This window comes from Nicotiana tabacum, chromosome 18, assembly GCF_000715075.1.
Source record: "Nicotiana tabacum cultivar K326 chromosome 18, ASM71507v2, whole genome shotgun sequence".
NCBI classification, from domain to species: Eukaryota; Viridiplantae; Streptophyta; class Magnoliopsida; order Solanales; family Solanaceae; genus Nicotiana; species Nicotiana tabacum.
Window position 1 is genome coordinate 33,857,554 of NC_134097.1, and position 72,089 is coordinate 33,929,642.

The 72,089-nt window shown below is 40.8% G+C and overlaps 1 protein-coding gene and 1 pseudogene across 1 annotated transcript; both read right to left on the bottom strand.

The window, feature by feature from the left end:
* Positions 1-935, bottom strand: part of LOC107820726 (putative late blight resistance protein homolog R1B-17) — a 6,730-nt pseudogene extending 5,795 nt beyond the window's left edge.
* A 6,968-nt stretch (positions 936-7,903) lies between these two features.
* On the bottom strand, positions 7,904-39,107 carry LOC107820725 (putative late blight resistance protein homolog R1A-3). Its single transcript, XM_075236768.1, has 3 exons — positions 38,513-39,107; positions 8,608-10,868; positions 7,904-8,266 (listed from the first exon to the last, which is right to left on the bottom strand). The coding sequence occupies exons 1-2, from the start codon at positions 38,945-38,947 to the stop codon at positions 8,643-8,645; spliced, it is 2,661 nt and encodes an 886-aa protein (XP_075092869.1). The 5' UTR covers positions 38,948-39,107; the 3' UTR covers positions 7,904-8,266; positions 8,608-8,642.
* Positions 39,108-72,089: the final 32,982 nt, after the last annotated feature.

Here is a 72,089-nt window from a genome sequence, read left to right on the forward strand (position 1 = left end):
TCTTGCGGATCGGTGCATAAACGTCTATACTTATCTTCGAGAGGCTACGAGAATGTTAGAAATATTCCACTTTGTTGATTCCTTATCATGCAAATTTGTTGATTTAGAAATCATAGTTTTTGTCTTTCTACTTTCCCATAGATGGTGAGGACACGCACTACTGAATCCGATGATCAGATACCCATGTCCCCTACTAAAGCCGTGCGAGGCCAGGGCTAAGGCAAAGGTCGAGGAAAGGCATGTGTTGTAGTTAGATCACCTGCCCGAGCAGCGACTGAGGAGCGACCAGTAGCTCCGGTTCGGGGACAGGCGCCTATTGTCACCCCTACACTTGAGGAGACCTTAGGATAGTTTTTGAGCATGTTGGCACTCTTGCTCAGGCGGTATTGATTCCCCTTGCACTAGCTACATCTCAGGCTGGGGGAGGAGCTCAGAATCACATCGTCTGTACTCCAAGGCAACGGGTTCATTTTGATTTGGTCCCGGGATTTATGCCAGTGCAACTTGTAATTCCGTTTTAGCTCGAGGTTAGGGCGGAGGAATCTAAGGAGGAGGAGTTGAGTCTTGAAAGGTTCAAGTATCACCCTCCTACTTATAGTGGCACAACTACCGAGGATGTGCAGGGCTTTCTAGAGAAGTGCCACCATATTCTTTGCACCATGGGTATTGTGAAGACGAGCGGATTTGCCTTTACTACATTTCAGCTATCAGGAGCAGCCTACAGGTGGTGGCAGGCTTACGAGGAGGGTAGGACAGGTGATGCAGCCCTTCTCACTTGAGTTCAGTTATAAGAGATATTCTTGAGAGAGTTTGCTCAGAGTTTGAGCAGATATGTCAACGGACTATGATAGTATCAGAGTATTCTATTAAATTCAGTTGTCCCGACATGCACCTACCTTGGTTTCTAGAATGAGAGAGCGAGTCTGCAGATTCATCGAGGGGCTCAACTATGATATTAGATTTAGCATGGCTCGAGAGTTTGAGACGGATACTCCGTTTCAACAGCTGGTGGATGCCACACAGAGGATGGATGGTATGAAGGGCCAAGAGAGAGAGCGGAGAGAAGGAGGCCAAGGCCTCGAGGTATTAAATAATTTAGTGGTGGCCACGCTATAGCTACAGCCCTACATGGTAAGGCATATGTGAGTCCCACCTGGTCTACAGGGTTCACAAACTATGGTTGCTGCTCCAGCTGCCGCCCCACCTGCACCGCCTGCAAAGGATGGAGGTCAGGCAAGTAAAGGCCCTAGAAGAGAGGCCAGACCCTTTTTATGTTTTTCCGGATAGGACATAGGTTGTTGCTTCAGATGTTGTCATCACAGGTACTGTTTCGGTCTGTCACAGGAATGCCTCATCTTTATTTGATCCGGGCTCCACTTACTCATATGTGTCATCTTACTTTGCTCTGTATTTGGATATATCATGTGACTCTTTGAGTGCTCCTGTATATGTGTCTGCGTCTGTGGGAGATTCCGTTACTGTAGACCGTGTTTATCACTATTGGTGGTTATGAGACCAAAGTTGATCTATTGCTACTCAGTACAGTAGATTTTGATGTGCTCTTGGGCATGTACTAATTGTCGCCCTAACATGCTATTTTAGACTATCACTCTAAGACCTTGACATTGGCTATGCCATGTTTGTTGTGGTTGGAGTGGAGGGGTACATTGAATTATACTCCTAGTAGGGTGGTATCCTTTCTAGATGCACATCGAATGGTTGAGCAGGGGTCTGATGCATACCTAGCCTTTATGAGAGATGTTAGTGTTGATACTCATATCGTTGAGTCAGTTCTGGTAGAGAGGGATTTTCTAGATGTTTTTCCAGCAGACCTATCGAGCATGTCGCTCGATACACATGTCGATTTTTGTATTGACTTAGTATCGAGCACTCAGCCCATTTTATTCCACCATATTATATGGCACCTATAGAGTTGAAGGAATTGAAGGAGCAGCTTCAGGAATTACTTGATAAGGGTTTCATCTGGCCGAGTGTCTCGCATTGGGATGCTTCAGCTTTGTTCGTGAAGAAAAAAGATAGTTCTATGCATATGTGTATTGATTATAGGTAGTTGAACAAAGTTATAGTCATGAACAAGTACCTATTACCATGCATTGATGACTTATTTGACTAGCTTCAAGATCCTAGAGTGTTCTTAAACATTGATTAGAGGTCAGGGCATCATCAGCTGAAGATTCGAGACTTCGATATCCCAAATACTACTTGAGTTCCTAGTTATATCATTTTTGTTGGCCAATGCCTCGGTATCATTTATGCACTTGATGAACATTGTATTCTAGCCATATCTCGACTCTTTCATCATTGTATTCATTGACGACATCTTGGTGTATTCCCACAGCCAAGAGGATCAAGAGCAACTTTTGAGGATCGTGCTCCTGACATTGAGGGAGAAGTAGTTATATGCAAAATTCTCAAAGTGTGAATTTTAGATTGATTCGGTGGTGTTTTTGGGTCATGTGGTGCCGAGTGAGAGGATTAAGTAGATCTGAAGAAGATTGAAGCAGTTTAGAGTTGGCTTATACCGTCTTCAACTAGTGAGATCTAGAGTTTTCCTGGTTTGGCCAGCTATTATCTCTGTTTTGTAAAAGATTTCTCGTCTATTGCTGCACCTTTTACCAGATTGACTCAGAAGGGCAATCCATTAAGGTGGTCCGACGATTATGGGGAGAGCTTTCAGAAGCTCAAGACTGCCTTGACCACAGCTCCAGTTCTGATTTTGCCTTCAGCATCGGGTTCATATACGGTTTATTGTGATGCTTTGCAGATTGGTATTGGGTGTGTTTTGATGCAAGAGGGTAGGGAGATCCGTTGCTTTTTGGGTTTGGCGAGTTATTGTCATCGGTTTGTAGAGGGGTTCTCATATATAGCAACCTCGTTGACCAGATTGACCCAGAAGGGTGCCCCGTTCAGATGGTCAGACGAGTGTGAGGCAAGCTATCAGAAGCTCAAGACAGCTTTGACTACGGCACCGGTGTTGGTGTTGCCCACAGGTTCATGGCCCTATACAGTATATTGTGACACATCCTGTATTGGACTTGGTGCGGTATTGATGCAGGGTGTAAAGGTTATTGCATATGCTTCACAGCAACTAAAAGTTCAGGATAAGAATTATTCAGTTCATGACTTGGAGCTGGTAGCCATTGTTCACACGCTGAAGATTTGGAGGCACTATCTATATTGGCGTGTCATGTGAGGTTTTCACGGATCATAAGAGTTTGCCGTATTTTTTCAAGCATAAGGAGCTCAATTTGAGGCGGAGGAGGTGGTTGGAGCTATTGAAAGACTATGGACAAGGATTTGACCTACGAGGAGGAGTTGATAGCTATTCTAGATCGGCAGGTTCGTCAGTTGAGATCGAAGAGTTATCCTTCGATTCGAGTGTAGTAGAGAGGTCAGCTTGTTGAGGCAGCTACCTGGGAGTCCGAGTCCGATATGCGGAGCACATATCCCCACCTTTTCACCAGCTCAGGTACTCTTCTATGTCCGTTCGAGGACGAACGATTATTTTAAATGGAGAATATGATGACCCAAAAGGCCATCTTATGTTTTAGAACTTGATTCCATGTTTCGACACCTTCAAAACCTCATTTTATCCCTCCTCGATTTGTATGTGCAGTTCGAGCATGTTTTCGAAAAGCTTTTATGTTGAAAGTTGATAAAAATAATAATGTTTACCTTTAAAAGTTGATTTAGTTGACTTCGGTCAACATTTTGAGTAAACGGACCCGGACTCGTATTTTGACAGTCTCGATGGGTCCGTATCAAAATATGGACCTGGGGTTATGTCTGGAATTAAATCCCGAGGTATCTAGCTCGAGATATGAATTTTTGATGAAAATTGAAAGACTGAAAATTAAATTGTTTTAAGATTTTGGTTAATGTTTGATATTGTTAGTATCGGGCCCATATTTTGGTTTCGAAGCCCGATACATGTTCAAAATAATATTTATACCTTATCCGTGAAATTTGGTGAGAAAAGGAACTAATTTGACGTGATCCGAATGTCTGGTTGTGAAAATAGAAATTTCAAAGTGTTTTAAGAATTTTATGTGATTTGGTGCTAAATTTGTAGTTATAGATGTTATTGTGGCGATTTGATCGCATGAGCAAGTCCGTATGATGTTTAAAGACTTGTGTGCATGTTTGGTTTGGAGCCCCGAGAGCTTGGGTGAGTTTCGGATAGGCTACAGGGTGTTTTGGACTTGGAAATCTGGTGTGAGAGTGTTGTATCTGGTGTCTGTTGCATTGTGCTTCGCGATCGCGAAGGGGAAACTTGGCGGGGGAGGATTTTACCCTACGCGAACGCGACACTAGTGTCGCGAACATGGAGTATTGTGGGGGATTGCTCTGCGCGAACGCGACCGGTCGACCACGTAGCTTTAGATAGGCTGGTCAGGTGACCTGGGAAGCTCTACGCGAACGCGAGCCTTGTCTCGCGAACGCAAAAGTGAGGCGGGATAAACCTTTGCGAACACGTAGTGCCTCCCACGATCGTGTAAGTCCTTACGAGGCTGCTCTTCGCGCATGCGATGAACACTGTCGCCCAGCACTTAAAACATAAGCAAAAACGGGAATTGGCCATTATTTCAAAATTTTCAAAACTAGAAAACCTAGAGGCCATTCTCAAGAGACAATTTCTTCCCAAAGTGTTAGTAAATGATTCTAAACTACTTTTTTCAATTACCCATTACATTTCATGAATTTTCAACCTAAAATCTAGGGATTTCGTGGTGGAAATTGGGGGTTTGGGTAGAAATAGAGATTTTTGTATATTTGGAATTTAGATATCGATTTAAGGTCGGATTTCAAAACTAATTACATATTCGGGCTCGAGGGTGAATGGATTTTGGTCCGAACCTCGAATTTTGACCAAGCGGGCCTGGGGTCGGTTTTTGACTTTTGGGGAAAAAGTTTGAGAAACCTAAATTTATGTATTGATATTGATTTCTTTAGCAATATCTGATGTTATTAAATTAATTATGGCTAGATACGAGTGGTTTGGAGGTAGAATCTAGAGGAAAAGCGGTATTTGAGCAGTGAGTGGCCTATGGATAGAGGTAAGTATTGTGTCTAACTTTGACTCGAGAGATTAGGAATCATTGACTTAATTGCTATGTGAAAATCCATATGAGTGGCATATAGGTGAGGTGACGCGTACCTATGCGCCGCCAATTTATTTGGTTTGCCTGTTTTCTTCTCGTTCTTATTATATTATCTTCCCTACCTTAACTGCTGCATGTTTTACTGGTATTTCCATGCTTAATTGCTACTTATCAGACATTGTTTTTCATTGTTGAAGGTATACGTTACCCCATAGTTTCATTGTCTCATATTATTGGCTTAAGCTGGTTATCGATGTTTTATGACATATTTTGGATTGGTTTCGCTGAGTAGTATTATTTGTGTGAAGTTTCATAATGTACAAGCTTTCCGTTTGCTTTGGTTTGAGGTTTAACTATTGTGAAGAGTTTTGAGTTATATTGTGAAATTTCTGTAATTATTAAGTAATTGATGCTGATATGGTAGGATCGGGTTGCGCGCCGCAACAGGAGGAATAATGGTGATATATTGAGGAGGAATAAAGGTTAAATGCTATTATACGATGGGATCAGGTTGCACGCCACAACAAGAGGAATAAGGGTGGATTGATCTGGAGTAATAAGGGTGAATATTCATATTGATATTGATATATGGTGGGATCGGGATGAGCGCCTCATCAGTTTATATGTTTATGTGTCTTTCTTCTACTGTGTAAGTTATTCGGTAGCTTTGCATTTCACTTAAGGATTGGTTATAGCTTGATACTAATAAGACACTTGAGTTCTGTATTCATTCCTTGCAAGTCACTGCTTTATTTTGTCTTGTCCTTATTTCTACTTTTATTTTACACTGTATGCAGGTTATATTGTAATTGCCCCGCCGTAGCCTTGTCACTACCTCGTAGAGGTTAGGCTTGGCACTTACCAGTACATGGAGTCAGTTGTACTGATACTGCACTCTGCACTTCCTGTGCAGATTTTGGAGCAGGTAGTGGCTGATCGAGAGGTCGAGTGCAGATATTTTTAGCTAGGAGACTCAAGGTAGTCTTGCTGGCGTTTGCAAGCCCTGGCGTCCGCAAGCCCTGGCGTCCCCTTCTATGCTCCTACATTTACTGTTTTTACTTCCCTTCATAAGCAGTTGTATCTTCTTTCGAACAAATGTTTGTAGCAAATCTTAGTGTGTTCGTGGATTGTGACACCGGATTCTGGGTAGTAATAGCAATAGTATTAGTAATAGTATATAAACAAATAGGCTATTTACTTACTTCCGCATTTATTTCTACTTGTTTTAGCTTGTTTACTTTTAATCACCGGAACGTAAAGAAATTGGTTAATAATAGCCTAACGCTGGCTTGCCTAGCAAATTTGATGTCAGGCGCCATCACTGTCTCGATGGTGGGAATTCCGGATCGTGACAACAAGGCTAGATTGGTTGTCAAATATTTTAATTCGAAAAGGGGGGTTGATTTTGATAAAATCTTTTCTTCAGTTGCGAAGATGTTATCCATTCAAGTTGTTCTTGGTTTGGCTGCAAGTCCAGATTTAGAGCTTGAGCAAATGAATGTTAAAACTGATTTTCTCCATCATGAATTCGATGAAGAAATTTATATGGAGCAGCCATAAGGTTTTGAAGTCAAGGGAAAAGAGAATTTCGTTTGCAAGTTGAAGAAGAACTTGTATGGTTTGAAACAAGCTCCTAGGCAGTAGTACAAGAAGTTTGGTTCTTTTATGAGTCAGCAAAGCTTCAAGAAGACTTCTTCAAACCATTATGTTTTTGTGCAAAAATTCTTTGATGATGACTTTATTATCTTATTATTTTATGTTGATGACATGCTTGTTGTTGGTCATAATGCTTGCAGGATTCAGAAGTTGAAGCAAAGAGTTGAATAAGTCTTTTGCTATGAAAGACTTAGGACCAGCAAGACAGATTCTTCGCATGCAAATAGTCCGTGACAGAGAGGCCAAGAAGTTGTGGAAGAAAAATAAATTCAGAAAGTACTTCACAAATTCAACATGGATAAAGCTAAGATTGTAAGTACATCTTTAGCTATGCACTTCAAATTTAGCACGAAGCATTGTCCTTCTAGTGATGATGAGAAGGAAGATATAAAGAAAGTTCCTTATGCTTCGGCTGTTGGCAGTTTGATGTATGTAATGATTTGTAGGTCTAAACATATTGATATGAGATATCATTGGATTAGAGATGTGTTGATTCTAAGTTGCTTGAACTCGAGAAGATTCACACCGATAATAATGGTACGGATATGTTGACTAATGCTCTGCGAACAAGGAAGTTTGAAGTTTGTTGCATGAACCTCGGGATGGCAGTCTCCTCTACATAATCGGGAGGGAAATTGTTGGATTTTTTGGCTTTTTCCATTCCTATGTGGGTAAATAAAATAGCTTTTGGACTAAGCCCACTTTGCCTTATAGCCCACTAATGTCAAGACATATAAATATGACCTATTTTAGATTAGAAACATAACAAGAGAAAAAACATAAGGGTGCAGCAGTTTTGAAGCCTGGTGAGAGAGAAAAGTGTGTTCTTTTGCTTTAGAAAATTCTGCTCAGACAGTCCGCTTCAATAACTCGTTAACCGTTGGATCGTGCTCAAATTTGAACTAGCAGTTCTTAATATATGGTTCTTAGGGTTCCACAGTGGAAATTGGATTTGGAAGCCTATAACTTTGATTTTGGAGACGTGAACAGTAGCTCATTTTTTGGGTGATTTCTCTCTTCTTTTTTTTTTTTTGTACTCGCATCAATCGCTATTAATTGTTAGAGAAACAGTGAAACACCACCACAATTTGGTTGGCAAATTAAATACCTCATGCTAAGTCAAATTTTAGTAGTAGTAGAGATTAAAATTACATTAATCAGATGACAAAAGTAACCAACAAAGTTAAACTTTGTCCATTCTAAATTAATACATCCCATGCATAACGAAATCAAAGCGCACGACATAAAGGTCAGAAAAACAGTACAGCGGAAAGCAGACTACATAAGTGCTCGATATCAAACAAGATAACGTGTAGTTTCCCCCCCCCCCCCCCCCAACCCAACCCCAAAAAGAGAACCAAAGCATTGTCGCCTTTGTTGAAGAGTGAGTGAATCAATGAAGTAGCAGATAGCAGAAACGAGGGGTAATCCATACGATCAATGAAGCTGTATGAAACCCAAGGAGAATGTAGTTCACTCATGAAAACCTGTACCAATAACTATGTTACGTACTCTATTACGTAAAGTTCCTCCATCTCAAATTAGACAAGGTAATGTACTTTTTGTCTGTTCCAAAATAAATGACATATTTTTAAATTTGAAAATAATTTAATTTTAAACTCTTTATTTTATGCATTTTATCCTTAATAAGAAGCTTTTATAATCACAAAAATGTCATGGCCCCACAAAAATTTTACCCATTAAGCTTTTAAGACCACAAGTTTCAAATATTTTTTTTTCTTAAACTCCGTTCCGGATCAAAGTACCTCATCTAAATTGAAACGGAAAGAGTAAGTTGTAACAAAGAATTATAAGTTGATGAACTGACCTACACGTCATCAAGGAAGCTGTATGCAGTTGCAATCAGAGATCAGGAGGATATATAGATAGCTTGAATCCGCTGCTTTTAATATAATTACCTTCCAAATTAGCTTGCTTGAGTTTCTTGGTTTGGATATCACGTGCACATTTTGCTGCTAATTTGGTGGTGACGTTCAGTTCCATCACTTGGAGGCTGCGTACATCCGCCAGGCCAAGGGGAATTTCCGCAAGTTTTTCACACGATACAAGAACCAGACGCTTCAGTCTAGGAAAGTTATCAGCTGAAGCATGCCAGGCTGCTAGATCTGTTCTCTGAATCCACAGGACCTGAAGGGAACCAAAACCACCAACTTTTGGCTCCCAGTACTCTCCCTTAAATGCATTTTCTTTCAGTTTTAGAACTTCAAGGTACTGCAATTGTCCAAGTATAGACATATCATGATCCCAGTCCAACCAAGTATTTATTAACGTAAGCTTCTGCAACTTCCTTGGAAATATGTATGCTGGAGGAAGGCGTAGTGGTGTCCGGCCTATTTGACCAACATCATTAATTAACTTTAAACTTTCAAGGCACTCTAGCTTCTTGACATTGTTGAATAGTGCAGACTCGTTTGACTCAAGAAGCATACCTATGTTGCCACGAATGCCCAACTTCTTCATATTTGGAGCCCTCACAAACACATCTTCCGTGCAACTTTCAGGTGCAATTGTCGAAAGAGTTTGTAAAGCTTGGTTTACCAGGGCAGCTTTACTACTTTTTGGGGCACGTAATATAGCAGAAGCATTAGTGTGAAGATGCCTCAGTCGTGGCATGTTCAATATGTCTGCTTCAATGTCAAGAGTCCTCTGTTGTGTGTCAACAATAAGAGTTTGCATGTTCCAAAGCCCTCCCATTTGTCTAGGAATGATCTTGAGGGAGTCGCTTGAGAATGCTATATATCTCAAATGATATAGCTGGAAAAACTCCTTGGTAAAGCGATTAAATGTGAGGGATTCTGCATCCAACACCCTTAGTAGAGGAAAAGCTTTCGGGATATTTGGAATATCTCTAGCAGGCATCTCCAATTTTTTTGATGGAAAGCTCAAGAATGACCTGACATGTTCACCAAAAGGTTTCGTAGAGATGAATTGTAAAACAGAGGAATGAATGCATAAGCGACGGTACGTTGCTAGCTCTTGTTGTCCAAGAGCAGATTGCCTAATATCAAGACTTACTTCTTGGAAAAGGTTTTCCTCCATAGTCGCCTCATGCCTGCAAAATTCGTGCAACATATCATGAACACGACATGTTTTAATTTGGCCATCAGAAGTTCTCTGCATTACCATCACCAAGTTTCTGTTGACAAGATCATTCAAGTAATCCTCTGCCTTACATTCAAGAGTTAAGCGTCCATTGTACTGAATGAAACCTTCCGCGATCCATAAACGGATCAGCTTCCAAGCAGGGATCTCAAAACCTTTAGGAAATGCACCGCAATACAAGAAGCACGCCTTCAAGTCATAAGGCAAGCGATCATAACTCATTTGCACCAGCTTTTTACAATTCTCCGGGTCTTTATTTATGAGGTGCTCACCAACACTTTGATCTACTTGCTCCCATTCTCTTGTTGTCTTACCCTTACCGATTAACGCCCCTGCAATCACCACAATTGCAAGGGGTAATCCCTCACATTTTTTGGCTATATTTAGTCCGTACTGTTCCAACTCAGAAGGGCATTTATCCTTGTGGAATACCTTCTTTTCCAGCAACTCCCAACCTTCACTATCAGTTAAAAATTTCAACTTATGAGGATCATCATTGCAATGCTTAGCTACAATGTTATCTCGAGTGGTCAACAACACTCTATTACACTTGTTGTTGTTCGGGAAAGCAATTTTGAGACGATCCCAAGCTTCTCCAGACCATACATCATCCAAAACAATTAGATATTTTCCTCCCCTCCCCAAAAAATCACGTATTACTTGAGCCAAATCATCCTCAGACATATGAGAATATTGTGTAGTATTTCGCTTGAATTTACTAATAATGTTGAGAAATAAGTCCCTTCTCTTGTATGACTGTGAAACATAAACCCAAATGCGAGTGAAGAACTCAAACTCAACTGTAGCATCCTTGAATATCTTATTTGCCAGTGTCGTCTTTCCAAGACCTGGCATACCAACGACTGGAATAACCTTTAAATTGTCTGATCCTTCAAGAAGACGATCAATTACCTTCTTGGCCTCCTCGTCAAAGCCAACAACGTCATCTTCCTCAACCACAGGAGGCTTTTAAGAGAACATTGAATTGTCATAATATTAGATTTAAGAAGCCAAATAACACTGACAACAAATAAAAGTTAATGTGCTTCAATTACTAACTAAGAAAGACATGCTTCTGTCTTTAGAAACTTGAAAATAAATTGGTAAAGGTAATGGATTCTTAAATGAGATCGAACAGTCTGATAATTGTGACAATCCTAAATGAATAGTTAATTCAGACAATGTTTATGTAACTAGCTTCAAAGAATTTGTTAAAGTCATGTGATTGACATGTTTAAAAGATTGCCAATATGCAGGTTTTATAGGCCCTCTTCCTATACCATCGATTGAGTTCCTACTCGCTTTTTTGCTCTCCTATGCGAATACTTTTTCAAAATATTATGAATTTTAAAAGTTTCACTAACTATTTTTTTCTGGTAACGATCCGGCCGGTCGTTTAGATTATTCTAGCCTTGTTCCCCTATTTATTGCTTCCTCTATGTTCAATTGTGGTTATGCGACTTGCCGGGGTGGTTAGTTTGGTTTCGGGTGAGTTTCAGAGTGAGTTAGGACACTAAGTCCCAAGGTTGAAAGCTTAAGCTGGAAGAGTTGACCTTAGTTTGACTTTTGTGTAGACGACTCTAGAATCGAGTTTTGATGGTTCTGATAGCTTCATATGGTAATTTTGGACTTAGGCCTATGTCCGATGTTGATTTGGAGGTTCGAAGGTTGATTTGGTGCTTTTTGGTAAAAGTTGAAAAATTGAAGGTATGAAATGTTGACTTTATTCCTATCGGGCTCGGATTATGATTTCACGAGTTGGTATAAGTCTATTGTATCATTTGGGACTTGCATGCAAAATTTGAGCTCATTTGGAGTTGGTTTGATATGATTCGGTGTTGTTTTAGAAGTTGAATGTTCATAGGTTCTATAGACTTGAATTGGGGTGCGATTCGTAGATTTGATGTTGTTTGATGTGATTTAAGACATCAAGTAGGTTCATGTTGTGTTTTGGAACTTGATGATATGTTCGGACGGGTCCCAAGGGCCCCGGGTGTGATTCGGATTGAATCCTATTTCATTTTGGACTTGGAGGATTTTGATGCCTGCTGAAGTCTGGTGCATTCCCACCTGCGCAATTTGGGTCGTACGTGCGGCGCTGCAGAAGCGGTTGAATGGCCGCAGGTGCGCAAACGCAGAAGGGAGCAATGCTCCACAAATGCAGAAAGATAGATTTTGACGGGGGACCGCAAGTGCGGTATTTATGCACAGAAGTGGACACGCAGATGCACCTTTGGTCCGCAGAAGCAGAAGTGCAGATGCGCCGTGTGGTCCGCAAAAGCGGAAATTACTGAGTCTTAGTGAAGCCGCATCTGCGATGGTTTTCCGCATATGTGGAGTCACAGAAGCTACAATTTGTCCGCAGGTGTGGAAAGCCTGCGCAGAAAATTGATGAAATCGAGGGTTTATTTCATTTTTCATATTTTAAGTTAGAGAGCTCGTTTTTAGGCGATTTTGGAGAAAATTTTCAAGGATTGGATTGAGGTAAGCATTTTTTACTCGATTTTTTTCATTAATCATGATTTCATCATTATTTTTATTATTTAATTAGTGATTTGAGTTGGAGAGATTGGGAATTTTTGTGAAAACTTTCCTAAACCATGAATTGTGGATTTGAAAGTCGATTTGAGGTCGGAATTGGATAATTTTAGTATGGTTGGACTTATATCGGAATGGATGTTCAGATTTTTAAGTTTGGTTGAGTTCCGAGGTGCTAGCTCAGGTTTGACTTTTTTATTTTCTTTAATGATTGAAACTTTATTACCGGAATTGCTTCCTATGGCTTGTATTTATGGTATTAAGTTATTTTGACTAGATTCAAGCCGTCCGGAGTTAAATTTTCGCGGAAAAGGCTTCTTAGTGGATTGATTTAGCTTGCTTGAGGTAAGTATCTTGTCTAACTTTGTATGGAGAAAATAGCCCTTAGGACTTGGGTTGATTTGTGTTATTTGTATTATATGAAAGTCGCGTACATGAGGTGACGAGTGTGTACACGTGCTTATGTGTGGTATTTTTACCGCATTAGACTCTTTGGCTTTTTCATGCATTTAATTAGAAATTGTAATATCATGTTATATCTTCCGTTGTTAAATTTCTCTCGCATTATTTACTTGATGTTGTTATCACATGCTCTATCTCTTATTGTCAAACATGCTTTTATATGCTTTAATTGATGTTGTTATCTCTCTTATCATCATGTGCCTTTTTAATTGTGGAGTTATTCTCATTTGAAGTTATCATTCCATGATGTCTCTTCGTGTTGAATTATTCTCATGTATTTAGACGTAGTTTCTATTTCATACTATCTTTTTCGTTGTTAAGCTTATATTATACAATTGAGTTGGAAGTTGTCTTTCTTGGGAATGCTTTCATTTTGAGTTATTGAAGTTGAAGTTATGAAAGCTATTATCACATTGAGGTTGAAGTTATTGATTATTGAGATATCTTTCCTTGTTGAGTAATTCTCATTCATTATGTTATTATTGAGATTCTTGTTCACATTGTAGTTGAGTCGTGGGCTATATGTTGTGGTAACTTTGGTATTATTGATTTTGGCAAGTTGTGGCATATGGGCACTTGTAGTGCGAGTTGTTATTGTGTTGTGTTATTGATGTGTCTGTGGCGGTATAAGGATAGGGGTTAATGTGTATACGACAGCATTAGGTGGGATTTATGTACGTATTGCTAGTAAGAGAATTACTTGAAGCCACGCGGCGACATATGGGGGCTAAAGTGCATGTAGCTATTTCAAAAAAATATTTTCAAAAATATCTAAGTGTAAGGGTCACGCGGCGGCATAAGGAAAGCTTGTGATTTTAAATTGTGAATTGTGGATATGAGGCATGGTACCTCGATTGTGATTCTTGTTATACTTTCTATGTTAAAGAGGTTTGTTGGTTTAACAGTTTTATTATCTCTCCATTTGCCTTACTAGTATTTGTCTGTATTGATTTCTTGTTGTTCTTATCATGTGTTCACTCCTTGTTGCCTTTATTGCTTTAAGTTCCATTGTTAGTTTACATTATTGAACTGCTTTATTATTATTCATTTCCTCGTCTTCCATTATTTAACTATACTATACTCTATCTAGTTTTCTAGTCCTAGTAGAGTCTTGACCTGGCCTCATCACTACTCTACTGAGGTTATACTTGATACTTAGTGGGTACCGTTGTGGTGTACTCATGCTACGCTTCTACATATTTTTGTGCAGATCCAGGTACATATGCTCGTGTCGGATGCCAGTAATCATTCAATTATCTTGTCGGATGTCAAGGTGTAGCTCGACATCTGTAGGTCTTGGAGTTACCTTGTTCTATTTCATTACTATTGTTTATCCTTTCATCAAACAATGTTGTATTAGAGATTTTAGTACATTTCTGTAGAGCTTATAACTCAATTCCGCTGGTTTTGGAGATATTGTTACTGAGGTTTCCGCTTTGGAAATATTTTGAGCTTTATCGGTTTATTTTATTATCTTAGTTCATTATTTCTGTTAAGCTATTCATGAACGTTACACTTACCTAGTCTTAGATATTAGGTGCCATCATGACTACCTTAGGTGGTATTTTGGGGTCGTGGCATGTTGGTATCAAAGCTCTAACGTTCATAAGTGCTACGAGTCATAAGCAAGTTTGGTAATGTCTTGCGGATCGGTGCATAAACGTCTATACTTATCTTCGAGAGGCTACGAGAATGTTAGAAAAATTCCACTTTGTTGATTCCTTATCATGCAATTTGTTGATTTAGAAATCTGAGTTTTTGTCTTTCTACTCTCTCATAGATGGTGAGGACACGCACTGCTGAATCCGATGATCAGATACCCATGTCCCCTACTAGAGCCGCGCGAGGCCAGGGCTAAGGCAGAGGTCGAGGAAAGGCATGTGTTGTAGTTAGATCACCTGCCCGAGCAGCGACTGAGGAGCAACCAGTAGCTCCGGTTTGGGGACAGGCGCCTATTGTCACCCCTACACTTCAGGAGACCTTAGGATAGTTTTTGAGCATGTCTGGCACTCTTGTTCAGGCGGGATTGATTCTCCTTGCACTAGCTACATCTCAAGCTGGGGGAGGAGCTCAGAATCACATCGCCCGTACTCCAAGGCAACGGGTTCATTTTGATCTGGTCCCGGGATTTATGCCAGTGCAACTTGTTATTCAGTTTTAGCCCGAGGTTAGGGCGGAGGAATCTAAGGAGGAGGAGCTGAGTCTTGAGAGGTTCAAGTATCACTCTCCTACTTATAGTGGCACAACTACCGAGGATGTGCAGGGCTTTCTAGAGAAGTGCCACCGCATTCTTTGCACCATGGGTATTGTGAAGACGAGCGGATTTGCCTTTACTACATTTCAGCTATCAGGAGCAGCCTACAGGTGGTGGCAGGCTTACGAGGAGGGTAGGACAGGTGATGCAGCCTTCTCACTTGAGCTCAGTTATAAGAGATATTCTTGAGAGAGTTTGTTCCCCAGGCCCTTCGCATGGCGCATAGAGTTTGAGCAGATGTGTCAACGGACTATGATAGTATCAGAGTATGCTATTAAATTCAGTTGTCCCGACATGCACCTACCTTGGTTTCTACAATGAGAGAGCGAGTCTGCAGATTCATGGAGGGGCTCAACTATGGTATTAGATTTAGCATGGCTCGAGAGTTTGAGGCCAAGGCCTCGAGGTATTAGAGAATTTAGTGGTGGCCACGCTATAGCTACAGCCCGACATGGTAAGGCATATGTGAGTCGGCCAGTTCATTCAGCACTTCTAGTTACTAGAGTGCTCCGGCTACTTCTAGGTCTTAGGTTGCTCACTATGCACAACCACTTTCTAGTGCACCTCCTACTTGTGGTGCCTTCAGTGGACAGTCTAGCCGACCACGATAGAGTCTATTTCAATAGCCATGCCCACTGAGAGCTTGTTTCGCGTGTGGTGACACTAGGCATATGGCGAGGGACTGCCCCAGACTCAGGAGGGGTACACCTCCATAGATTACCCAGGCTCAATAGATTCCACATGGTCCACAGGGTTCACAGACTATGGTTGCTGCTCCAGCTGCCGCCCCACCTGCACCGCCTGCAAGGGATGGAGGTCAGGCAAGTAAGGGCCCTAGAAGAGAGGCCAGACCCTTTTTATGCTTTTCCGGATAGGACATAGGTTGTTACTTCAGATGCTGTCATCACAGGTATTGTTTCGGTCTGTCACAGGAATGCCTCATCTTTATTTGATCCGGGCTCCACTTACTCATATGTGTCATCTTACTTTGCTCTGTATTTGGATATATCACGTGACTCTTTGAGTGCTCCTGTATATGTGTCCGCGTCTGTGGGAGATTCCGTTACTGTAGACCGTGTTTATCACTATTGGTGGTTATGAGACCAGAGTTGATCTATTGCTACTCAGTACAGTAGATTTTGATGTGCTCTTGGGCATGTACTGATTGTCGCCCTATCATGCTATTTTAGACTGTCACTCCAAGACCTTGACATTGGCTATGCCAAGGTTTGTTGTGGTTGGAGTGGAGGGGTACATTGAATTATACTCCTAGTAGGGTGGTATCCTTTCTAGATGCACATCGAATGGTTGAGCAGGGGTCTGATGCATACCTAGCCTTTATGAGAGATGTTAGTGTTGATACTCATATCGTTGAGTCAGTTCTGGTAGTGAGGGATTTTCTAGATGTTTTTCCAGCAGACCTATCGAGCATGTCGCTCGATACACATGTCGATTTTTTTATTGACTTAGTGTCGAGCACTCAGCCCATTTTATTCCACCATATTATATGGCACCTATAGAGTTGAAGGAATTGAAGGAGCAGCTTCAGGAATTACTTGATAAGGGTTTCATCTGGCCGAGTGTCTCGCCTTGGGATGCTTTAGCTTTGTTCGTGAAGAAAAAAGATAGTTCTATGCATATGTGTATTGATTATAGGTAGTTGAACAAAGTTATAGTCAAGAACAAGTACCTATTACCATGCATTGATGACTTATTTGACTAGCTTCAAGATCCTAGAGTGTTCTTAAACATTGATTAGAGGTCAGGGCATCATCAGCTGAAGATTCGAGACTTCGATATCCCAAATACTACTTTCAGGACTCGATATGATTACTATGAGTTCCTAGTGATATCATTTTGGTTGGCCAATGCCTCAGTATCATTTATGCACTTGATGAACACTGTATTCCAGCCATATCTCGACTCTTTCATCATTGTATTCATTGACGACATCTTGGTGTATTCCCACAGCTAAGAGGATCAAGAGCAACTTTTGAGGATCGTGCTCCTGACATTGAGGGAGAAGTAGTTATATGCAAAATTCTCAAAGTGTGAATTTTAGATTGATTCGGTGGTGTTTTTGGGTCATGTGGTGCCGAGTGAGAGGATTAAGTAGATCTGAAGAAGATTGAAGCAGTTTAGAGTTGGCTTATACCGTCTTCAACTAGTGAGATCCGGAGTTTTCCTGGTTTGGCTAGCTATTATCTCTGTTTTGTAAAGGGTTTCTCGTCTATTGCTGCACCTTTTACCAGATTGACTCAGAAGGGCGATCCATTCAGGTGGTCCGACGATTATGGGGAAAGCTTTCAGAAGCTCAAGACTGCCTTGACCACAGCTCCAGTTCTGATTTTGCCTTCAGCATCGGGTTCATATACGGTTTATTGTGATGCTTCACAGATTGGTATTGGGTGTGTTTTGATGCAAGAGGGTAGGGAGATCCGTTGTTTTTTGGGTTTGGCGAGTTATTGTCGTCGGTTTGTAGAGGGGTTCTCATATATAGCAACCTCGTTGACCAGGTTGACCCAGAAGGGTGCCCCGTTCAGATGGTCAGACGAGTGTGAGGCGAGCTATCAGAAGCTCAAGACAGCTTTGACTACGGCACCGGTGTTGGTGTTGCCCACAGGTTCATGGCCCTATACAGTATATTGTGACGCATCCTGTATTGGACTTGGTGCGGTATTGATGCAGGGTAGAAAGGTTATTGCATATGCTTCACAGCAACTAAAAGTTCAGGATAAGAATTATCCAGTTCATGACTTGGAGCTGGCAGCCATTGTTCACACGCTGAAGATTTGGAGGCACTATCTATATTGGCGTGTCGTGTGAGGTTTTCACGGATCATAAGAGTTTGCAGTATTTGTTCAAGCATAAGGAGCTCAATTTGAGGCGGAGGAGGTGGTTGGAGCTATTGAAAGACTATGGACAAGGATTTGACCTACGAGGAGGAGTCGATAGCTATTCTAGATCGGCAGGTTCGTCAGTTGAGATCGAAGAGTTATCCTTCGATTCAAGTGCAGTAGAGAGGTCAGCTTGTTGAGGCAGCTACCTGGGAGTCCGAGTCCGATATGCGGAAAACATATCCCCACCTTTTCACCAGCTCAGGTACTCTTTTATATCCGTTCGAGGACGAACGATTATTTTAAATGGAGAATATGATGACCCAAAAGGCCATCTTATGTTTTAGAACTTGATTCCATGTTTCGACACCTTCAAAACCTCATTTTATCCCTCCTCGATTTGTATGTGCAGTTCGAGCATGTTTTCGAAAAGCTTTTATGTTGAAAGTTGATAAAAATAATAATGTTTACCTTTAAAAGTTGATTTAGTTGACTTCGGTCAACATTTTGAGTAAACGGACCCGGACTCGTATTTTGACAGTCTCGATGGGTCCGTATCAAAATATGGACCTGGGCTTATGTCTGGAATTAAATCCCGAGGTCCCTAGCTCGAGATATGAATTTTTGATGAAAATTGAAAGACTGAAAATTAAATTGTTTTAAGATTTTGGTTAATGTTTGATATTGTTAGTATCGGCCCATATTTTGGTTTCGAAGCCCGGTACAGGTCCAAAATAATATATATACCTTATCCGTGAAATTTGGTGAGAAAAGGAACTAATTTGACGCGATCCGGATGTCTGGTTGTGAAAATAGAAATTTCAAAGTGTTCTTAAGAATTTTATGTGATTTGGTGCTAAATTTGTAGTTATAGATGTTATTGTGGCGATTTGATCGCATGAGCAAGTCTGTATGATGTTTAAAGACTTGTGTGCATGTTTGGTTTGGAGCCCCGAGAGATTGGGTGAGTTTCGGATAAGCTACAGGGTGTTTTGGACTTGGAAATCTGGTGTGACAGTGTTGTATCTGGTGTCTGTTGCATTGTGCTTCGCGATCGCGAAGGGGAAACTTGGCGAGGGAGGATTTTACCCTACGCGAACGCGACACTAGGGTCGCGAACACGGAGCATTGTGGGGGATTGCTCTGCGCGAACGCGACCGGTCGACCACGTAGCTTTAGATAGGCTGGTCAGGTGACCTGGGAAGCTCTACGCGAACGCGAGCCTTGTCTCGCGAACGCAAAAGTGAGGCGCGGGATAAACCTTTGCGAACACGTAGTGCCTCCCACGATCGCGTAAGTCCTTAGGAGGTTGCTCTTCGCGCATGCGATGAACACTGTCGCACAGCACTTAAAACAGAAGCAAAAACGGGAATTGGTCATTATTTCAAAATTTTCAAAACTAGAAAACCTAGAGGCCATTTTCAAGAGACAATTTCTTCCCAAAGTGTTGGTAAATGATTCTAAACAACAGTTTTTCAATTACCCATTACATTTCATGAATTTTCAACCTAAAATCTAGGGATTTCATGGTGGAAATTGGGGGTTTGGGTAGAAATAGAGATTTTTGTATAATTGGAATTTAGATCTCGATTTGAGGTCGGATTTCGAAACTAATTACATATTTGGGCTCGGGGGTGAATGGGTGAATGGATTTTGGTCCGAACCTCGAATTTTGACCAAGCGGGCCTGGGGTCGGTTTTTGACTTTTTGGGGGAAAGTTTGAGAAACCTAAATTTATGTATTGAAATTGATTTCTTTAGCAATATCTGATGTTATTAAATTAATTATGGCTAGATACGAGTGGTTTGGAGGTGGAATCTAGAGGAAAAGCGGTATTTGAGCAGTGAGTGGCCTATGGATTGAGGTAAGTATTGTGTCTAACTTTAACTCGAGGGATTAGGAACCCTTGACTTAATTGCTATGTGAAAATCCATGCAAGTGGCATATAGGTGAGGTGACGAGTACCTATGCGCCGCCAATTTATCTGGTTTGCCTGTTTTCTTCTCGTTCTTATTATATTACCTTCCCTACCTTAACTGCTGCATGTTTTACTGGTATTTCCATGCTTAATTGCTACTTATCAGACATTGTTTTTCATTGTTGAAGGTATACGTTACCCCATGAAAATGTTGGTTTATGTTTAGTCAACAATGGCATGCTGAAAATGTTGGTTTATGTTTAGTCAACAATGGCATGCCAATTGGAAGAGTTGGTGGAAAGAGTTGGTGTGGATACTAGGAGGAAGCTTCCTCCTTTGATGTTACCCATGACATCAAGAGGAGGTCTTTACCTCTATAAATAGATGCACTCCTTCACTTGTAGAAATCATCCCAAAATAATACAATACATTGTAGTGAGTAGAGAGTTAAGAGAGAAATTCTCTTAAGTGTAATTGGAAACTCTCCCCTTCCTTTGTTAATATTAAAAAGGCAACTGTTCTCTGGTGGACGTAGGATTATTTTGATCCGAACCACGTTAAATCTTGTGTTCTTTCTTTTACGTTTCCGCTAACAATTGGTATCAGAGCGACATGATTCTTTAACGATCCAAGGAGAAAGAACAAGCAAATATGAGTTCCATGAAATTTGAAATTGATAGATTCAATGGACGCAACAACTTCAATATCTGGAAGATCCTGATGATGGCGCTACTGCGGAGAGAAGGTTCAATCCATGCTATTGACGGAAAGTATCCTACGGATATATCAGCTCCCGACAAGGAGAAGATTGAAGGGGATGCATTGAGTGCAATCCAACTATCCCTTGCACCTAACGTGCTTTGTGAAGTGAGTACGGGTACCGAAGAGACGGCCAAACAGTTGTGGGAAAAGCTAGAAGGGCTATACCAAGACCGATCAGTGACAACAAGAATGTTGTTACAACGGCGTCTTCACACATTTAAGATGGGGTCAGGTACTTCGTTACAAGATCATTTAGATGCGTTTAATAAACTTGTCATGGACTTACAGATTGCAGGAATTAAAAGGGAGGAGGAGACGCTTGCATGTGCTTTGCTATTTTCATTGACTTCAGGATATCGTGATATTGAGAATTCAATGATGTATAGCAAGGAGCCTATCAAGCTTGAGCAAGTGCGGCAGGCACTTAACTCTAGTGATGTGCGGAGGCACATTGAAGGAGATAGAGATGACCAGGCAAGTGGCCTCTTGCCAACAGGGAAAGAGCAAATCAAAGCACAGATCAAAGTCTCGTGTGAACAAGAAGAATACAGAGTGTTGGGGTTGTGGCAAGAAGGGGCACTTTGAACGAGATTGCCCAATGTCAAAGTCCAAGGAAAAGGCGAGTGCATCTACAGTTGAACAGGTACATAATTTTGATAATGATTATGTACTAACAACATCGTGTAATAATAATAGTAGTTATGAAAACAAATGGGTGTTAGACTCTGCTTGTACTCTGCATATGACATTCCGAAAAGACTGGTTTAGCAGCTACGAGAAAAGTGGAGGAACCATAGTAATGGGCAATAATGCAACTTGTGCAATAGTTGGCATTGGCTCAGTTCGGGTTCGCTGCCATGATGGAATCGTGAGGACTATTACACAAGTCCGTCATGTTCCTGATCTGAAGAAGAATTTGATCTCCTTGGGTACTCTGGATGAACAAGGCTACAGGTACATGAGCGAAGCAGGAACTATGAAGGTGACTAAAGGTTCTTTAGTCATGCTGAAAGGCAAGCTGGAGAACGGCCTTTACACATTGGCCGGAAGCACCATTGTTGGCTCTGCAAATGCATCTACAGTGCAGTTATCTAATGATGACAAGGCAAGACTATGGCACATGAGACTGGGTCATATGAGCGCACGTGGACTGGAGATGTTGAACAATCGTAAACTTTTGGAAGGTGAGAAGATCAGCACGCTTGACTTCTGTGAGCACTGCGTTCTAGGGAAGCAGAAGGTCAGCTTCAGCACTGGCAAACACAAGACAAGAGGAGTGCTAGACTACATCCATTCAGATTTATGGGGTCCTTCTAAACTTCCATCGAAGGGCGGAAAGAGGTATCTTCTCATTTTTATTGATGATTTCTCACGAAAGGTTTGGGTGTATTTTTTGAAGGCAAAAAGTGATGCTTTTGAAGCATTTAAAGAGTGGAAGATTTTGGTTGAAAATCAAATGGAGCGGAAAATCAAGTATCTTCGCACAGACAATGGCTTGGAGTTTTGCAATGAAGAGTTTAATGAATTCTGCAAAGTTCATGGGATCTCAAGACATAGGACTGTCAGGCATACCCCACAGCAGAGTGGAGTTGCCGAGAGAATGAACAGAACTCTTCTTGAAAAGGCTCATTGTATGCTCCTACAAGCCAAAATGTCCAAAATATTTTGGGCTGAAGCAGTTCACACTGCTGCTCATATTGTCAATCGATCTCCAGCATCGGCAATTGACTTTAAGACTCCGAATGAGGTATGGTCAGGTGAACCCTCTAACTATTCATACTTACGAGTATTTGGGTGTCCAGCTTATTATCACGTTAATGAAGGAAAGCTTGAACCAAGGGCTAAGAAGGTCATATTCGTAGGGTATGTGGATGGAGTAAAAGGGTACAAACTTTGGTGTTTGTCTTTACTCAAATTTATAGTTAGTAGAGATGTCACCTTCGATGAATCCTCTATACTTAATCCTCGTAAAGTTTCCGTGGAGTTTTCAGGAAACAAGAACAACGAGCAGGTGGAGCTTCCGGTGGAGCTTGCCAAGGAAAAGGATCAAGAGACTCAGGTTAAAGATGGGTCAGAAGATGTAGGCCTTGAAGAACTTGCTGTCAATGAACCATACACAATTGCGAAGGGGAGGGAGAAGAGGCAGACACGAGAACCGGAACGCCTTATAAATCAAGCAAACTTGATTGCATATGTGTTCGTAGCTGCACAAGAAGAGATTAAAGATCTGGAGCCCTCCTCGTATATTGAAGCAACTTCTTGCAAGGATGCCGCACAATGGCGGTTAGCCATGACTGAAGAGATGGAGTCTCTTCACAAGAATCAGACATGGGTCTTAGTGAAAAGACAAAAGGGGAAGAGGACAGTTGGATGCAAGTGGGTCTACCGAAAGAAAGAGGGAATTCCTGAAGTGGAAGATGCTAGGTTCAAGGCGAGATTGGTTGCAAAAGGTTTCAGCCAAAAGGAGGGAATTGACTACAATGAGATTTTCTCTCCGGTCGTGAAGCATAGCTCAATTCGCGTGCTACTAGCATTGGTTGCACAATTTGACTTGGAGCTTCAACAGCTTGATGTCAAAACTGCTTTCTTACACGGTGATCTGGAAGAGACAATCTATATGGATCAACCTGAAGGTTTCCTAGTTGAGGGAAAAGAAGATCACGTATGCCAACTAAAGAAGTCTTTGTATGGTTTGAAGCAATCCCCTAGACAGTGGTACAAGAGGTTTGATGCATTCATGACTACACATGAATTCTCAAGGAGTGCATTTGATAGCTGTGTGTATCACAAGAAGATGTCTGGTAACTCAATGATTTATTTACTGTTGTATGTTGATGATATGCTTATTGCTGCTAACAACATTATAGAGATAAATGCTTTGAAGAAACTGTTGAGTAAGGAATTTGACATGAAGGATTTAGAAGCTGCAAAGAAAATCCTTGGTATGGAGATTTCAAGAGAAGACGATGTTGTACATCTTTCTCAGAAGAGGTATATTGAAAGGGTTCTCGAGAGATTCAATATGCAAACGTGCAAGCCTGTAAGTACACCATTAGCTCCTCATTTTAAACTTTTAGAGTCACAAATGCCTCAGTCCGAGGATGAGGTGGAGCATATGTCAAAGATTCCTTGTGCCAGTGCAGTTGGTAGTATTATGTATGCTATGGTTTGCACACGTCCAGATATTGCTCAATCTGTAAGTGTGGTAAGTAGATACATGTCTAACCCAGGAAAGAGGCATTGGGAAGCTATCAAGTGGATATTGAGATATCTCAAAGGAGCTTCTGGTGTTGGTCTTACCTTTCGAAAAAGTGGTACAAGTATTTCAATTCTCGGTTATGTGGATTCTGACTATGCAGGAGATCTTGACAGAAGAAGGTCCACAACTGGATACATCTTTACCCTCGTTGGGAGTGCCGTCAGTTGGAAGTCGACTCTGGATTCAATTGTCGCTTTGTCTACGACAGAAGCAGAATACATGGCAGCAGCGGAGGCGGTAAAGGAAGCTATCTGGTTGAAAAGTTTAGTAGCGGAATTGAGTTTGGTTCAGCTGGAATCAACTCTTAGATGTGATAGTCAGAGTGCTATTCATCTAATGAAAAATCAAAGATTTCATGAGCGCACTAAACACATTGATGTCAGATTTCATTTTATTCGAGATGTTATTGATGAGGGAACTATCAAGGTCGTGAAGGTTATCACAGACGATAATGCTGCAGACATGTTGACCAAGATAGTCCCGCTCGCTAAGTTTGCACACTGCAAGGACTTGGCGCAGGTGTGCATCAATTGATGCAACTCCGAAGAGAACAGTTGCTAGGTGGAGGTGGTATGTTCAACAATGGTTTGATTCTTCTTATTTCTTACAACGGGGTTGCCCAGTAAGCTTAGAAGTTTTGGCCAGAGTTGTTCACACGCTCGAAACGCAAACCAAGGTGGAGATTGAAAATGTTGGTTTATGTTTAGTCAACAATGGCATGCTGAAAATGTTGGTTTATGTTTAGTCAACAATGGCATGCCAATTGGAAGAGTTGGTGGAAAGAGTTGGTGTGGATGCTAGGAGGAAGCTTCCTCCTTTGATGTTACTCATGACATCAAGAGGAGGTAGTTTGATGTCACCAATGACATCAAGAGGAGGTCTTTACCTCTATAAATAGATGCACTCCTTCACTTGTAGAAATCATCCCAAAATAATACAATACATTGTAGTGAGTAGAGAGTTAAGAGAGAAATTCTCTTAAGTGTAATTGGAAACTCTCCCCTTCCTTTGTTAATATTAAAAAGGCAACTGTTCTCTGGTGGACGTAGGATTATTTTGATCCGAACCACGTTAAATCTTGTGTTCTTTCTTTTACGTTTCCGCTAACAATTGGTATCAGAGCGACAGGATTCTTTAACGATCCAAGGAGAAAGAACAAGCAAATATGAGTTCCATGAAGTTTGAAATTGATAGATTCAATGGACGCAACAACTTCAATATCTGGAACATCCAGATGATGGCGTTACTGCGGAGGGAAGGTTCAATCCATGCTATTGACGGAAAGTATCCTACGGATATATCAGCTCCCGACAAAGAGAAGATTGAAGGGGATGCATTGAGTGCAATCCAACTATCCCTTGCACCTAACGTGCTTTGTGAAGTGAGTACGGGTACCGAAGAGACGGCCAAACAGTTGTGGGAAAAGCTAGAAGGGCTATACCAAGACCGATCAGTGACAACAAGAATGTTGTTACAACGGCATCTTCACACATTTAAGATGGCGTCAGGTACTTCGTTACAAGATCATTTAGATGCGGTTAATAAACTTGTCATGGACTTACAGATTGCAGGAATTAAAAGGGAGGAGGAGACGCTTGCATGTGCTTTGCTATTTTCATTGACTTCAGGATATCGTGATATTGAGAATTCAATGATGTATGGCAAGAAGCCTATCAAGCTTGAGCAAGTGCGGCAGGCACTTAACTCTAGTGATGTGCGGAGGCACATTGAAGGAGATAGAGATGACCAGGCAAGTGGCCTCTTTGTAAGAGGCCGGACTAGCCAACAGGGAAAGAGCAAATCAAAGCACAGATCAAAGTCTCGTGTGAACAAGAAGAATACAGAGTGTTGGGGTTGTGGCAAGAAGGGGCACTTTGAACGAGATTGCCCAATGTCAAAGTCCAAGGAAAAGGCGAGTGCATCTACAGTTGAACAGGTACATAATTTTGATAATGATTATGTACTAACAACATCGTGTAATAATAATAGTAGTTATGAAAACAAATGGGTGTTAGACTCTGCTTGTACTCTGCATATGACATTCCGAAAAGACTGGTTTAGCAGCTACGAGAAAAGTGGAGGAACCATAGTAATGGGCAATAATGCAACTTGTGCAATAGTTGGCATTGGCTCAGTTCGGGTTCGCTGCCATGATGGAATCGTGAGGACTATTACACAAGTCCGTCATGTTCCTGATCTGAAGAAGAATTTGATCTCCTTGGGTACTCTGGATGAACAAGGCTACAGGTACATGAGCGAAGCAGGAACTATGAAGGTGACTAAAGGTTCTTTAGTCATGCTGAAAGGCAAGCTGGAGAACGGCCTTTACACATTGGCCGGAAGCACCATTGTTGGCTCTGCAAATGCATCTACAGTGCAGTTATCTAATGATGACAAGGCAAGACTATGGCACATGAGACTGGGTCATATGAGCGCACGTGGACTGGAGATGTTGAGCAATCGTAAACTTTTGGAAGGTGAGAAGATCAACACGCTTGACTTCTGTGAGCACTGCGTTCTAGGGAAGCAGAAGAAGGTCAGCTTCAGCACTGGCAAACACAAGACAAGAGGAGTGCTAGACTACATCCATTCAGATTTATGGGGTCCTTCTAAACTTCCATCGAAGGGCGGAAAGAGGTATCTTCTCATTTTTATTGATGATTTCTCACGAAAGGTTTGGGTGTATTTTTTGAAGGCAAAAAGTGATGCTTTTGAAGCATTTAAAGAGTGGAAGATTTTGGTTGAAAATCAAATGGAGCGGAAAATCAAGTATCTTCGCACAGACAATGGCTTGGAGTTTTGCAATGAAGAGTTTAATGAATTCTGCAAGGTTCATGGGATCTCAAGACATAGGACTGTCAGGCATACCCCACAGCAAAATGGAGTTGCCGAGAGAATGAACATAACTCTTCTTGAAAAGGCTCGTTGTATGCTCCTACAAGCCAAAATGTCCAAAATATTTTGGGCTGAAGCAGTTCACACTGCTGCTCATATTGTCAATCGATCTCCAGCATCGGCAATTGACTTTAAGACTCCGAATGAGGTATGGTCAGGTGAACCCTCTAACTATTCATACTTACGAGTATTTGGGTGTCCAGCTTATTATCACGTTAATGAAGGAAAGCTTGAACCAAGGGCTAAGAAGGCCATATTCGTAGGGTATGTGGATGGAGTAAAAGGGTACAAACTTTGGTGTTTGTCTTTACTCAAATTTATAGTTAGTAGAGATGTCACCTTCGATGAATCCTCTATACTTAATCCTCGTAAAGTTTCCGTGGAGTTTTCAGGAAACAAGAACGAGCAGGTGGAGCTTCCGGTGGAGCTTGCCAAGGAAAAGGATCAAGAGGCTCAGGTTAAAGATGAGTCAGAAGATGTAGGCCTTGAAGAACTTGCTGTCAATGAACCATACACAATTGCGAAGGGGAGGGAGAAGAGGCAGACACGAGAACCGGAACGCCTTATAAATCAAGCAAACTTGATTGCATATGCGTTCGTAGCTGCACAAGAAGAGATTAAAGATCTGGAGCCCTCCTCGTATATTGAAGCAACTTCTTGCAAGGATGCCGCACAATGGCGGTTAGCCATGACTGAAGAGATGGAGTCTCTTCACAAGAATCAGACATGGGTCTTAGTGAAAAGACAAAAGGGGGAGAGGACAGTTGGATGCAAGTGGGTCTACCGAAAGAAAGAGGGAATTCCTGAAGTGGAAGATGCTAGGTTCAAGGCGAGATTGGTTGCAAAAGGTTTCAGCCAAAATGAGGGAATTGACTACAATGAGATTTTCTCTCCGGTCGTGAAGCATAGCTCAATTCGCGTGCTACTAGCATTGGTTGCACAATTTGACTTGGAGCTTCAACAGCTTGATGTCAAAACTGATTTCTTACACGGTGATCTAGAAGAGACAATCTATATGGATCAACCTGAAGGTTTCCTAGTTGAGGGAAAAGAAGATCATGTATGCCAACTAAAGAAGTCTTTGTATGGTTTGAAGCAATCCCCTAGACAGTGGTACAAGAGGTTTGATGCATTCATGACTACACATGAATTCTCAAGGAGTGCATTTGATAGCTGTGTGTATCACAAGAAGATGTCTGGTAACTCAATGATCTATTTACTGTTGTATGTTGATGATATGCTTATTGCTGCTAACAACATTACAGAGATAAATGTTTTGAAGAAACTGTTGAGTAAGGAATTTGACATGAAGGATTTAGGAGCTGCAAAGAAAATCCTTGGTATGGAGATTTCAAGAGAAGACGATGTTGTACATCTTTCTCAGAAGAGGTATATTAAAAGGGTTCTCGAGAGATTCAATATGCAAACGTGCAAGCCTGTAAGTACACCATTAGCTCCTCATTTTAAACTTTCAGAGTCACAAATGCCTCCGAGGATGAGGTGGAGCATATGTCAAAGATTCCTTATGGCAGTGTTGTTGGTAGTATTATGTATGCTATGGTATGCACACGTCCAGATATTGCTCAATCTGTAAGTGTGGTAAGTAGATACATGTCCAACTCAGGAAAGAGGCATTGGGAAGCTGTCAAGTGGATATTAAGATATCTCAAAGGAGCTTCTGGTGTTGGTCTTACCTTTCGAAAAAGTGGTACAGGTATTTCAATTCTCGGTTATGTGGATTCTGACTATGCAGGAGATCTTGACAGAAGAAGGTCCACAACTGGATACATCTTTACCCTCGTTGGCAGTGCCGTCAGTTGGAAGTCGACTCTGCAGTCAATTGTCGCTTTGTCTACGACAGAAGCAGAATACATGGCAGCAGCGGAGGCGGTAAAGGAAGTTATCTGGTTGAAAAGTTTAGTAGCGGAATTGAGTTTGGTTCAGCTGGAATCAACTCTTAGATGTGATAGTCAGAGTGCTATTCATCTAATGAAAAATCAAAGATTTCATGAGCGCACTAAACACATTGATGTCAGATTTCATTTTATTCGAGATGTTATTGATGAGGGAACTATCAAGGTCGTGAAGGTTATCACAGACGATAATGCTGCAGACATGTTGACCAAGATAGTCTCGCTCGCTAAGTTTGCACACTGCAAGGACTTGGCGGGGGTGTGCATCAACTGATGCAACTCCGAAGAGAACAGTTGCTAGGTGGAGGTGGTATGTTCAACAATGGTTTGATTCTTCTTGTTTCTTACAACGGGGTTGCCCAGTAAGCTTAGAAGTTTTGGCCAGAGTTGTTCACACGCTCGAAACGCAAACCAAGGTGGAGATTGAAAATGTTGGTTTATGTTTAGTCAACAATTGCATGCTGAAAATGTTGGTTTATGTTTAGTCAACAATGGCATGCCAATTGGAAGAGTTGGTGGAAAGAGTTGGTGTGGATGCTAGGAGGAAGCTTCCTCCTTTGATGTCACCCATGACATCAAGAGGAGGTAGTTTGATGTCACCAATGACATCAAGAGGAGGTCTTTACCTCTATAAATAGATGCACTCCTTCATTTGTAGAAACCATCCCAAAAATAATACAATACATTGTAGTGAGTAGAGAGTTAAGAGAGAAATTCTCTTAAGTGTAATTGGGAACTCTCCCCTTCCTTTGTTAATATTAAAAAGGCAACTGTTCTCTGGTGGACGTAGGATTATTTTGATCCGAACCACGTTAAATCTTGTGTTCTTTCTTTTACGTTTCCGCTAACACCCCATAGTTTCATTGTCTCATATTATTGGCTTAAGCTGGTTATCGATGTTTTATGATATATTTTGGATTGGTTTCGCTGAGTAGTATTATTTGTGTGAAGTTTCATAATGTACAAGCTTTCCGTTTGCTTTGGTTTGAGGTTTAACTATTGTGAAGAGTTTTGAGTTATATTGTGAAATTTCTGTAATTATTAAGTAATTGATGCTGATATGGTAGGATCGGGTTGCGAGCCGCAACAGGAGGAATAAGGGTGATATATTGAGGAGGAATAAAGGTTAAATGCTATTATACGATGGGATCAGGTTGCACGCCACAACAAGAGGAATAAGGGTGGATTGATCTGGAGTAATAAGGGTGAATATTCATATTGATATTGATATATGGTGGGATCGGGATGCGCGCCTCATCAGTTTATATGTTTATGTGTCTTTCTTCTACTGTGTAAGTTATTCGGTAGCTTTGCGTTTCACTTAAGGATTGGTTATAGCTTAATACTAATAAGACACTTGAGTTCTGTATTCATTCCTTGCAAGTTACTGTTTTATTTTGTCTTGTCCTTCTTTCTACTTTTATTTTACACTGTATGCAGGTTATATTGTAATTGCCCTGCCGTAGCCTTGTCACTACCTCGTCGAGGTTAGGCTTGGCACTTACTAGTACATGGAGTCAGTTGTACTGATACTGCACTCTGCACTTCCTGTGCAGATTTTGGAGCAGGTAGTGGCTGATCGAGAGGTCGAGTGCAGATATTTTTAGCTAGGAGACCCAAGGTAGTCCTGCTGGCGTCCGCAAGCCCGTCCCCTTCTATGCTCCTACATTTATTGTTTTTACTTCCCTTCATAAACAGTTGCATCTTCTTTCGAACGAATGTTTGTAGCAAATCTTAGTGTGTTCGTGGATTGTGACACCGGATTCTAGGTAGTAATAGCAATAGTATTAGTAATAGTATATAAACAAATAGGCTATTTACTTACTTCCGCATTTATTTCTACTTGTTTTAGCTTGTTTACTTTTAATCACCGGAACGTAAAGAAATTGGTTAATAATAGCCTAACGCTGGCTTGCCTAGCAAATTTGATGCTAGGCGCCATCACTGTCTCGATGGTGGGAATTTCGGGTCGTGACAACAAGGCTAGATTGGTTGTCAAATATTTTAATTCGAAAAGGGGAGTTGATTTTGATAAAATCTTTTCTTCAGTTGCGAAGATGTTATCCATTCAGGTTGTTCTTGGTTTGACTGCAAGTCCAGATTTAGAGCTTGAGCAAATGAATGTTAAAACTGATTTTCACCATCATGAATTCGATGAAGAAATTTATATGGAGCAGCCATAAGGTTTTGAAGTCAAGGGAAAAGAGAATTTCGTTTGCAAGTTGAAGAAGAACTTGTATGGTTTGAAACAAGCTCCTAGGCAGTAGTACAAGAAGTTTGGTTCTTTTATGAGTCAGCAAAGCTTCAAGAAGACTTCTTCAAACCATTATGTTTTTGTGCAAAAATTCTTTGATGATGACTTTATTATCTTATTATTTTATGTTGATGACATGCTTGTTGTTGGTCATAATGCTTGCAGGATTCAGAAGTTGAAGCAAAGAGTTGAATAAGTCTTTTGCTATGAAAGACTTAGGACCAGCAAGACAGATTCTTCGCATGCAAATAGTCCGTGACAGAGAGGCCAAGAAGTTGTGGAAGAAAAATAAATTCAGAAAGTACTTCACAATAGTTGGTACCTCCTGTTTTACCGTTTCCCTTTTGGTATTAGCTAAATTACTGTTACTTTACTTCGCAATAGTTAAACCTTTCAACTAGGATACTAGTTACCACTTGTTTCCTTCTAGTTTGATTTGTGTACGTTGTGCACTAGCGAGTCTTCTCTAGATTGTTGTAGGTGTAGTGGCTGCAGTCTGGGATGATAGAATAAGGGCATGTCCTCGGGTGGGACAGAGTGTGGGGCTGGGGTCAGGGGGTGGGTTGGGTAGCAGGGGAGGTAGAGGGGGCAAGGGAGCCTATAGGTTGAGAGTCGGGTCATGGAACATAGGTTCACTAACGAGTAAATCCATAGAGTTGGCGAAAATCCTACAGAAGAGGAAGATTAATATAGCGTGTGTCCAGGAGACTAGGTGGGTCGGATCGAGGGCGAAAAACGTGGATGGGTATAAGTTGTGGTACTCTGGTGTCCTGAGGGGTAAGAATGGAGTGGGTATCCTGGTAGATAGTCATCTTAGAGAGTCTGTGGTAGAGGTCAGGCGGGTGAATGATAGACTAATGACTATTAAGTTGGTGGTGGGTGAGGGTACTTTAAATGTCGTTAGCGCGTACGCACCGCAAGCAGGCTTGGATGGGGATATTAAGAGGCGCTTTTGGGAGGGGTTGGATGAGATTGTTCGTAGTATACCGTCTTCTGAGAGGTTATTCATAGGAGGAGATTTCAATGGCCATATTGGGTCATCTGCAGGTGGGTACAATGAGGTGCATGGCGGCTTTAGTTTCGGCGAGCGGAACGGAGGGGCATTTCGCTGTTGGACTTTGCCAAGGCTTTCGATCTAGTCATTGCGAACTCGAGTTTTACGAAGCGGGATGAACATTTGGTTACTTACCAAAGTTCGGTGGCGAAGACTCAGATTGACTATCTCCTCCTCAGGAGATGCGACAGGAGGTTGTGCGAGGACTGCAAGGTTATCCCAAGTGAGACCCTCTCAACGCAGCATAGGCTTTTGGTGATGGACATTTGTATTAGGATAAGGAGGAAGAAGAGGTCAGTACAAGGACGCCCCAAGATTAGGTGGGGAGCCTTAACTAAGGATAAAGCTAAGGAGTTGGAAGGAAGGTTATCGGCAATGGGAGCTTGGAGAAGTAGTGGGGACGCAAACACAATGTGGTCGACGACGGCGGCTGTATAAGAAAGGCGGCGGGAGAGGTGTTAGGGATATCTACGGGCCACAATGGTGGCCACAAAGGGGATTGGTGGTGGAATGCAGTTGTCCAAGGTAAAGTGGAAGCAAAGAACGGCTTACATGCGGTTAGTAGGGAGCACTGACGAGGAGGAGAAGAGAGAACAGTCAAAGGTATAAGGTAGCTAGGAAGGAGGCGAAGATGGTAGTGACGGAGGCTAAGACGACAGCTTTTGCTCGTCTGTATGAGGAACTAAGGAACAAAGGTGGGGAGAAGAAGTTATTCCGAATCGCTAAGGCGAGAGAGAGGACAACTCGGGATCTGGACCAAGTGAGGTGCATAAAAGATGATGACGGCAAAGTTTTGATGGGAGATGACCAGATTAAGAGGAGGTGGCAGACCTACTTTCATAAAGTTCTAAGTGAAGAAGGGGATCAGGATATTATACTTGGGGAATCGAGGAATGCCGACAGTCACCATGAATTAAGTAATTGTAGGGACATTGAGATCGATGAAGTCATGGAGGCAATGCGTAAGATGAGAAGGGGCAGAGCTACCGGGCCAGACGAAATTCCGGTTGAACTGTGGAGGTGTGTGGGTAGAGCAGGCTTGGAATGGCTTACTGCATTGTTTAGTGTTATATTCAAGACTAATAGGATGCCTGAAGAGTGGAGGTGGAGTACAATGGTCCCGTTGTATAAGAACAAAGGTGATGTCCAGAGCTGTAACAACTATAGGGGCATCAAATTACTAAGTCATACCATGAAAGTTTGGGAGAGAGTGGTAGAAATGAGAGTGCGAAGGACGGTGTCTATTTCAGACAACTAGTTCGGGTTCATGCCGGGGCGATCTACCACAAAAGCTATCCACCTTATTAGGAGGATGGTGGAACAGTACAGGGATAGGAAGAAGGATCTCCACATGGTGTTTATTGATCTGGAGAAAGCGTATGATAGGGTTCCTAGGGAGGTCTTATGGAGCTGCTTAGAGGATAAAGGGGTCCCGGTTGACTATATTAGGGTGATTAAAGACATGTATGATGGAGCTAAGACTCGGGTTAGGACAGTAGGAGGCGACTGTGAATATTTTCCAGTTATTACGGGGTTGCACCAAGGGTCTGCGCTCAGCCCATTCCTATTTGCCCTAGTGATGGATGCACTGACTCATCATATTCAAGGGGAGGCGACATGGTGCATGTTATTCGCTGATGACATTATTCTAATTGACGAGACACGAGGCGGCGTCAACGAGAGGCTAGAGATTTGGAGACATGCTCTTGAGTCTAAAGGTTTCAAGTTGAGCAGGACGAAGACGGAATACCTCGAGTGCAAATTTGGAGTTGAGCCGACGGAAGCGGGAGTTGAAGTGAGGCTTGACTCTCAAGTCATTCCCAAGAGGGGTAGTTTCAAGTACCTTGGATCGGTTATTCAGGGGATCGGGGAGATTGACGAGGATGTCACACACCGTATAGGGGTGGGGTGGATGAAGTGGAGGTTAGCGTTGGGAGTCTTGTATGACAAGAAAGTGCCACCGTTACTAAAAGGTAAGTTTTATAGAGCAGTGGTTAGACCTGCAATGTTATATGGAACTAAATGTTGGCCGGTAAAGAACTCACATATCCAGAAGATGAAAGTAGCAGAGATGAGGATGTTGAGGTGGATGTGCGGGCATACAAGGATGGATAAGATTAGGAATGAAGATATTCGAGAGAAGGTAGGTGTGGCCCCCATGGAGGACAAGATGCGGGAAGTAAGACTCAGATGGTTCGGGCACATTCAGAGGAGGAGCACTGATGCACCGGTGAGGAGGTGTGAGCGACTGGCTGTAGTAGGCACGCGGAGAGGTAGAGGGCGACCTAAGAAGTATTGAGGAGAGGTGATCAGACAGGACATGGCACGACTTAGGATTACTGAGGACATGGCCCTTGACAGGGAATTATGGAGGTCGAGCATTAAGGTTGTAGGTTAGGGGAAAGTTGTGAATATTTCTACAACACAATAGAGTGAGACTAGCCAGTTAGGAGTTAGACTAAGAATGTCATTGGTCGTCTATTGATGCAGGGCTTTACCTGCTAGTTTTACTATACCAGCCATCTATTTTGTATTTCGTATTCTGTATTTCATATTTCATATCTCTTATACTACTGTTATTTTATTATGTATTTTTATGGTACTAATATATCGGCTCCTGTTGTTTTTTGAGCCGAGGGTCTCCTGGAAACAGCCTCTCTACCCTTCGGGGTAGGGGTAAGGTCTGCGTACATATTACCCTCCCCAGACCCCACTTGTGGGATTATACTGGGTCGTTGTTGTTGCTGTTGTTGTTGTACTTCACAAATTCAACATGGATAAAGCTAAGATTGTAAGTACATCTTTAGCTATGCACTTCAAATTTAGCACGAAGCATTGTCCTTCTAGTGATGATGAGAAGGAAGATATAAAGAAAGTTCCTTATGCTTCAGTTGTTGGCAGTTTGATGTATGTAATGATTTGTAGGTCTAAACATATTGATATGAGATATCATTGGATTAGAGATGTGTTGATTCTAAGTTGCTTGAACTCGAGAAGATTCACACCGATAATAATGGTTCGGATATGTTGACTAATGCTCTGCGAACAGGGAAGTTTGAAGTTTGTTGCATGAACCTCGGAATGGCAGTCTCCTCTACATAGTCGGGAGGGAAATTGTTGGATTTTTTGTCTTGTTCCATTCCTATGTGGGTAAATAAAATAGCTTTTGGACTAAGCCCATTTTGCCTTATAGCCCACTAATGTCAAGACATATAAATATGACCTATTTTAGATTAGAAACATAACAAGAGGAAAAACATAAGGGTGCAGCAGTTTTGAAGCCTGGTGAGAGAGAAAAGTGTGTTCTTTTGCTTTAGAAAATTTCTGCTCAGACAGTCTGCTTCAATAACTCGTTAACCGTTGGATCGTGCTCAAATTTGAACTAGCAGTTCTTAACATATGGTTCTTAGGGTTCCACAATGGAGATTGGATTTGGAAGCCTATAACTTTGATTTTGGAGATGTGAACAGTAGCTCATTTTTGGGGTGATTTCTCTCTTTTCTTCAATTATGGTGCAATTTTATTTTTATTGTTGTTCTTGGTTTAGCACTTGCTTTTTGGTCAATTTTGAAAACTTTTGTAACTCTTGTTGACTGATTAAGTGGAGCTTTGAGGGCCTTCGCTCCCGTGGTTTTTTAACATCTTCACGTTGAAGGGGCTTTCCCCGTAAATTTGATGTCTCGTATCTTGATTACTTTTGCCTTGTTATTCTTCGTTTGTGTGTAGTATATTTGTTGCACGTATTACCATGTGCCAATTTATTGTCTTCTCCTGGTTCAAGTAGATTGGGAAAGTTTGACTTGGGTATTATTCCGTTGCTACCTTATCGCGCACATTGCTTGTGCTTGTTATTTCCCAACAGGATGCTCTAATGAAAAGAGGAAGGCAACATTGATGGTATGGGAGAAGATGTGCTTACCTAAAAAAATTTGGGGAGTCAATATTACGAATTGTATAATGTGAAACTTTGCTCTTGTTGGCAGGGGCGGCCCGACGAGTTCTGTAGCCTAAAGCCAAATTTTATAAGGGGCCTTAACTTTTTTTTTACAAAAAATTATTTATTTATTTAAAGTCTATTTTTCTAGCGTTTCTTGGATACAAAATTATTAATAATTTTCTTATAATCAATAACTTCTAATAAGTCTTTCTTAATTGACAATATAGCTAATCTATTTAACCTTTTATTGAGACATTATTGATCTTAGGTGAGATTTTATCAATTTTAATTTTGATTTTTTTTTCCTGAAATAACGAAAACAAGAGTTATTAACATTATTCCATAAGTATTATAGACATTGGAAAAAGAATCAATTTTTTTATTTGACCAAGTGTATCAATTAAACTATTATCTTCCAATTGCACTATTTTTATCTTATAAAATAAATCTAAACCATTAATATCGAATTGATTATTTTGCTTTAGAACATTCAACATTAACAGCTTGTTTGGATGGTTGTTATGCATCGTTTCATAATGTATCGTTTCATAATGTATCGTATCGTATTGTACTGTATCATTTGATAAATACAATGTTTGGATAGATTGTGTCGTTTGCCATCATTTCATAATATCACGTACCAGCAATATGAAGAATAAACTTGCAATATTATAAAGAAAAATTATGATACAAGGTAAAATTACTATATAAAAAAGTAGGGTAAATGATAAAATAAAATAATTTAATAATAATAAAGGGTGAGATTGAGAGAAGAAGACAAGATAACGACGCGACCACACCAAATGGTCATTACATAAAGTGGCACATTTCGTCGTCATGTAACAGTGGATTTAACGATACGATACAATAAAATTTAAGTAACAATACGATACGATACAATGGGTAACAACCATCCAAACAAGCTGTAAGGCAATATTTTTTCAAATTTTATCATTTAGTGATCTTAATTTTTACCGTTAAATAGAAAACCAAAAATTATTTCATATGCTTCGAATTATTCAAATCTATTTTGAAGTGAAAAGAATAGCCTTGTCTACTATGTATAAAGTAATCAACTCCAAAGTATTCTTCGAAAGATTTTGAGATTTTATTATCAACATTCTCATCAAATTGTTACTTCCTATATATCATATGTTTCATACAAAATTTGGGTTCGATATTCATTTCAAGTGCAGTATTTTTGACAGAAATCATAGCAGTTGCAAATCCTTCTTCTCTATACTTGTTAAAGAAAAAAATCAAACTTTTTCACTTCACAAAATCTTTTTTAAAACTTATACACATCATATTAGGTGTAACAAAAAATTAGGCCCCAAAAAATGTGGGGCCAAAGCAATTGTTTTACTTGCTTAATGGAAGGGCCACCCTGCTTGTTGGGAAACTGAGTTGGCTGCTAGGAGGAAAAAAATGATATAATGTGGGTGAAATGGGTTCATGGAATATACATGAAGAATAACGAGGATATATAGTCACACAACACCAACTGATTTTAGTTGGTACTGGAAAAATATTCAGAAGATCAAGCTGGCTATGGGAAGCTGGTATATTAATAAATATATTCCCTAACTACCAATGGGTGTTATTCAGTCTCACGGAGTTATATTGCCATGATGGGTGAAAAACCACTTACGGATACAGCTGAGCTTGTTTCGAATACAGTGATGCTTCCTAAATACAGGCATTTTGTGGTTAACACAGGGGAGACTTCCAACAAAGGAAAGAATGATCAGATTGGGAATACCATGTGATAACACTGCATGGCACTTTGAAACTATACAACATTATTAACTGAGTGGCTGAGACAGCAGAGGTTCTTTAGATGTAACAATTTTGTTTTTTATGGTAATATTTCAAATTTTATTGCCAAAAAAAAAACATCGCCTAATAAATTAATACACTATATATTTTTTATTTGAATACATTTTCCATATTCTAACTAAATATACCTAATAAAATAAAAGCATGAAATTTAAAGAGTTTATTAGCAGGCCACTTAAAAATAATAACATTAACGTTAATAATAACTGTGTATTTGGTAACTGGCAGGACTAAAGGACCTGTTATAGTAGGCAAATTGTACTTATAGTAAAATTTCTTTATAAGTGAAATTCATTCCCACTCTATTCCCTCTCTGCGAGACGTTTAGGATTGATCTCATTAAGGTTCACAATAGTAATACTCCCTCCGTTGTTCAAATTAGATGGCATACTTTCTTTTTTAGTCTGTTTCAAAATAAATGGCATATTTTTAAATTTGGGAATAATTCAACTTCTCGTTTACCGAGAAGCTTTTATAAATACAACAAATATCGTAGTCCCACAAAATTTTATTTTTACACCTTAAGATTTTAAGACCACAAATTTCAAAAATTTCTTTTTTTTTTTTCTCTTAAACTCCGTGGCGAATCAAACTAACTCGTCTAAATTGAAACACATGTTCAAGAGGGTGCATAAATTAAAACATAGAGAGTGTATGATGAGATTGAAATGAATAACTTAGTACATACCTTTCTCTCATCCCCAACTCCGGGGGCTGGATCTTCATCTTGAAGAGCCTGAAGACCATAACTATTATTCCGCCTGATTTCTTTGACCGTTTCCCTGATACCTCTGATCTCTTCTGCTGCATCCTGGACTCTTTTATAGTGAACCAAGTCCATATATCTTGCTATTCCTTTGTCCTTGTGAAGCTTTTCTGCAATCACAAATTTATCAATGGCGTCTTCAGCTATGTTCACTACCTTTCTTATACGCTTCACCAATCCTCTCAGAACTTCATTCTCCGTTCGGCGCTTTGCAGCTTGTGTCAAGAAAGCATTAAAGTCACTTAGATCTTGAAGTAAATTCTCAGCCTCGCCTTTTACTCCAAGAATAAGTTCTGCGTTGTCTTGCAACAACTGCATCAAGTTCTCCAATAGGAAATTCACAGCTACATCTGCCATGGTTACTTCCTCTTCTCTTTTTTAGCAGATCGAATTAAAGCAGAGAAAATATTGGAATTTGAAGGCAGATTTATTTTTAGCTTTAGCTGAGAGATGTAAAAGCAGAGCCAAAGGTACAGGCAATAAAGGTAACTATTATATACTAGTACAAGTGAACTTCGATCGATGTGTTTGTTTAGCTTTACTTTTAAATACTCTATATTTTTTACTATTGTTTTAGTTTGTCATATAAATTAATGACTTGATGAGTACCGTCCAAACGGGTTTTATCGTGTATATGTTTAATATTTAAGATTTTTAGTATTGAACACATTATATATTTAAAATTATGGGTTCATATATATTAATATTATTCCCTCAGTTTCAGATTAGATGACACACTTTCTTATTTCGCTCTAAAAATAATGGCACCTTTTTTCAATTGGAAATAATTAAACTTTAAACTCTTTATTTCACACATGTTACCCTCAGTGAGAAGTTTTTATAACCACACAAATATCTTGGTCCCACAAAACTTTTATCTCTTAATCTTTTAAGACCACAAATTTCAAAAGCTTTTTTTTTTATTAAACTACGTGTTGAATCAAACTACCTCATCTAAATTGAAACGGAGGGACTATAGTTTAAGTGAATTTTACCACATAAAATTATGCTCTGCATCGAAAGTACTGTGTTTCGATGAACTAGGTATTTTGAAGTTGCATCCATTCCTGGTATCGTCGGGTTCATCTGAATCTATATCTTCTATGTGGAGCATAAATTTATGTATAAAGTCATATAAAAATATATAATAAACAGTAGATATGAACCCATAATTTTAAAAGTATAATAGGTCCATTGTAAAAAATTAAAAGTGTAACACATAGAACTTAAATTATGAATCATCCACCCATACAAGTAGAGTTTAAAAGTACAATTGATATTCTCTTCAAAACAATGCACAACAACAACGACCCAATAAAATCTCACAAGTGGAGTCTGGGGAGGGTAGCGTGTACGCAGACCTTACCTCTACGCTGAGGGGTAGAGAGGTTGTTCTGATAGACACTTGGCTTAAGAAGACGAAAAGAGACAATATATCAGTACCATAAAAAAAATCATAGAAATAATAATATCACAAGAACCAGTGAATAGAAGGAAAGTAGAAATAATAACCAGCAAATAAGGCTCGTCACTATAAAAACGGAAGAATAATATTAACACAACATTGACCACTAGCAGTGTAAGACTAAATCGTATTAGCCTAGCCTCACACTAGTAGACTAAATATGCTCAACTACCTCCTAACCTACAACATTAATGCTCGACCTCCACAGCTTCCTATCTAATGCCATGTCCTCAGAGATCTGAAGCCTCACCATATCCCGCCTGATCACTTTTCCTCAATACTTCTTAGGCCACCCTCTACCTCTCCCCGCACCCACAAATGCCAACCGCTCGTACCTCCTTATCGGGGCATCCAAGCTTCTCTTCTGTATGTGCCTGAACCATCTGAGCCTCGCTTCTCGCATCTTATCATCAATGGGAGTCACGCCAACCTTTTCCCGAATATCTTTATTCCTAATCTTATCCATACTAGTGTGCCCGCACGTCCACCTCAACATCCTCATTTCTGCTACTTTCATCTTCTGGATGAGTTCTTAACTGGCCAACATTCTGCCCCGGCCCATACAACATGGTCGGTCTAACCATCGCTCTATAAAACTTACCTTTGAGTAGCGGTGGTACTTTCTAATCACAGAAGACTCCAGCTGCTAACCTCCATTTCATCCACCTAGCCCTATACGGTGTGCGACATCCTCGTCGATCTGCCCACCCCCTGAATAACCGACCCAAGGTACTTGAAACTGCCTCTCTTGGAAATGACCTGCGATCCAAGCCTCACGTCCATGCCCGCTTCTCTCGGCTCAACACAGAACTTGCACTCAAGATATTTCGTCTTTGTCCTGCTCAACTTGAAACCATTAGGCTCAAGGGCCTGTATCCAAACCTCCCGCCTCTCGTTAACGCCACTCCACATCTCGTCAATCAGAACAATTCATCAGCGAATAACATACACCATGGCACCTCTCCTTGAATATGGTGTGTCAGTGTGTCCATCACTAGGGCAAAGGACAAATAAGAATGGACTGGCACAGATCCTTGGTGTAACCCATAAGAACCAGAAAATGCTCAAAGTCGCCTCCCATTGTCTTAATCCGAGTCTTAGCACCATCATACATGTCTTTAATCGTCCTATGTAAGCAACCGGTACACCTTTAGCCTCTAGGCATATCCAAAAAACCTCTCTAGGAATCTTGTCATACGCTTTCTCCATATCAATAAACACCATCTGCAGATCCTTCTTCTTATCCCAGTAATGCGGTTCCTATTTTTTTTTCTTACCAAGGTTATTTACCGTCTGATACAAAGGATTACATTTTTTTTGTTGTTTATATGTTGATCCTACGGTTCTAGTTTATATGTGGGGTTAAGCCATATGGAAGAATATATTTTTCCTCCTGTTCCACTTATCGAAATAATTCAAATAACTATTAAATCTAACTCAGAATTAGCTTGACTAAAGTTTGAAGATAATGTAGGTATTTACAGAGTATACAGAAAATATTTTTTGATGAATTAGTAGCAGTTTAGTTTCTTTTCAAAAGAGAGAGGTACATTATTTAAACCTACCAAAACAGCGTTTTGCTGAAATACACAAATAAGCAAGCAGAACTTGTCAAAAGTTGAGTCGTCTCAAGATAATAACAATAGATTCCTTCTTCCTTCTTCGTGAACTGTGTGATATTTGAATCTATTTGTTGTTGAAGTTCCCCGCAAACTTTGGTCGATGATTATAAAAATTAAACGCACACTTACTCATATATTCCATTGCAATTAAAAAAGATAATTTTAAAGTGATTTGAAAAGATACATTCGAACCATTTCACGTGCAAACCACATAGATTTCTTATAGACATTAGTAGAGAATTACTATCCCAAGAATGGTGCATCGTTCATCCCAAATTTTCTTATTTAGTGTTAGCCCGACCATTTACTAATCACCTATGGTTTTGATGATAACAATAATTGAAAAATTAAATTTTAATGAAGCCAACTAAAGGTTAGTATGAAATATCAAAACATTGATAATGTATGGGTCCAAATTTGACCAATCACGACCAACGACGAGTACGACGAATGACAGGTCTCCTTGACTCAATGTCCTGTGGGAGACGACTTAAGGCAAACAAGAGAATGTACGACCCTTGTAATAGTGCAGGCCCATTAGGGGACATTAGGAATATTCCTTGTAACTTGTCTTTTACAGCTTAGAAGGGTTTCGCTCCTTGTATATATAGAGGACAATAACCTTGTAAAGGGGAGATTTGGAGAATATTGGCTATAAGTCTACTTATGAATGAGAAGTGTTCTTGAAAGGATTTTACTGATTCAGATCGCTAAAGAAATTTTATTACCCATCTTCTCCTTACCTATCTTCCAATCTAGAGATCATTATGCTTAGCTAAGATTTGCCTCTTCAATTTTGATTGATTTATCCAAAAAGGTTTCGATATCTTTTGAGTCAAATAATTTGGCATTGTTTGTAGGGATTTCTATAGTTGAAATCGTAGTTTTCATCTAGATTCTTGAAGAAATAATCACTTTTCTTTAGCTTCATAAAGACCAACAATTGCGAGAAAGGGAGAAGCAAGGCTAAAGACAATAGTGGGTGTCACAAACAACCTCCTAAATTCCCTCAACAAAGCCAGTGGAGAAGACAACGAAAATGCAACACCAAATGTTACACCTGAGGGAGAGATCTCACCTCCCCCGCAAGAGGATCTTACGATCTTACGCGAGAGGGAAACCTCAACATCCGCAGCAGGAGAAGCGTCACCGGCCGTCAAAAGGGTATTAGAAGAATGGTTGACAAACACCTTGAACAGCATGCTCGAGAAACAGGTAACACCTGTACTGTTGTTGATGCAGGCGACGATGCACTTACGACCATCTTAAAGAAAACGGAAGAGATGGAAAATAAGAACAAAACACTCCGTGACCAGATGAAGGAAAATCAGGAAAGGGTCGATAAAATACCAAGCGCTCTGAAGTTGTTACCAAAACGCAATGTGGGCCAATTCATCGAACAACCATATAGCGAAAGGGCAACTCCCCATTCTATTCCGAAGACCTTCAAAATGCCGCCATATTTGAAAATATATGATGGCACCACAGACCCGGAGGATCATTTAATCTATTACGTTACCGCAGTAAAAGGTAACGATTTATCAAAGGAATAGGTGTCGTTTGTACTACTGAAAATGTTCGGCGAAACTCTGACAGGGCGAGCATTGACATGGTATTTCCAACTACCATCGCGGTCGATATCAACGTTCGAAGAGATGGCAGATAAGTTTGTCACCGCTCATGCGGGAGAGAAAAAGGCAGAGGCAAGGGTCAATGATATCTTCGCCGTCAAGCAAACGACAGGCGAGAGTCTTCGGGATTTCCTAGCCCGATTCAATAGGGTAAGGATGAGCCTACCAAATGTGTCAGAAGGAATGACAGTAGCAGCCTTTCAAAATGGGCTGAACAGAAACGGGTCAAAAGCAACCAAAAAGCTACTAAGTAGACTCATGAAGTACCCCTACCACGTGGGAAGAGATCCATAATGCCTATTGCGCCGAAGTGAGGGCAGACGAGGATGACCTGAACAATCCGCTCCAGCGATTAACATCATTCCAAACTGAGACAAGGAGAGATCGTTGCAATGACAGTCAAAGGGATCAACTACCACGTTTCAACCGAGAAAGGCACCAGCCCTATATCCGAACATCCAATCCACCTCCTCCACGACACGCAGATGCCGCACCTCGATACACCACAACCCCCCTCCCCCGAAATGAAAGAGGTATGCCTCAACTGTTATCTGCTCATAACTTTTGTGTTTCTCCTTCAGAAATAGTGTACGCACTGAAAAAGCTTGGCACGAAGGTGCAGTGGCTGCGAAAGATGAAGTCGGATTCGAGCACCAGGAGGTCGAACGTTCTATATGAATTCCACCAGGAAAGGGGACACAAGACCAAAGACTGCATAGGTCTACAACAAGAAGTGGTAAGAATGTTAAACCAGGGATACCTGAAAAAACTGTTGAGCGACCGAGGAAGGGCCAACTTCGCTCGTGGACGCGATCAACCTCAAAGACCTCTAAAACCAATATCACCAGCTCGTACCATACAAATGATCATTGGTGGAGGCGACTACACGATAATCCACCATGTGAAATTCACCACTACACATAAACTCAAACGGACGGTTTCCCACGAACAGTATGACGACCTCGAAGAAAATATCATCTTCGATAAGTCGGATACCGATGGTTTGTCTTTCCCTCACTATGATGATTTGGTTAAAACTTTACGTATCACAGATACCGATGCAAAAAAGAATAATGGTGGATGACGGAAGCGGCACGTGTATTTTTCACCCACGAGTTCTCATGCAGTTGAGGCTCGAGGATAAAATAATACCGCGTTGCATAACACTAACGGGTTTTAATAATGTAGTGGAACGAACCTCTAGGGAAATAGTGCTACCTGTCCTAGAAAGAGGAGTCACCCTGGAAACGACATTCCACGTCATGAACCAAGAAATAACCTATAATGCCATCATAGGACGACCATGGATACACGCCATGCGCACCGTCCCGACAAGTTTCTATCAAGTAATCAAATTTCCCACCCCATTGGGGATATTTAGCATCCGAGGAGAGACACACACCGCCCAAGAATGCTATCGGATAGCCCAATATTGCACGCACACCAAACAACTAAATGGGGCAAGTGCGGAGGCATAACAATCAGCCATGTCGGGAACCAAACCCGACGCACAAGTAGAAGCCATAAAAGACCCGGACGCCATAGAAGCATGCAAAGCAATCGTATAAGATCTTGATACCCTTCGACTAGACAATACCGATAGCACGAGAAAGGCTTATGTCGGACACAACCTCTCGGAACTAGGTAAATATTGTGAGTTCTTAACTAACAAAGCCGATTTGTTTGCCTTTTCCCACTCAGATATGCCAGGAATCCCAAGGGATATCGCCACACACAAGCTGAACTTTGATCCTCTTTACCCTCCGGTACGACAAATGAGGAGAAAGTTCAATGTTGCCATCAATGAGGCGGTCAGCGAGGAGGTTGATACATTACTTGTCAATGGTTCCATCAGAGAGTCGAAATACCCTCAATGGATTGCCAATGTGGTTATGGTAAAAAAGAAGAACAGGAAATGGCGGATGTGTGTTGACTTCACCGACATGAACAAAGCATGCTCAAACGATTCCTTTACATTACCACACATCGATCAGCTCATCGACGTAACAGTATGGCACGAACTACTAAACTTTTTGGATGCCTATTCCGGTTACAACCAAATTCTAATGGCTGAAGAAGATCAAGAAAAGACCACTTTTATCACTCACAGAGGAACGTACTGCTACTAGTTAATGTCGTTCGGACTTAAGAATGCAGGGGTGACATATCAAAGGTTAGTCACCAAGATGTCTAAAGAACAACTCGGTAAGACCATAGAGGTTTACATTGATGACATGCTAGTAAAATCGACAAAGAAAGAGTATCACATTGGCCATCTGAAGGAGGCCTTCGAGATATTGAGGCAATACAAGATGAAGTTGAATCCCGAAAAATGCGCCTTTAGCGTAACTTTAGGAAAGTTCCTTGGTTTTTTAGTGTCACAAAGGGGTATCGAGGTCAACTCAGACCAGATCAGAGCCATCGAAGGAATACCGGAGGTACTGACTAGCAAAAAGCATGTGCATAAATTTACAAGACGAATAGCCGCCCTATCGAGGTTCATTTCACGATCATCGGATATATGCCACAAATTCTTCAATGTGCTAAGGAAAGACCACGTACTGCAATGGAATGCAGAATGCCTCGACGCCCTGAGAAAACTAAAAGCGTATCTATCTTCGCATCCCCTTCTCGTCAAGGCAGACCCAGATGAATGTCTACTTGTGTATCTAGCGGTCCCGAAGTCGCTGTAAGTGCAGTCTTGGTCCGCGAAAATGAAGGTACGCAATGTCGGATTTACTATATTAGCAAAACCTTAATCGATGCCAAAACAAGGTACCATCACCTTGAAAAACTAGCTTTGCCATTAGTCGTAGCTTTATGAAAGCTTAGACCATATTTCCAATGTCACCCCATAAAAGTGGTGACAACCTTCCCCCTAAGGGGTATCCTACACAAACCCGAGTTATCGGGTAGATTGGCCAAATGGGCCATAGAACTAAGCGAGCACGATATAACATACCAACCATGAACTACCATTAAGTCACAGGTGCTCACTGATTTTGTCATTGATTTCAGCACGGAAATATTTCCTGAAGCAGCGCAGGAAGCGCTCCGCGCCTCCGCACACGCCGACCTCTGGGTCCTCTACACCGACTGCGCTTCTAATGCATCGGGATCGGGACTAGGACTCGTCCTCGAAGTTCCTACGGGAAAAGTAATTCGCCAGTCCATAAGATGCCCAAGATAACTAACAACGAGGCCGAGTATGAAACTGTGATTGCAGGATTGAAATTAGCCCTCAAATACAGCGCCCGACGACCCGTCCTCCATTGCAACTCTCAACTCGTGGTGAACCAAGTCACCAGGACTTTCCATATCAAAGAATAGAGACTACATAAGTACCAGTCGAAAATTCACAAACTGCTGCCAAAATTCGATGAATGCTGCCTCGACCAAATACCCAAGGCGCAAAATATCGAAGCAGACAGCCTCGCCAAGCTAGCGGCAGCCACCAAAAATATCAACAAGGAAAACGTGGTCACCCTTCTCCATTCCGCAATAGACCACGTCGAGGTACATTCTGTAAGCTTGACTTGGGACTGGCGCAACTGCCTCGTAGCATATTTCCAGGATGGACCGCTTCCGCAGTATAAGAAAGAAGCCAAAAAACTTTGGATACAGGCAGCCAGATACAACCTTGTAAACGGTGATCTCTACAAAAGAACGTTCAACAGCCCCCTGGCCAAATGTATTCGGCCAAACCAAACAAGACGAGTACTGGAAGAAGTACATGAAGGGCAATGCGGTGCTCACACGAGAAATTGCGCCCTCGTCTGTTGCCTTATCCGCACCAGATACTACTGGACCACCATGAAAAAAGAAGCCGCGGACTACGTCAAGAGATATGAACAGTGTCAGAAGTATGCCTCTATGATACATCAAGCAGGGGAACTCCTTTATTCTGTCACTTCACCATGGCCATTCATAAAGTGGTAGATGGATACAGTTAGACCCCTCCCAGCCGGGCGAGGTAAGGTACGTTTCCTTTTGGTTTTAACTGATTACTTTTCTAAATGGGTAGAAGCAGGTACATACACACAGATACGTGAGCAAGAGGTCATCGCGTTCATATGGAAAACATAATATGTTGTTTCGGCATCCCCAAAAAATCAGCTGCGACAATAGACCTCAGTTTGTCGGAAAGAAAACAACCGAGTTTTTTGAGAAATGGCACATCAAACGTATACTCTCCACGCCATACCATCCCGTCGGTAATGGTCAAATTGAATCCTCCAATAAAGTAATACTGAATATATGGAAAAAGAAGCTTGAGGACGCCAGAGGGCTATAACCTGAACTACTACTGGAAGTATTATGGGCATACCACACCACACTAAAAACTAGTACGGGTGAGATGCCATATTCGCTAGTCTACGTGACTGACACAGTTATAACCGTCGAGGTCGGAGATCCTAGTTTGAGATACTCCAACGAGAGAGGACCAAGCAACGACGAAAGTAGGCTACAAGATCTGGATGAAGTCGAAGAACGGAGATATATGGCCCACATAAGAATGGTAGCCCAGAAGCAACAAGTGGAAAGGTACTACAACAAGAAGGCCAAAGTACGACCGCTCAAAGTCAGAAATTAAGTCCTCAAGGCAAAACACAATCAGCGAAAGACCGTAATGAAGGAAAACTGGGAACAAACTGGGACGGACCATACAAAATCACAGTCGCAGCAAACAAATGAGCATTCTAGTTAGAGACAATGGAGGAAAACTACTCCAAAACAACTAGAATGTCACCCATCTCAAATACTTCCACTTCTGAAAGAAGGTACCACCTAAGTCGTGCTCTTTTCCCCTAATCCGGGGTTTTTACCAATAGGGTTTTCCCGGTGAGGTTTTTAACGAGGCGGCAAGGGAGACGTCTTGAGGTTCAAAGTATTGTTCATTACCCCGCTCGTCAACATGATCTCCGGAGCCAATTAATGAAGGGACTGGATATATGTAATCAAATCTCCATTGTATGTACAGAGTCGACATGTGATTCTTACAAGAATATAATCAAATCTCCATCGTATGTACAGAGTCGACATGTGATTCTTACAAGTATATAATCAAACCTCCATTGCATGAATAAAGTCGACATGTGTCTTCCTACGGGAATACGATCAAACCTCAATGACAAATGGCCAAGGCCATCGACTAAAACATGAGCTCGACCTCGTTCAAACTACGACGGGATACCACTTTGACGACAGTTCGAAGCAATATCCCAATGGCCAAGGCCATTAACTAAAACATGAGTTCGACCTCGTTCGAACTACAACGGGATAGCACTTCGACGACAGTTTGAAGCAACATCCCAATGGCCAAGGCCATCGACTAAAACATGAGTTCGACCTCGTTCGAAACTATAACGAGATACTACTTCGAAAACAACTCGAAGCAACATCCTAATGGCCAAGGCCATCGACTAAAACATGAGCTCGACCTCGTTCGAACTACGATAGGATAGTACTTCGACGATAGATCGAAGCAACATCCCAATGGCCAAGGCCATCGACGAAAACATGAGCTCGACCTCGTTCGAACTACGACGGGATACTACTTCGACAACAGTTCGAGTCAACATCCCAATGACCAAGGCCATCGACAAAAATATGAGTTCGACCTCGTTCGAACTACGACGGGATACTACTTCGACGACAGCTCAAAGCAACATCCCAATGGCCAAGGCCATCGACGAAAATATAAGTTCGACCTCATTCAAACTACGACGTGGTCATACTTCGACAACTGTTCGAAGCAACATCCCAATGGCTAAGGCCATCGACTAAAACATGAGCTCAACCTCGTTCGAACTACGATGGGATACCACTTCGACGATGGTTCGAAGTAACATCCCAATGGCCAAGGCCATCGACTAAAATATGAGTTTGACCTCGTTCGAACTACGACGGGATACTACTTCGACGACAGTTCGAAGCAACATACCAATGGCCAAGGCCATCATCGAAAACATGAGCTCAACCTCGTTTTGAACTACGACGGGATACTACTTCGATGACAGTTCAAATCAACATCCTAATGGCTAAGGCCATCGACGAAAACATGAGCTCGACCTCATTCAAACTATGACGGGATACTACTTCCACGACAGTTCGAAGCAACATCCTGATGGCCAAAGCCATTGATGAAATTATGAGTTCGACCTCATTCAAACTACGACGGGGACATACTTCGACGACAGTTCGAAGCAACATCCCAATGTCCTAGGCCATCGACTAAAACATGAGTTCAAATTCGTTCGAACTACGACGGGATATTACTTCGACGACAGTTCGAAGCGACATCCCAATGGACAAGGCCATCAATGAAAATATAAGTTCAACCTCATTCGAACTATGACGGGATACTACTTCGACGACAGCTCGAAGCAACATCCTAACGGCCAAGGCCATCGACGAAAATATGAGCTCGACCTCATTCGAACTATGACGGGATCATACTTCGATGATAGTTTGAAGCAACATCCCAATAGCCAAGGCCATCGACAAAAATATGAGTTCGACCTCGTTCGAACTACGACAAGATCATACTTCGACGATAGTTCGAAACAGCATCCCAATGGCCAAGGCCATCACAAAAAAAAACAGGAGGGGGGGGGGAGAATCGTCCTCACCCAAAAGCTTAATCGACTCAATAAGCTCGACTGGTATCCTGGATACCATAAACATTACAAAGAACACCAACAAATCGACAAAATAAAATTCTACATTGCATCAACATATTATTTACATTTGTCCTTATAAACGGGCTCAAACATGCCCCCTACAGAAGCCCCAAGACAAAATTAAGTACGAATAAAAGATTACACATCACCCCTAGGGGGTAAGCATCCTCATACCAAGAGTTCGAAGAAAGGTGGTTCACAACATCAGAATTGATGTCATCTCCGTCGGGTGTAAGGGGGTCGTACTTGCATGCCTCACGAGTTGCACAAGCTTCGGTATGCACTTTTTGGAGTACCACTTCAGTTGCCCTTCCCTCGGCATGGAAATCCTTGTACACATCAAGCCGGGCCTCAACCAAAACCCACAACTTATATAAACGATGAGGAACGACCGGGTCAACCGAGGCACGAGATGTAGAAGGTTGAGAGCATCGATTTGCATCCTCCGCTCTCAGCGAGGTCACTTGCCCATTCAACGTGGATAGCTCTGCCTCCAACTCCCTAACACGCCCTTCAAGCCCCGCGATCTTAAGATTAGAGGCCTCCTTATCCTCAGTCAGCTCTGACTTACAAATACGGATGGCATTCTCCAAAGACGTCGTTCTAGAAATAGTTGCTGCCAACTTATCAGCATTGACGTTCAGCTTGCCCTTAAGTCCCTCAATCTCCACCGCCTTCGCACTCAGTTCAGCAGTCAAACTAGCCACCTTTGCTTGTAAATCAACATTCTCGCTATCACCCCCTGCTCAACTCGAGCTCGTCCTCCTTAACCTTAAAGGAGGCCTCAAGTTCACTGTTACAGGCGACAGCCTTCACAAGCTCCTCGTCCTGTTCCCTCAGCTCTTCGATATTGTGCTCCAATTGGTCCTCCCTTTGTTTGAGCCCTTCGCGAAATAGTTGAAACTCAGGATCTTGATTGTAAATATCAGCCACCGCACGGTGCTTAGCATGATACCGTTGGTATTTGGACGACATCTTCCCGTAGACGACATTCCTCTTCCTCTCCCAATGCTCGCACTCGGTCACCATGATTAGGCTCTAGCATAAAAGAGAAAGTGAAGTTAAAACAAAATACAGGTCGACAATCACCGCACAAGTCCAACGACAAAAAGGAAAAGAAAGGCACCTACCCGCAAGACCATACCAGCGACGTTCTGAGACAACTCCACGTCACCGATCGCCTTGAGTACCTCATTTTTAGGGCAACACATAGAGCAGCTAAAACGGACGCCACTTGCTCACAGTTCGACAACAAGTTATAGTCCTCTAGGATGACTATGTGACGATCATACCCCTCCGCTCTGACCTCCACGTGAGTATGGCGACCTACGAACTCGTTGACATCCTTCAGGTGGACATCTGAACCCGAGCCTTCGCCCTCGATGTGATGGCCTCCAATATTAGACGATGCACCTCCCTCAGCAGAGCATACAGAGCCAGCTCCTAGGTAAACTACTTCCGTTTGGGAAGATCTCTCCGATAAAATCGCATCGTCCATAAATGTGGGTATAGGTGTCGTCTACGACACCCTACTTCTATCAGCGTCCACAACCACACCCTTCCCGAGCTCTATTCTTCTCTTTTTCTCGACAACGGCTCGTCCCCATTAGAAGACTCATCCAGGAGGTGTGAGGTAGGTACTGAAGAAGCCTCCTCCCTTACGACCACGATTCGAGAGGTACCTTCCACTTGAATCGATTGAGGATGACCCTCTCGAACGGACTCATTCAAAGTAAACTACATTCCCGCGACAGCGACGACCTGTCAAAATGCAGGGACTCGCGCCCTCCACTTGGAAGCTCCTCAACCTGCTATCACGAAGAAGTAGAATTAATGGACGACAATATATAACCAACGAAGTGGTAAAGGGAAAAGACTCACCAGCTGGAACTTTAGGGCTGTAACGCTTTACGAAAGAAGGCCAATCTTGGGTTTTTGTTGCATGGGGTAACAGACGGGCTACCCAATCCTATATGCCCGCAATAAGGCAGGGCAGACGTCCCATAGCTGCAAATGAGAAGCAAGCAAACTTTATAATGAATATAGATGAAGGAAGAATAAAATGAGTGGCGACACTTACGAGTCTCGTTCCATCGCTCCAGGAACCTAGCGGATTCAGAAACGATATGTTCATTTTTGACAAAAGAAGTACTTGTGCCAAAACTTGCAACTTGCTTGGTCGTTTGTCCTGACCACCAGCCATTTCGTGCCACGGTGCCTCAAATACACCATGGTACCTCTGTAGAAGCTAGGCAAGAACAGGTGCAAAAGATGGTGGATAGAAACATTACATTCCGCCAATTCCGCATATTTGGTCAACAACAGAAGCACCTTAAGAGTATACGGCGAAAGTTGTGCCGGTCAAACTTGGTAGAACTTACAGCACTTTTTCGCTAAGGGGAAGAGAGGAAAGTGTAGCCAATCACAAAATGGTACTCATAGAAAGCGCAGTACTCAGGTCTGTGGACCTCTACAAAATCTCTCCCTGCCGGAATCATGTCAACGTGAGTGGGAATGCTATACTTTATACGAAGAGCGTCAATGTGAACCTGCTCCAATTCAGAATGTCCGGGGACAGGAGTAGGAGGGGGATCTTTGAGGAAGTCACTTCGAGACATGGGGTGTCTCGACAATAACTCCTCCACCGTAGGAAGACTGTCACCCTTTTCTACTATCGTATCTTCACCGCCTGAAGGGGGCACCGTAGACAATGGGGTGGCCTCAGGAACCCCTTCACGGGAACGATGTGACCTTGGCATGCTTTTGTTCAAAGAGGTATTAATATAGGGAAAAAAGAAGGAGGAAGAAGTTGTGAATGAAGAATGTGAGAAGAAGAAGTAGAAGGGTATCGGGGCAAGCTCGAAGAAATAAGGGGAGGTTATCAGGAGTGAAATGGCCAATAACTTTTGAAAAAACAAACCCTCCACCTATTTATAGGGTTGGGTGCCAGAATCAAAGCGGAAGGTCACCGAGTAGCGCTAGAACCGAAGTAATAAACCGTCAACTCTTGCCTCGAAAACATGCATAATGATGACGCACGTGAAAATGACATCATTTCCTGGTAAAATGTATTACCCGGTGTCTTGCTAAGCACGCTGACCACTCCCCATTGGCCATGTCGTAATGCCTCGAAGGATCAAATTTCTCCATAGGAACGCATGATGTCCGCTCATATAGGACGCACCCAGTTGCAATCCCAACAAGCGGAGGGACTAACTGTATGGGTCCAAATTTGACCAATCACGACCAACGACGAGTACGACGAATGACGGAGTCTCCTTGACTCAATGTCCTGTGGGAGACGGCCTTAAGTCAAATAAGAGATTGTATGACCCTTGTAATAGTGCAAGCCCATTAGGGGACATTAGGAATATTTCTTCGATATCTTTTGAGTCAAATAGATAATATTTCAAACTGAGAGCTGTTATATATATACAATTGTTTTTCCTTTGTTTCAATGTTTTCAAGATTTTCAAATAACACCGATCACTTGATTTAGACTCTTTTTTTTAACAAACATGAAATATATATATTAAAGGTTAAGGAACATGTAGTACATGAGATTCATAGTTAGTGTCACACAGGACAATTTGATTACCTAAGCTTGTTAAAGTTTTACAAGCATCATAAGATAAAAGTTTTCCACAAACATATTGTTCTACTAAATCACGTTCTACTAGAGTTTTTACTTCTGCTGGTAGATCCACAAAAACTTTCTTCTTCTTCCTGAGATCAGCAGTTGCCATCTGTGCTAGTTGGTGAGCTACCTTATTCCCTTGCCTGAACTCGTGCTGGATGATTACCTGCTTCTGTTGGAGCATTAACAACCTGCATTTGTTGACAGTGTTAACATAAAGATTGTTACCTTGTTGGATTGATAGGATTACCTCCGTCGAATCTGTTTCAATTTGTAGAGGGAACAACCCCCAATTAACGGTTATTTTTAGTCCATCTAGTAGAGCTTTGATCTCAGCATGCAGTGATCCACGTGCATGAGCTGATTTGGTATAGCCAACTATTTAGTGGTCGTTAGCATTTTTGATTACTCCACCCAGGCTACAAATTTGCATATTTTTGTGGAAACTTGCGATCACTTGATTTAGACTCATTTCTTCAAGCTTGCAATAATTATAACTTTTTAAATGATGTTTTAGTTTACTCCACGAGATCTTTCATATAAGAGTTATTGAAATTTTTTTAAAAAGTTTTTCCAACAAAAACCACTTGATTTAAATTTACTTTTCATATTCAAAATTCAAGACTCACTTTTTCAAACTTGCAAAAATGGCAATTTTAATGACGGAAAGTGGAAACCCTTAACTGATTATGAAAGCAAAAAAAAATTTCCAAAAAAGTAGTTGCACTTCAAATTAACTAATGCTATGCAAATAAGTTGCCCCACAAAATTATTACAACTATTAACACCACATCTCACTAAGGTTGTCTCACCTGATTAGCTAAGATGCAGAAATAGGAAAATTTAGCATTACATGACAACCTAACCTAATAAATAGCATAAATAAACTCAACTTATGATTATTGGCACCTTATAACCTACATACATATTTTAATTGAATTAATTAATTAGTATTTCATAACCACACTAGCAGGGCGGCTCAACACTATTTGAGGCCTAAAGCCAAATTAGCATAAGAGGCCTTTAACTTTTTCTCCAAAAAAAAGGAAGAAAACTTTCTTATATAATTTACTTAAAAATCTAATTTTTAACTTTTTGAGATGCAAAATTATGAATAATTATTTTATTAGAAATTTCTTCTAATAATTCTTTTTCAATCGGTAATATAGCTAATCCATTCAATCTTTCTTACGTCATGCTTGATTTTAAGTAAGATTTTATCAATTTTAGTTTTAAAAAATTTCTTTCAAGTTTCTAGTTTGTGGTCGAGGGCGGCCAGATGCAATTGTTACAGGAACTAGTGTTATTATTCTATGCGCAATATAAGTATTTGAAAAAGAATCAAGTCTTTTTATCTGATTGAGTATAATGACTACATTACTATCATCTCTTCTCTTTTGGGATTTTATAGATGATTCAACTTTGTTTTTCCTTATGTTTTGAATAACTGGACTCATACTTTCTATTTGACATTTTTAAGTCCAATTTGAATCGATCTCAATGGATCCCTCGTTACTGCCCAGAGGAGAAGAATAAGTAGGGATGACAGGATTTGAACCCGTGACATTTTTTACCCAAAACAAAGGCGCTACCAAACTGCGCTACATCCCTTTCAATTGGTCTACAACAGTGTCATTGTAGAGAATCCCTGCCCACCACTCTCCCTGTAGGTCGAGCCTCCTTTTCAGTCGCCCTCTACATCGTTATTTTTTCCATAGATATCTAATTTATCTTGCCATTTATTCTTTTTTGGTCTTTATTGATTTATATACTCATCATCATCCCGCCGCTCCTACCAACGCTTACTTACAACTAAGCAAAAAAAAGGGTTCTAAATAAGAAGCCCTTTGAATAAGCGAGGCTTTCCCGATAGAAAGATTTGCATGCAACAGAGATCCCAATTCCGTGTATCCGGTTAAGCAAGCCCTGCCCGCCAGCTTCCACCCAGACAAAAAAATTTTTCTTTTTCAGTTTTTACCAAGATATGTAATAAGAGTATAAAATACTTAATTTTTAATATATATATATATATATATATATATATAAAGTGGGGCCCGCTAAAGTTGGGGCCTAAAGCTTAGGCTTCAATGGCTTTACCCAAAAGCCGACACTACACTAGGTTATCTCAAAGTAAAAAGAAAGCAATGCTCTCTCTCTTTACAATTTTCTTCTATTTCTCCCCAAATATTTTTCCCATTTCTTTCAATCTTTCTTCCCTAATCTCTCTCATTATACTCATTGTGAGCACGTGATTTTTGCTTCACGGAAACTACTCCAAAAGAAATCGAAAAAAAATAAAATAAAACAAGTTACCTTCGGGTACAATTTTTGAGAATATACGTGACATTTTGATAATTGTTTTGTCCGTGAACGCTCACCTTGCAATAATTGAAAATACAAAAATACGTTGCATGCATTTAGGAATTAATGGTATATTTAGAAATTAATTAGCCATAATTTGGTTAAAAGAAAACCAAAAATACATGCATGTGTGTTTCTTGTCATTGAGTGATTTTATTTAATGTTAATTTGTGTATTAATTATTATAGGTGTTAAATAATATGTGTGTAATTTTATTTATTTAGGAGTTTTGTTTAATTTTGGTAATTAAAGAAAAAGAAAAGAGTTGTGAAAAAATGAAAAGAACTCGGATGGGGCCGAAGTATAAATGGAAGTCAGGCCCAAATCAATTACCCCAACCCAATCCAAACCCAGGCTGCCCAGGCACGGTCCCAAACGACGCCGTATCAGCATCCCCGTTTGAGCCGTTGATCTGATTCAAATGAACGGTCCCGATCAGGCCACTCATTAAACCTCGACGGCGCCGTTTCAGGCAGGCTGATCTGAGCCGTCCAACCCCATTGATCCAACGGATCCAGGCCCTCCCCTAGACCCGTTAACCTGACCCGATCCATTCCCACACCCGGTCTCACCCACCACTACACCCAAACGATGTCGTCCCCCTCCTGTGAATAGATCCTGGCCATCAATCTCACCTGATCCAACGGCCAAGATCTAAACCCCTAATTCATATATAAACCTAACCCTTTTACCCCGCCCCCTATCCAAGCACCCCACCCTGTTCCTTCGTCTCTCTCAGAAAAGATCCCAAACCCCTCGAAACCCTAGCAGCCGCCCTGGTTCCCTTTCAACGTAAACCCAGCGGCAAGGATGCCGGTGACTACCAAAACAACACCCATGATACACCCAACCACCCTAAACACGAATCCACCAACCGTTTACCTCGAATCACCCTCCAACTTCTCGAATCTTCAATCGAAGATTCGAGGAACAAGCAGATCTACACCCACCAACCCCAAACTCACACCACGACACCTCCTGACCTCCCTCACCCCCTAAATGACCTTGGTCCCGTTCGAATCTAACCAGAACTGAACGAATCCCAAATCAGACCACCAAGAACCCTAGAACTCAGATTTATGGGTGTCTGTCCAAATAAACAAAGGATCGGGATCTAATAGACTTTAACCGAGGTGTTCTCAGTTGAGAACACTTCGATTAAAGTCCATTCAACCCCAATGTGGTCGAGTCCGAGTTCGAGTTGGAGTCAGTTTTGATTTCAAATCTCTGAGGTAATTTTTCCCTTTTTCTTTTGTTCTCCTATAGATTCTACCTGTTTTTCATGTTTAGTTTGTTTTGGTTCCGATTTTTCTGTCAATACTGTAAACCCTGAGTTAGTGTTAAGTTTGTTTTGGTGTTTATTTGATTACCTGTTGTATATTATAGTTTGTATAGTCGTTTAAACAAGTGTCGTCAATTAATGTGCTTGAAATTAGATGAAATCATCACAGTAATTTATTAACACCCTCCATGTATACTTGCCAGGACAATAGCTCATCTAAATCTGTATGCTAGCATATAATGAACCTTCGAAATATGTTCAGTTTTGTCTGTGAATTAGGCTACTCGTTTAGCCAATGGGTTGTTGTCTTTTGCATTGTTTGGCTGTGAGTTGGGCAGGATTGGTTCCCAATATGACCAACTCATACCATTTTTGATTGACACCCTTGTTGATGGTGTTTGAATCCTTGTTTGAACTTAGTTTAGGAACTAAATATAGCTACAGAAAATCTGACAGACCAACCTAAAATCAGTATTGAGTTTAAGCTGATTAGCTAAGTAGTCAGTGATTATTAGCTAAAATTCAAGAGAGTTTATATACTGACTATTAAAGTTAGGATAGTGCAGTAATATGCAGGTTTATGGGGTAATCCTGGGAATTTAGTAACATACTAACAGGCTGTTAAGGATGGGGTCTGCTTAGAGGGTCACTCATTAAGCTTATTTTAATGACAATAGGGTACTGAAATAGGATTAAACTAATGCAATAGTGGGGAACCAAACTTGGTAGCATGGGGGTGATTAAATATTATAGCCTGCCCATACCTTTGGGTAGAAAACACATGATGTTAGGCTGTCAAGAAGATGGTCTTTGGGGAGTTTTGATTAGTTTAAAGGAGTTATGGGCAGGAAAAGGCTGAAGGGATCAAAGGCAGCCTGGAGCCTGCCATTTCTGCCTATAAATAGGCCTATTTAGAACAAGGTCTGAGGGAACTGGGAGAAGTCAGTTAGTATTGAGAGCATAGGCTGGAAAATTATTAAGTGTTCAGAGAGGAATAAAGCTGTTAGTTCTAAAGGGTTTGGTCTGTTACTATTTCATTAGGGTATTCTGATTTCTCTGTGGGATTACTACTGTATTCTGGGCTTCTGTATGCTGCTGATTGAGTCTGGTCTTATTGCTATTGAAGCTGTTGTTGGTTATTCGTCGAGTTGTTGTGATTATTGAACTGCTGTTACTATTGCATTTGAATATTCTGGGTTTTTCTGCTGGTTTACTACTCTGTTCTGGGATTGTTGGTTGGAGCTCGACCACCTGTGGGTTTATCGTTGTGGAAACTGCTGTTGGTTGTTCGTGAACTAGTGGTTATACTGTTGCTGTTTGTTGCTGTTGTGTTACTGCTGTATTACTGCTGTCTGTTTGATTGCTGCTGATATCATTCTTCTTCTTCTCATTCTTATTGTCCAGCATCCAGGTACACATTCTAATTTCACTGGTGTAATGATGAACTTGGAGCATGAATAAGAGTATAAGAAGAATTACAGTCTGAACTTAGTGTAGTGATTTTTATCTTTTTTACTGTTGCAGTTTAGAACATTCTGTATACCCGACATGTAAAGTTTGACCTCCAAACTGTGTAATGGAACATTTTTCAGTCTATAAGAGTTTGGTCCAGTAATTTGTCGGTGTATGTTAATCAAGAAGAAACTAGTGGTGTAGTAGTGATGGTCGGCCAACAAATGGTTTCACATAGGGTCGGTTAAGAATGACAATGCAGTAATCACGTTTGTTTCACCTTGGTTCATCAGTAGATAACGTATATTTCAAAGGCATGCTAGGCAATTTGGATTATCGCAAAAAGATAAAAATCGCGTAGGTCATATTGTTGGATAAATGTTGCCTGAAACATGTAGTGATATCACCTAAGTTAGATAGGGTCAGTTTCAGTCTTTTCGCCTTTAAGTGTTAAGCGTGTATGGAATAATTAACTGAACCTCATATGTATGCCCATCGATGAATAAGGTTGCCATATGCATGTCTATTTTTCCGATCCAATCAACTGGTTATCACATTTTGCGAGCAGGTAATTGAAAAGTATTTCCCAATTGTTTTATTCCAGAGACGGATTTAATAGAGAAAATGTAGTCATTTTAGGGTATCCTTTTAAAATAAAAATGAGACGAGCCTCGCCAAATAAAACGCGTAGATTGCGGGGCCCTCACAAAATGTATTGCTTTAATTATTTAGCCTTAGGGACGAGCCGTTTAGCAAATTTCACGGTTTTCCCAAAATACCAATACGTTATTCTCTTTAGGACGCGCTTTAATAAATCTTACCTTCTTAAACTCGGGTGCACATTTATGTGACCCAAATCCAAATCTCAACAGAATCGAGATGCGTTTCTAATCACGGGTACATTGATTGTGACGTGGTTTCGAGATGCGTGTCCATGATGTTGCAAATTCCTTTTAAAAGAAAAGAATGAGATGAGCCTCGCCGAATGAAAAAAATACAAAATTGCGGGGCCCTCAGTAAATATTTGACTTTAAAATTTCTTAGACTTCGGTATGGACCATTTAGCAAAACTCCATGGCCCTACCCAAAGTAAATGATACGCTAGTCACTTTAGGCACGCCTTTAATAATTTAACTTTCTTAAACACGGGTGCGCATTTATGTGACCCAAATCCAAATCTCAATAGAGTCGAGATGTGTCAATAATCACGGGTACATTGATTGTGACGTGGTTCGAGATGTGTTTCCACTATGTTGCAATTCTTGATAAAAAATAACAGTAAATAATAAAAGCGATTAAAAGCTAAATTTTGCACATAGGTTCAACATGTATCAAAACAGATAATCAAGCCAAATATGACAGTTGAGCGACCGTGCTAGAACCACGGAACTCGGGAATGCCTAACACCTTCTCCCGGGTTAACAGAATTCCTTATCCAGATTTCTGGTACGCAGACTGTAATATGGAGTCATTCTTTTTACTCGATTCGGGATTAAAATTGGTGACTTGGGACACCCTAAATCTCCCAAGTGGCGACTCTGAAACAAACAAATCCCGTTTCGATTGTCCTTTAATTGGAAAAAACTCCCTACGCCCATCGCGGGGGCGGAAAAAGGAGGTGTGACAGCTCTGGCGACTCCGCTGGGGATTAGTAGCCCAGAACCACTGGTTCAGGGTTAGAAATTCGAGCTTAGATAAATTGTTATATTTGGTTTTATCTGATTTTGTTACATGTTTGGGCTCAATGTGCTAAATGATGCTTTTACCGCTTTGATATTATGTGAACTGTATATAAATTGTGCCGAAACCCATCTCCTCTCTGAGTCTTCTGAATCATGAAGAAGGGTGTACTTCGTACGACTTCTTTTCTGTATAGTGTCAAATCCCAATTTAGAACGAGGTTCGGACAAGTTGCTAAGCCGGTGAAACTTCTGTATTCCCGGTACGCTGCCCCCCCTCGGCTCGAGCTATCCGCTCGGGTAAGCCAGGTCTAGAACAAACACCCAGGTTTTGAACCTAGAATAACTCAACTTCATGCCGGATCCCTAGTAGGAACGCTTATCTGCATCATGTGCATTTTTGACTTAGGGGACTCAACACAGGGGTTGGGTCCGTCTAGGAATAGCAACCTGAAACAGAAAAGACCATCCTGATGCATCCTACTCACTGCTTGTGCATTTATTTGCTTTGGACTTGCATGATGACCGGTTTTGAATATTGGAAAAATTTGAAAAAAAAAGAAAAAAAGAAGAAAAAGAATATAGCAGTGTATAGGGTTAATCTTCTGCTTTGAAAAATAACAATGTCCAAATAGTGTCGAAACTCTAAAAAAAGAAAAAAATATTTTATTTTTAATAGTTTGTTTTACTAAAAGCAAAGGATAAATAAAAAAAAGAGTCTTTATTTTTGGAAATTGTTCGTAGAAAAAAAAAGAGTCTTTATTTTAATTTCGGAATAGGTTGTTTTATTATTTGTTGAAGATGAAAAGAAAAAAAGAGAAAAGGAGAAAAATAGCAAGTGGAGAGTTAGATGATTAGTTTAGAAAAAAACAGTGTCCAAATACTGTCAAAACTCTGCCGAAATTTTGAGAAAATGAAAAAAATGTCTTATTAGTTTGTTTTATTAAAAGCAAAGGAAAAATAGAAGGAAAAAAAATCGTTGTTCTGTCTTGTTTTTCAAAAAAAAAAAATAGAAAAAAAATAGTTTGTCTTGCCATGAAAATGAAAATGAAAAAGAGTTTTGTTTTTAAAATAATTTTTTTTATTTATTTATTTGTTTATGAAAATGCCAAAAATAAAAAATAAAAAAAAGAGTCGGGCGTTGAAAGTGGTTTCATTATTTGTTGCAAATATATATATATATATATATATATATATATATATATGTAAATACAAAAAGTTTTTCTTTATTTCCAAAAATATATATATATATATCTTTATTTGTTGCAAAAATATTTATCTTGCCAAAAAGTCTAGAAAAGTTTTTTAGACCCCCAATTTTCAAAACAAAAAATCCAAAAATATTTTCCATTATTGACTTCTTTAGAAAGTCTTTTTAATTATTTAAAAAAAATAAAAAATATATATAATAAAATAAAAAATCAAAAATCCGAAAATATTTTTCGTCTTCTTTCAAAATTGAAAAGAAAATTCAAAATTCAAAAAAATACTTTTAGAAGCATTTCTTTTCATTGAAGGTAAAATTCCAAAAAAACATTTTTTCTTAGAAACCCTTCTTTGCAAAAATGCTCTCTTTCTTCTTTATAAGTCTTTCCTTCAAAAAATAAAATAAAATAAAATTAAAAAAAAAGTTAGTTTATTCATGATGACCCGAACTACGCGGGTTTGATTCTCACCGGATGTGAGATACGTAGGCAACCCTCATCGGGTCCAACCCTACCTTTTGCTAAAATAGCAAAAAATAAATAAATAAAAAAAACATGTCAAAATTTTAATCCTGTCATAAAGAAGTCGGGGGACGCTGTTTTGTCAAAACATAGCCGAATGTTCCCGAAAGGGGCGCCGGAAGGCTGACCTTGCATAAACAGCCACCTTTTGGGTCATGTTTAAGATTTGGTCCAGTTGACCCACACAGCCTTAAAAATCTTCGTCCCCGAGGCATTGAAAGGTCGTGTTTGCAACATTGAGTTTTCCATTTTTGAAAAAAAAAACGATAAAAAGAGTCATAAATAAGTCGGGCGATGCTGTTTTTGTCAAAAATAGCTAAATGTTCCCGAAAGGGACGCCGGAAGGCTGACTTTGTATAAACAGTCACCTTGGGTCATTTTTTAGGATTTTGGTCTATGTTGACCACACAGCCTTAAAAATCTTCGTCCCCGAGGCGCTGAAGGGCCGTGTTTGCAACACCAGGGGTTTATTGTAATTTGAAAAAAAATACAAAGAGTCGGCGGTCAGGTGAATACCGCTTGGATTATTAGTCAAAAATAAGCCAAGCCAGCTTCGGCTGCGTCTTAAACCGTTCTTGCCGAAATAGCCTTAGAGTATCTTTTAATTGTCGAAAGGCTATTTTCGTAAAAGAACGGACAAGTTTGTAAAGTGTCATAAAATAATCCTCCCCGGCCTCAAAATTCATGTGAGATTTGGAAGGGGCCACATTTGCAAAAATAGCCGTTTGGTTGCATTTGTCAAACGGGGAAAGGAAGCTGGCCTTTTGTTTTGAGGTTATAAATCTTTTGACTATAATATGTGAGTTGTTTGATTTTTGAGTTTGTAGGTCATCTTCAAACCTTTGAAACTCAGTTTGTTTTAATATGAAAATTGAAAAAAAATGTTTAGTATTGTTTATCTTTCATTGGTCCAAACTACGCAAGGTCTGATTCATGCGGGGTCATGATACGTAGGCAATCTCCATAAGATTCGACCACCATTGAAAAAGAAAAAAAAAGAGAAAGAAAAATAAAAGGAAAGTGCGAGTGCATCGCATCTCTGATAGAACGGTTTAACTGCTTAGGTGTATTGCATCTCTGATATATGATTGTATGTCAAATGCCCTAACACTAACGTGATGGCTTCCCTTTGTTGTGTTCATATATAGAAAAGTGGTTGGTTGTGGTAACTCCTCCCTACAAAGCAAATGACACAGAACCTCAGAACAGAGTGGGTCGGTACTGATGACCGACAACAATTGGTCGAACGGAACAACGGGTTGGTAGAAGAAGTGAAAATGCTGAGACAGCATGTGGCAGACATGTATCAGACATGGATAACTGGGAAAACACAGCCCCCTCCACCGCCAAGCCTCTTGAACTCTGTCATTTCCCAAGCACCCAACACCATAACGGAAGATCCCTCATACTCTCCATCCCAACCCACTTATGGCAGCTTTCCCAGCTACCCGAGTAGCTCCATCACTCATCAACACTACTTCCCTCCCCAACGCTACTATTCTCCACGAGATTCCCAAGGACGGACTTCACTGTCCAAATACCCAGCTCCACAGAAGGCCTATCCACCCCCACAAGCCTACCGGAAGCCCCCTGGATCAGGTTTCCGGCCCAATCAAGCATTTAGGAATGAAAGGTTGCTAAAACGAGGAAAGGCTCTCACCCCTATCGGAGTATCTTATGCCAGTCTATTTGAAAGGCTAAGGCATGCTGGATTGATTGAGCCACTCCCCGCATGTACTCCAAATCCACGTGCAAGGAACTTTGATCCGGCAGCACGATGCGCATACCACTCCAATGTCAGAGGACATAGCATTGAAGACTGTCATTCCTTGAAAAAGGAAATAGAAAGAATGATTCAGGGAGGGGCAATTGTGATCAATGACAGTGACATGGAGCACGCGAATCCTCTTGAGAGCTCGCTGACCAAGGTTGATGATGTTGAAGCTGGTAATGGTTTTGGCAGTATTGACGCAAAACTCAGTGGCTAAGATGCCAGGTTTGATAATTGGGAGGGCGCTTCGTTCCTTAGTTATCAAAAGAGAAGTTTTTGATGGTTTATTTTGTTGTCATTTCTGTTGACCGGATTATTCTTAGGGTTGTGTCAAACTTTCTTATCTTTCCATTTGTCATAGCGGTTTGTTTAAGTTTTGTCCAGTTTGTTTTTTGGGTTTAGTTCTGGTTTGTTTTGTTTTTGTTATTCAAACCATTTCACCGGTAGTCTAATGCAAAATCCGGTCTTTTATTATTTCCAGTCATCCTTTTGTTTAGCCCTTTTATCATTTTGTTCAGCGCTGATTCGAGTGACATGACATGCGCACACAGTTTGGGCCTAATCTTAAAGGATAATCATAAAACCCCGGAAAGGTGATCAGACCATTTAAAGGAAATAAGGACGGTTGAGATTATTCGGAGCTCGAGTCATATGGAACTGGGGCAAGTAAAACATAAAGAAAACCGTTAAAAGCAAGATTCGCCAAATTGACATAAGGGTCTTCATGATAATGAGAAGTGAGAGTGTCTCCCAACGGTGCATTAGAAATGACAAATGAAAAAGCAAATGTGTGAATATAATTGTCAAGTCCAGCACCATCAGATGAGGCTACAAATCTTTGTTTAATTGTGTTGTTTGCACTTGGCATGTTTTGAAGACTGGAATGACGAAGACATTTTGTTCTGCTACCTAAACACTTTATCCTTCGTTACCCCTTTTGAGCCTTATTTATTTTCTTTCATACCCCTCGTTCGGAATCAGTAGCAACGACTAGAAAACACAAGCATGGCAGGGAAACAAAAGAAAAAAAAAGAAAGAAAAGAAAACAACAAAACGAAAAAAAGAAAAGAAAAGAGAAAATAAAAGAAAAATGATAACAAAAAAATAAAAGAAAGTCAGAAGAAAGCAGAGGAATAGGAACTACGTTTGACCTGATTCCTCAAAGAGGATACGTAGGCGCCTCACGACTCGGTCATAGTGTGCATAATGCGCATAGCTCAACATAGTGTAAATATAAAATTCCCCAAGCAAGAAAACTGGGGCAGGAATTATGTTTTGAATATCCAAAAGGGTTGATTCCAAGAGTTGTAACACTTCACCCATCGGAGTTAAGTTAAAATTTGACACACAAAACCAACATCGATGCCCAAAAAGACCTCTCGATCAATGTCCGAGAAGTGCCAAGTTAGGACAATGGAAGCCGAGGATAAGACGCTGATCTCCAGCAAAGAAGGGGATCATAAATGAGAAATGAACTGATAGCCAGAAAGAATCTCAGAAAGAGAGAGTCATGTCGGCAACACCCCAATTCCCCATTGAAGGGCGAAATGAGAGAGTCTTATCGGTGAAAACCTTCGCAGGCGCCATAAGGCGACGAAAGATGAGAGATATAAAACGAGAGAGTCTTATTGGTGAAAACCTTCACAGGCACCGTAAGGCGCCGGGAGCTGAGAGGAAAGAGAGAGTCTTATTAGTGAAAACCCCTCGAAGGGCACTGTAAGGCGACAAAACAAATTGGCAAAATGATCCACATTAGCGAAGAAATGGACACCCATTTATCCCCAGCAAGTAAGACCATCAGGCAGGTTGATTGGTACAAATAGACTAGGTCAGGAATCCATGGTGCACGACATGATCATAAGGGCCAGTCATATCACCCAGATAAGTTCTTTTCTTTTCTTCTTTCCCACCCGTATTGGTTCGGAAAGATTTTTCTCCTTTTCTATTTTTTTTCATTTCTTTCTAGAAGTTCGTTTTGAAAAGGATTTTTCAGAGTTTACTTCCCGAGGCCAAAGTGGTACAAAAGCAAAATACGAATGGGACAGGCCAAAGGCCGAGGAAATAAGACAAAAGGCGTTTGTTGCAAAACCAAAGGACGAATTGTTTAGAAAGTTAAGGTGACGTGAAGAAAGCGGAAAATGACGGGTGAGGGACTTGTGGACCAGGTTCCAAGAAGGTTTCCCCGCAGAATGTCGATAAATCACAGACCCAGGTCCGAGGTGGTCAGACACCATAGGAAAGGAAAATTAATCCGCTGCAAGATAACCTTAACAATCCTAAAGGTTATCCCCAAGTGATAACATTCTATGCCTTGCAGTTCTGGGAGGAAATAAACTTCTAAGAGAGTGGTTTTGGGATTGAAGAGGACTCCCACAGCTTGTTCTGAAAGGAGAAAGCAGGGAGGGGATAAATGGAAAACCATCCCCAGCAGGCATGTCACCCCCAGCAAGCAACTTTATCCCCCAACCAGTTTTTAGGGGCGCAGAGCAAGGAAAGGAAGGGGAAAAAATCATCCCCCAACAGGAAGGACACGGCTGCTCACCATGATTAAAACTAACAAAATCCTTTTTGTTCTGCTGCAGGAAAGTAAATGTTGATAATGGCAGAGGGACGCGACGCAAGAAAGGTCCCCGAAACTGGGGCAAAAATTGTTCTGCCGTTTTCAATATTTTTCTCGGAGGAACGAGGAAACAGACTCAAATATTTTCATGTCTTAGTTTAAATAGGCGCCCACCTGCATAATGAGAGGAATATTTTTATGTCTTAGTTTAAATAGGCGCCCACCTGTATAACGAGAGGAATATTTTCATGTCTTAGTTTAAATAGGCGCCCACCTGCATAATGAGAGAAATATTTTCATGTCTTAGTTTAAATAGGCGCCCACCTGCATAATGAGAGGAATATTTTCATGTCTTAGTTTAAATAGGCGCCCACCTGCATAATGAGAGAAATATTTTCATGTCTTAGTTTAAATAGGCGCCCACCTGCATAATGAGAGGAATATTTTCATGTCTTAGTTTAAATAGGCGCCCACCTGCATAATGAGAGGAATATTTTTATTGTCTTAGTTTGAATAGGCGCCCACCTGCATAATGAGAGGAATATTTTCATGTCTTAGTTTAAATAGGCGCACACCTGCATAATGAGAGGAATATTTTTATTGTCTTAGTTTGAATAGGCGCCCACCTGTATAACGAGAGGAATATTTTCATGTCTTAGTTTAAATAGGCGCCCACCTGCATAATGAGAGGAATATTTTCATGTCTTAGTTTAAATAGGCACCCACCTGCATAACGAGAGGAATATTTTTATTGTCTTAGTTTGAATAGGCGCCCACCTGTATAACGAGAGGAATATTTTCATATCTTAGTTTAAATAGGCGCCCACCTGCATAATGAGAGGAATATTTTCATGTCTTAGTTTAAATAGGCGCCCACCTGCATAATGAGAGGAATATTTTCATGGCTAAGTTTAAATAGGCGCCCACCTGTATATCGAGAGGAATATTTTCATGTCTTAGTTTAAATAGGCGCCCACCTGTATAACGAGAGGAATATTTTCATGTCTTAAGTTTAAATAGGCGCCCACCTGCATAATGAGAGGAATATTTTCATGTCTTAAGTTTAAATAGGCGTCCACATGTATAATGAGAGGAATATTTTTATTGTCTTAGTTTGAATAGGCGCCCACCTGTATAACGAGAGGAATATTTTCATGTCTTAGTTTAAATAGGCGCCCACCTGTATAACGAGAGGAATATTTTTTTGTCTTAGTTTAAATAGGCGCCCACCTGTATAATGAGAGGAATACTTTTCAGTCTTTACATTTTATGTCTCAGGCACCCACCTGTATAACAAGAGGAATACTTTTGAGTCTTATACTGCAGATTTTGAAATCAGTAATCCCAGCACCGGAAGGTAGAAGGTTACAACAAGAATCCCCAGCAGGAAGCAATAAAAATCCCAGCACCGGGAAGCAGAAGGTTGCAACAAGAGGTCCCAACACAAATTCAAGCGCCTGACTCTAAAGGATGGGGACGACGTCGTCTTGAAAGAAGAGGCTTGTGAACATTAAAATTATGCCAAACATAACAAATCTGATGAAGAAAGTCGTATCCCCAGAGGAACCTCCGAAAAGCTTAATGAAGAAAGCCATGTCCCCAGCAGACCGAACAAATGATGAAAACTGGTATTCAGAAAAGCAAAGGGCTAGTGTCATCCTCAAATTCACGGAATAAAAGCACCGGAGGAAACACAAGCCGACAAGAAAGCAAGGCAATAAGAACAAGTTGCAGTCTAGCCTAGCTTCTTGTTTTCTTTTTAGCACGATGTAATAAGGAGACCGTTAGAGCAGCAATAACATCATACAACAGCAGCGAACATTACAGTCACATGGTAGTCCCAGCTACCGAAACTTCCCGAACTACATTAACCTGATTCCCTTTTAGCCAGGGATATGTAGGAAACCTTTGAGGCAAGGGTTCGGTTAAATATTTTTCCAAAAAAAAAATGCTTCACACGGAGTACTCCAACGGGCAAAAATCGCTCGTACCCGCTCACTTTATCTTTGCACGAAAACTCTCTATATTTTCGGACAAAGAGGGGAAGCTGTGAGCACGTGATTTTTGCTTCACGGAAACTACTCCAAAAGAAATCGAAAAAAAATAAAATAAAACGAGTTACCTTCGGGTACAATTTTTGAGAATATACGTGACATTTTGATAATTATTTTGTCCGTGAACGCTCACCTTGCAATAGTTGAAAATACAAAACTACGTTGCATGCATTTAGGAATTAATGGTACATTTAGAAATTAATTAGCCATAATTTGGTTAAAAGAAAACCAAAAATACATGCATGTGTGTTTCTTGTCATTGAGTGATTTTATTTAATGTTAATTTGTGTGTTAATTATTATAGGTGTTAAATAATATGTGTGTAATTTTATTTATTTAGGAGTTTTGTTTAATTTTGGTAATTAAAGAAAAAGAAAAGAGTTGTGAAAAAATGAAAAGAACTCGGATGGGGCCGAAATATAAATGGAAGTCAGGCCCAAATCAATTACCCCAACCCAATCCAAACCCAGGCTGCCCAGGCACGGTCCCAAACGACGCCGTATCAGCGTCCCCATTTGAGCCGTTGATCTGATTCAAATGAACGGTCCCGATCAGGCCACTCATTAAACCTCGACGGTGCTGTTTCAGGCAGGCTGATCTAAGCCGTCCAACCCCATTGATCCAACGGATCCAGGCCCTCCCCTAGACCCGTTAACCTGACCTGATTCATTCCCACACCCGGTCTCACCCACCACTACACCCAAACGACGTCGTCCCCCTTCTGTGAATAGATCCTGGCCATCAATCTCACCTGATCCAACGACCAGGATCTAAACCCCTAATTCATATATAAACCTAACCCTTTACCCCGCCCCCTATCCAAGCACCCCACCCTGTTCCTTCGTCTCTCTCAGAAAAGATCCCAAACCCCTCGAAACCCTAGCAGCCGCCCTGGTTCCCTTTCAACGTAAACCCGGCGGCAAGGACGCCAGTGACTACCAAAACAACACCCCTGATACACCCAACCACCCTGAACACGAATCCACCAACCGTTTACCTCGAATCACCCTGCAACTTCTCGAATCTTCAATCGAAGATTCGAGCAACAAGCAGATCTAGACCCACCAACCCCAAACTCACACCACGACACCTCCTGACCTCCCTCACCCCCTAAATGACCTTGGTCCCGTTCGAATCTAACCAGAACTGAACGAATCCCAAATCAGACCACCAAGAACCCTAGAACTCAGATTTATGGGTGTCTGTCCAAATAAACAAAGGATCGGGATCTAATAGACTTTAACCGAGGTGTTCTCAGTTGAGAACACTTCGATTAAAGTCCATTCAACCCCAATGTGGTCGAGTCCGAGTTCGAGTTGGAGTCAGTTTTGATTTCAAATCTCTGAGGTAATTTTTCCCTTTTTCTTTTGTTCTCCTATAGATTCTACCTGTTTTTCATGTTTAGTTTGTTTTGGTTCCGATTTTTCTGTCAATACTGTAAACCCTGAGTTAGTGTTAAGTTTGTTTTGGTGTTTATTTGATTACCTGTTGTATATTATAGTTTGTATAGTCGTTTAAACAAGTGTCGTCAATTAATGTGCTTGAAATTAGATGAAATCATCACAGTAATTTATTAACACCCTCCATGTATACTTGCCAGGACAATAGCTCATCTAAATCTGTATGCTAGCATATAATGAACCTTCGAAATATGTTCAGTTTTGTCTGTGAATTAGGCTACTCGTTTAGCCAATGGGTTGTTGTCTTTTGCATTGTTTGGCTGTGAGTTGGGCAGGATTGGTTCCCAATATGACCAACTCATACCATTTTTGATTGACACCCTTGTTGATGGTGTTTGAATCCTTGTTTGAACTTAGTTTAGGAACTAAATATAGCTACAGAAAATCTGACAGACCAACCTAAAATCAGTATTGAGTTTAAGCTGATTAGCTAAGTAGTCAGTGATTATTAGCTAAAATTCAAGAGAGTTTATATACTGACTATTAAAGTTAGGATAGTGCAGTAATATGCAGGTTTATGGGGTAATCCTGGGAATTTAGTAACATACTAACAGGCTGTTAAGGATGGGGTCTGCTTAGAGGGTCACTCATTAAGCTTATTTTAATGACAATAGGGTACTGAAATAGGATTAAACTAATGCAATAGTGGGGAACCAAACTTGGTAGCATGGGGGTGATTAAATATTATAGCCTGCCCATACCTTTGGGTAGAAAACACATGATGTTAGGCTGTCAAGAAGATGGTCTTTGGGGAGTTTTGATTAGTTTAAAGGAGTTATGGGCAGGAAAAGGCTGAAGGGATCAAAGGCAGCCTGGAGCCTGCCATTTCTGCCTATAAATAGGCCTATTTAGAACAAGGTCTGAGGGAACTGGGAGAAGTCAGTTAGTATTGAGAGCATAGGCTGGAAAATTATTAAGTGTTCAGAGAGGAATAAAGCTGTTAGTTCTAAAGGGTTTGGTCTGTTACTATTTCATTAGGGTATTCTGATTTCTCTGTGGGATTACTACTGTATTCTGGGCTTCTGTATGCTGCTGATTGAGTCTGGTCTTATTGCTATTGAAGCTGTTGTTGGTTATTCGTCGAGTTGTTGTGATTATTGAACTGCTGTTACTATTGCATTTGAATATTCTGGGTTTTTCTGCTGGTTTACTACTCTGTTCTGGGATTGTTGGTTGGAGCTCGACCACCTGTGGGTTTATCGTTGTGGAAACTGCTGTTGGTTGTTCGTGAACTAGTGGTTATACTGTTGCTGTTTGTTGCTGTTGTGTTACTGCTGTATTACTGCTGTCTGTTTGATTGCTGCTGATATCATTCTTCTTCTTCTCATTCTTATTGTCCAGCATCCAGGTACACATTCTAATTTCACTGGTGTAATGATGAACTTGGAGCATGAATAAGAGTATAAGAAGAATTACAGTCTGAACTTAGTGTAGTGATTTTTATCTTTTTTACTGTTGCAGTTTAGAACATTCTGTATACCCGACATGTAAAGTTTGACCTCCAAACTGTGTAATGGAACATTTTTCAGTCTATAAGAGTTTGGTCCAGTAATTTGTCGGTGTATGTTAATCAAGAAGAAACTAGTGGTGTAGTAGTGATGTTCGGCCAACAAATGGTTTCACATAGGGTCGGTTAAGAATGACAATGCAGTAATCGCGTTTGTTTCACCTTGGTTCATCAGTAGATAACATATATTTCAAAGGCATGCTAGGAAATTTGGATTATCGCAAAAAGATAAAAATCGCGTAGGTCATATTGTTGGATAGATGTTGCCTGAAACATGTAGTGATATCACCTAAGTTAGATAGGGTCAGTTTCAGTCTTTTTGCCTTTAATTGTTAAGCGTGTATGGAATAATTAACTGAACCTCATATGTATGCCCATCGATGAATAAGGTTGCCATATGCATGTCTATTTTTCCGATCCAATCAACTGGTTATCACATTTTGCGAGCAGGTAATTGAAAAGTATTTTTCCGATTGTTTTATTCCAGAGACGGATTTAATAGAGAAAATGTAGTCATTTTAGGGTATCCTTTTAAAATAAAAATGAGACGAGCCTCGCCAAATAAAACGTGTAGATTGTGGGGCCCTCACAAAATGTATTGCTTTAAT

What these genes read in the sequence shown, in the direction of transcription:
- LOC107820725 (XM_075236768.1), bottom strand. Translation starts at nt 38,947, where the DNA reads ATGGCAGATGTAGCTGTGAATTTCCTATTGGAGAACTTGATGCAGTTG. An exon ending in GAGTTGGGGATGAGAGAAAG is followed by an intron (nt 10,869 to 38,512) that starts GTATGTACTAAG and finishes TTCTCTTAAAAG; the next exon opens with CCTCCTGTGGTTGAGGAAGA.